This window comes from Nyctereutes procyonoides, unplaced genomic scaffold (genome assembly GCF_905146905.1).
Source record: "Nyctereutes procyonoides isolate TBG_1078 unplaced genomic scaffold, NYPRO_anot_genome, whole genome shotgun sequence".
Classification (NCBI taxonomy): domain Eukaryota; kingdom Metazoa; phylum Chordata; class Mammalia; order Carnivora; family Canidae; genus Nyctereutes; species Nyctereutes procyonoides.
The window spans coordinates 36,802,473-36,860,967 of record NW_026575131.1 but is presented as its reverse complement, the minus strand read 5'-3'; the positions used below and the strand labels follow the sequence as shown (position 1 = coordinate 36,860,967).

Genomic DNA, 58,495 nt, shown 5'->3' with positions numbered 1-58,495 from the left:
CCAGGCATCCCCTGTGGGCCTGAGGGTGAGGTGTGAGGGCACATGGGGTCGGGCAGGGCTCCTATGTGAGCACCTGCCCTCACACAGCTTCGAAGTTGTGCAGAAAGCATCTTGCGAAATCAGAGCAGGCAGGGAGGGCCAGGATGTCCCCTCTGGGTGGGCTCTGAGGGAGGCGCCAGGACCCAGAAGGTCAACCTTGAGGCAGCCCACCAGGGTGCTACCAGTGTTTCCCCAGGCTCCCGCTGTCCCTTGAAGACCCAGCCCATGGAGCCACACAGGCAAGGTCCATACAAGTCTTTGTCTCTGGGGAAGAAGCCTCTGGAGGGGGAGCTCTGTCCTTCCCTGGCCAGCTGCCAGTGCCTCAACACCATCATTGGTCTGGCTCCACCTAGGCCAGTTCCCAACTGTCCCACCCTTGCTCCTGTCCTGGCGGCTGTGAAGTATGGTCTGGAATTTAGAGCTGTGTGGGGTGTGAGGCTCAGTTTGGCTGTATCCTGGGCATGTCATTCAGCCTCCCTGGACCTCAGTTTCCCCTCCTGTGAAATGGGTTACTGCTGGTGCCCACGTCATAAGGGCTTTGTGGGAAACCTGTCACTTAAAGAACATCAAGTGTTGGGCAGCCCCGGTGGTGCAGCGGTTTAGCACAGCTTGCAGCCCGGGGTGTGATCCTGGAGTCCTGGGATCAAGTCCCACATCATGCTCCCTGCATGGAGCCTGCTTCTCCCTCTGCCTGTCTCTCTCTCTCTCTCTCTCTCTGTCTCTATGAATAAATAAATAAAATCTTAAAAAAAAAAAGAACATCAAGTGTTAGCTCTGGGCCTGGTAGGTTGTGGGCACTTGCTATGTGGGGGCTGGAATTATTATTCTAATCTGAGACCAAGTTCACGTGCTCCACATCCTCTGTGGAGTTTAGATTCTCCCCCAGACTCCCAGGGGACCACTTCCAAGCCCAGTAGACATGTAGGCTGGTGGTAGGCCCTGGAGCCAGGCCCTTGGGATGCTCTGAAACTGAAAGCCTGGGGCCCTGTAAGATGAGACAAGCAGGGGCTCCCTGCAGCCCTGTGGCCCCTGGGCCTGCTGAGCTCTGTGCCGTGGACAGAGCCAGCTACCCCAGGCAACTTATAATTCTCTTCCAACACAGCTCTGGGGCACTGAGCAGGAGCAACTATTGTCACATTTTATTTTAAAGCCCACACAGGGCTCTTGGGCAGCCCCATACTAGCTGGCCATTGCCTAATGATTAAAGATTGAGTTCTTTAGGGAGGAAGTCTTTCCAAAATGGCTGACCTTTGAGCACAGGGTACAAGGGGTTCCGGAGTCCACGGTCTCCCCAGACCCACCTCTGCTCTGGTGAACCCAGGCAGCTGGGAGAGCCGATGGGGAGCACTGAGGGTGCTCTTGGACACAGTGTGAAGCCTTAGTTTGGAGCAGGCTGGGGAGCCAGAGACCCAGAGGGGACTCTCTGGCTTTGTCCTCCCCCCTTCCTCCTGCCCTCGGCCACCCAGGCCTTGGTCTCATGCAGGAAGATACTGGCATGACTCCCGTTGGTGTAGCTAGGAGTAAGGGTGCCTTAAGGGCAGAGCTGGAGCTAGGGAAGCTGAAAAATGTGTGGTGGGCAAACACTTCTGAGTACTATCTCTGGGTATAGGGATGCCACCATAGGAAAGCTAGTCTTTGCTAAATACCTACAGTGTACGTGGCCGTCACAGAGTGGTGCCGCATGTGTGGTGGCATAGGGAGTGACCAGGAGAAGAGGACATGGCCATCAAGGGAGTGACCCTGCAGCTATGGAAGGAACAAGGACACACACAATCTAGGTCTAAACCCCCTACCAGACCCAAGAAGGTCACATGCCAGAATGGTGGCACCAGGGAGTCTGAGACCATGGACAAAGGTTCCAGAATCAAGAGTGAAGGAAAGGAAGGGTGTTCGAGGTGGCCTGGGAGCCCCCTACACACACCCACACCCTTCCCCATGAGCTACTGCTCAGATTTTCAGCAGCGCATTGTTGAGGGCTGAGCCACCGAGCTCCCAGAGCAAAGATCAGAAGGGCAAAGATTGGCGAAGGCTCCCTGGACTCACACCCACTCGTGCCTCCTCAGGTGGCCAGACCTTGTGCTCAAGGAGCACACTGTCATCAGCCACAGGCACTGCCTCAGGGGAGGGAAGCTGGGCCTGTGGGCAAGTGGAGTCCTCTCTGTGCTTTCACCTCTGCACAGCCTGGGCCATTACCCGCATGGGGCAGGGCACTCTGGTCCCTGCCCTGTTGGCTCCAGGAAAGTCAGGCAGCATGAATATGATCAATAAAGGCCATGCCTTCATTTAGCCATTCATTTAAAGGTGCTTAATTGCTGTTACTCCTTCCTGCCTCTAGACTTTTGCTTTGTCGTGTCCTCTGCCTAGAACACTCTGGCCTCCTGCTCTGCTCCCTCATGCCTGCCTGGAAAACCCCTTCCCCAAGGCTTCATTTCCCTCTGTCTTCATTCAGCACGAGCCTACATGCATGGTGCCCAAGGCACTGAGAATGTGAACCCCCCACTGCCTCTCGGGTACCATGTACAAGCCCCACAGGCCTACTTCACTGTTTCCTGGAATTGGCCTTGGATGTAATGAGTTCATCAGCTGGGTGTTTTTGCTCTGGCTGTTCCTTCTGCCTGAAGTGGCTTCTCTGCTTCTCACTACCAACCCCAGAAGGAATTCCTCCTCCTTCTCCCCAGCCTGGGCCAGGGGCACCTTTGTAAGATACCAGTCCAAGGCCTAGCACACGGTAGGTGCTTGTGAAATGATCACAGGGAGGAAATAAAAATGAATTATGTTCTCTTCCGGGATCTGTTGGAGTCCATTGCTGGTAACCTGGGCAAGTTGCTTTGCTTGTTGGGACCTTAGTCACCCATGATACAGTGTTAGCTGAGTTGGATGAAATGGCTTGCATTAAGCTTCTAAAAACCTTAGATTCTATGCAGGGGGTTTCAGGCTATGAAACTTCCCTGTCCTATCCCCCAGTACACCCTGGTAATAATAAACTTAAATCACGTAACAGAAGTCGCTGTGATCTATGGAGGACACATCTGATCTAGGCACTGTGCTAGACCCTCCTCTGGTCCACATTCCCCAAGTCTTTGAGGGGCACAAAGAACCCCATTTATAGATAAGGGAGTTGAAGCCAGGAGGGAAGGTGCCTTTCCCAAGGTCACACAGCTGAATGGCTGAGCTCCCTGCAAGAAGGCCAGCCCCCCTCACCCCAGGGCACTCCTGACTTCCTGCCAGGGCCCCCTGTGCATAAACTGTAAAGATAGGTCGTTTTACTAATGCTTGCTCCTGGTCTCAAGAGGTTCAGGCTCAGGGGCCTGGGCTGCTTTGTGAGCTGGGAACCCCACAGGCCTGTGGAAGGGAAGAGGGATTTCTAGAGGGCAGTCATCCATGCATTCGTCAGTAGGGAGCCTCCAGCTGAGCATCCCCGCCAGCCAGAGGAAAACAGGTGCTTGGCGTCCTAAAACATGCTGGACTCCATTCCCTTCTCTGGTGGAGACTTGGACCAAAGTCCAGGATGCCATCTGGCCCGGCCCAAGGCGTCTTGTAAACCTCTGCCCCTGTTCCAGTTTCCTGAGATGCTGTCCTGGCTATGCGCCTGTCAGGACCAACTGTTGGGCAGCAGAACCAGCCCCCACCTCAGCACCCATGCTTTGTCTAGAGAAGGAGCTAAGGACCCTGTGCAGGACTGGTGAACAACCCAGGCCCTGGGCTCCTGCCTCAGTCTCCTCCAGCAATTTGTATGGCCTAGGGTAAGGATTCCCCTGAAACTCAGTTTCCTCATCTGTGGGATGGGGTTGGCATGCCTGATCTACCCAGGTGCAGGCAATTAGACAGCAATTAGGGGACTCTCTGTGGAGGCTGGGGGAACCTCTGAGCCAGTGGTAAAGAGTAGAGTGTGGCTGGTTGGAATGGCAGGACGTGATTCCTGCACCCCTCTTACTGCACTCCCATCTCGCCCCCGGCAGACCCTTATGCATAGATGGGAAGGAGGGAGAGATAGGACAGGGAATTCAGAAATCCTCCTCCTCCTTCCTCACTTAGTCAGTTAATCCTTGTGACCACAAAGAGTTAGGTCTCTCATGATCATTCCATCATGTTTCAGAGAAGCCAAACTACCTGCCTGAGGTCATGTAGCTGCTGAAGGCTGAGTTGGGAGGGAAACCCTGGTGGTGTTCCAAGCAAAGCATTAAGCCTGGACCCCTGTCTCTAAAGCTATCAGATCTTCCTCCTATAAAGCCTGGAAGCTGTAGCTTTACACAGACCTGGGGGCCTAGCCCTGCCATCTGACCTGCCAAGTGGCCTTGGGCAGTGGCCTCACTTCTAAGCTGGCACTACCTTACTTTGCAGGTTACCTAAGCATTAAACAAGAGGCTGCTTTGAACTGCTCAGCTTGTCCCTGGCAGGAGCCAGTATCATCCTAGTGGCAAAGTAATATGTACCATTCTGTAGCCTCCCTTGTACAGCTGGAGCCATCAAGGCCTGAAGGGTTGGAAGGCCTGCCAGGATCCTGCAGCTAGTCAGAATCGGAGGCACGGCAGGGCAAGCGCCTAGCCTGTGTTCCTTGTCCAGGCATCTCCTCAAGCACGTCCACTTGGGGCCCATGTTAGCAGCCTCAGCTCTGCCATAACCTGACCCCTAACACAAACTCACTAACTTGTGCATGCTTAGGCTCACTCCAGCTCAGTGGTTGGTTAGGCCTTCTCCAGAAGCTTTACCTTGTGCCTACCTCCCATCAGACAAGGCACAGGATGCTTCGCAAGGGTGGTGTGGAAGGAGGGAAGGCTGGGCATCTCTGCTACCACCTTCCTTCCAATTACCACCACCACCCCCCCCCCCCGCACCTCCTAACACCATCTGGCCTTTAGGTACACACAGATCCAAAGTCAGATTCCATAGAACACTCCCACCGTAGCCCCTGAGGCCCAGCATTCATCTCCACTCACAGTTTCCTTGGGTTCCCGTCTCAACCACCCTCCCAGCTTGCCTCGAGAAACCCCCAAGGCTAGGAGTGGTGTGGGCATGCACACAGGGGAGCTACCTTCCCACCCCAGAGGACACAGCAGCATGGTTGCTTTGCAACATGATAGAACTAGAGCAGACAACAGCATGAACTTCTCAGGCTTCCAGGTTGTGAAACCTGAGGCCGAGTTGAAAGTCTAGTTCATCTTCTTTGCAAGGCCCCCAAGAATGATCCCAGATCTCCCCCATACCTGGCAGCTCCTGTGATTCTGCGCTTGGTAGCTGAAACTAAGACTTCAGTTTCAGTGCCCACCCTGGGGAAGTCTGGTGTAGCGATACTCAGCTGGCCTGAATCCTCCTCCCACTGGCCGAGATCAGGGTATAAAGGGCCCCACATGAAACCCACCTGAGGGCTTAGATTGTGTACCCCAGCCCTTGACCCAAACGCCATCCACTATCCAGAAATTCCAGCCTTCTTCCCCCTCTTCTTCCATTGCCCTGGGATGAGTGCCCGGTGCTCACAGGTCCCAAGGGGCTGGCCTGGGAACTGGTTGTGTTTCTCCCCACAAGGGCTCACCATTCCTGCTGCCCAGCAGCCTGGCTGCCTGCCTAGCTGCTGTGGCCAAGGTGGCCACAGCCTCTGCCCACAGTAGCCTGCGGGCAGAAGCAGGCTCAGGCATGTGAAGGTGGTGGGGTGGGCAGTAGTCTAAGGGTGAGACTCAGCTCCCTGGGGAGGCTAACCTCAGTCTCTGCCCACTGCAGGCTCCTAGGCATTGGGGTGGGGTCATGTCCCAGCCAAGGTAGCTCCCAGTCTCGGGAAGGTAGACATGGATAGCCCAGCCGCCTGTTTCTAGCCCTAGGGACAGGATGGGCCCTCAGCTCCCAACATCTCAATCTACTCTCAGGGCTCCAAGGGAGCTGCTCAAGGTCACAAAGCAAGTTAGTGTGGAGGCTGCATGCTAGTTTTTTCTACTCTGGAGCCTCTGCTCCACACAGTTGGTGCCTCAGGAGAGGCCCCCGGAAAGTGCAGGTGGGGTGAGTAGATTTGAGGGGAGGGCTCATAGTAAGCAAGGGACCTCCCTAGTTGGGGGCAAGCATCTGGGAGGCTCCCTGGAGGAGAACTTTTTGTAGAGGGCCTTGTTAGATGGTCAAGAGTTTGATGGAGTGGTACTCCAGGGGCAAAGCATGACTTGATCAAATGCAGGGATTTTGAGGAGCAGCGTGAAGGGAGGAGATGAGTGGGTTGGCAGGGGTGTCCTGGTGCCCCAGGGCTTCTTATCCCTGGAGGACCTGGGATGGAGGGTGCTGGCTATGCGAGAATGTGAGTATGCAGGCACTTGCTCAAGCTCTGCTGGTCCAACTGGCCCAACCACTTCTCTTCAGGTAGTGCTCACTGCCCCTGCTCTGAGTCCTGCTAAAAGGTATTGGCAAACCCTGGGTGAAGTCTGGATCAGGAGCCTAGGATCCCCCCGCCCCCATCCTGGTCCCAGGGCAAAATTATTAAGGGGTCCTGGGCCCCAGAGTGCTGTCATCTCCTCTAGAAAGCCTGCCCCAATTGTGGCCTCCAACAGAGCAATTTCTTTTTCTTCTTTTTTTTTTTTTTCAACAGAACAATTTCTAAGATATAATCACAGTGTGGAGGGTAGATCTGTCTGGGGAGATTAAATTATCCGAGCAATTATGGGAGATTTTTACTTTCCTCTATGAACGTGTCTTTATTTTCCTTTTTTGCTCTGTTTTTCATCAGAACAGCCAATGTGTGTCGTTCCTTTTCTAGGTTTCTGTGACTCTGCCTCCCCATCCCCCATCCCCCATCCCGCCCCCTGTCCTCACGGGTCTTCTCACAAGCTCCCGGCTAGGGGGGGGCAGGCTGGGGTGCCTTGGACGACCCGTACTCCCGGACGTCGGTTGCGCCATCCATCAAATAAATGGGCGCACTCAGGTCTCCCTCTCCTGGACGGAGCCACCGAGGAGAAGGGGGAGGGGCGGAGGCGCCGGCCGGCGCGGCGACCCAGGTGGCGGGGCCCGCGCGGCCTCCAGGTGGCTGCCGACCGGGAATAGAGCCGTCTCTTTTATAGCCGGGCTGGCGTCACGGGGCGGGGCGGGCCTGCGGCCGGGCTCGGAAAGGCTTCCCTGGGGCGGGGCGGGGCGGGGCGGCCGGGGCCAGGCGGTACCGGAGCACCCAGACGTGCCTGCGGGGGCGCGCGCGGCGGCCTCCGTGGGGATGGGGTGTGTGCCCGAGTCCTCCCGACCCTCCCCACCGCCGGGGCCGTCCTCCTGCACAGGGCCTGTCCCGCATTCCCCACGGGCCGAGCTGCCCGCCGCGGGGGAAACTGAGGCAGGAGCAGGCGAGCAGGCCCGGGTATCAGAGCCTAGTGTGAGACCTAGCAGATCAGAGCAGACGGTGGGGGGGGGGGAGGAGGGGGGTAATGGGAGCGGTGGCGGTGGTGATGGGGAAGAGCTGGGGGCTTCCTTAGATCTCTGTGCCAGGCAGAAACCGAGGTTCGGTTTCTGCCTCTGACAGCCCTGATTTCCATTCACCCCCCCCCCAGACTCCTTTGGGGGCAGAGGAGCCAGAAGGGAGGTGGCACTCAGGCAGCAGGAGCTGTGCCATGGTCAATATAGGACTAAGGCAGGCCAGGGGGGCATTATCTGTGGGAGTCCCAGCAAAGCCCTGTGCCCCGGGGTCTCAGAGAGCACCTTCCCCTTGCCTACCCCAAGTATTTCTCCTTTCACCTAAACACAGATATAGTGAGGACACAACCCGAGGACTATTGGCTGGACCTCACCAACTCTTTGGCAGTTAATACCAACATAGATTGAGTCTCATGCCTAGTACCCACATGAGCTTGGCCTCTCCCACCCTTCCCACCACCCACCAGGCCAGTATTTCCTTGATCATCTCCATTCCACAGATGAGAAAGCTGAGGCACAGTTAAGTCACAGGTCCAGGACAGAGCCAGGATATGAACTTGACCCCTCTAGCCCTTGGCCTGTCACTCTCTTACCATGTGCCACTGCTCCCAAGGCCACTGCACTTACTTGCCCCCTACCCAGTGCCCGAGGCTGAAATCCTTGTTCATGACCATATTAGTGGCCTGAGGTATAGCCACAGGTTTGACCATGTCCCAAGTGCCCTTCCAACCTGTACTATGCCCAGCAGAACCCTCTTGGCTCTGCCATCCCCAGCAACTGCCCAGGCTTAATATCCCTGCTGGCCTGGGCCTCCTGCTCCAGAAACATGAGTGACTCTACCACGGCCAGGTCAGCACTCTGGTGTGATGAGGATGGTGCTGGGAGCCAAGCTTTAGGGACAGGGATGATGATACAGAGAAGCAGAAAGTGAGGGGCAGAGATGCCAGGACAAGGACCAACTTTTGGCAGCGATCAAGGGGTGGGGATCCAGCTAGGTGGGCCCCAGGGACAGAGGAAGGTTCAGGCCTTTTCCAGTTTGCTTGGCTGAGTCCTGGAATTCCTGTGTAGGAGCCTGGGGGCCCCCACGGTTCATGGCCTTTGGGTGGGGTAGGGGCTGCACTGGCCAAGCCAGCCTTCCTCTGGACAAACCCACCAAGGAGCACACAGCACAGAGGAACAGCCCGGGGTGTGTCCTAGGGGTAGGAGTCTGCACACTGCGCACCACTCTCCGGGATGGGCCTACTTCCTTGGCTGCAAACCCAGAGGAAGAAGAAGAGAAAGTATCACTTCTGGGGAGTTGCCAGGGGCCCAGCCCCACTTGGGGATTTACACCCCATGTCATAAGAGGCCATCAAGGGCTCTTCCAAGGCTGACAGCCTGTGACTCAGCAAAGTGACGGTACTTGTGCCCTGGCCAATGCGAGCTGAGGGCTCACCAGGTGTCCACCCTGGCTGAGGTTTCCCACACCTCATCTCACCTAACCCTGACTCAGCCCCTGATATGGGTCTGTCATCAGCCCCGTTCTCAGGTCAGGACTCAAGAGCAGAGAGGTGTGGTCACCTCCCTATGGTCATACAGTTAGCAGATGATACAGTCAGGGCTTCTCCCAGGCCTCAGTAGATGGGGAGCAGGCAGGTTATGGGGGCACAGAGGAAACTCGTGTGGACCCTGCCAGTCGGCCCGGTGTGGACCTCAGGAACAGTTCCACCATGCACAGTGGCTCCAACTGAGCTTGGTCTGGACTCCCCGAACCCCACAAGCTTGTTCCTCCTGGGGCCCCTGGTCACACAGCTTGTCTCTAGAGGGAAGCCCACCTGTATTCATCCTCTGCCATGGTCACAGTATGGCCTACACAGCCTCTCTACCCCTCCCCTCTTTGGGTGCATCACACTTTGCCTTGAGGTTTCCAGGAGAGAAAGATTGAGGGGCCAGTGTGTGCTTGCAGGCTACAAGCTCATGTGTCTGCATGATCCTGAGGGCCCAGAAAGTACATCTTGGCATCTAATTTAAATTTTTCTTGCTGCCATAGCACCAGCCCTACTCTAAAGCCATGGTTCTCAACAAGGTGAGATTTTGCTCCCCTGATCCTCCCCCCCATCCCAAGGACATTTGGCAGTATCTGGAGACATTTTTATCTGTCACAACTTGAGGGAGAGGAGTGCTATTGGCATCTAGTGGGTAGAGAGCAGGTGTGCTGCTAACATCCTGCAAAGCACAGGACAGTCCTCACAACAAGGAATTAGCTGCCCTAAAGGGCAATACTGTTGAGACTGAGAATCCTTGATATAAAACATTGCTTTTGGAGCAGGGCAGCCTTTGGTTTGAATCCTGCCTCCACCATTCACTAGCTGTGTACCCCTGGACAAGTGGCCTCACCTCTCTTTGAGACTCTGCTCTTCACCCAATGTGGCACTAATAGTGGCCCTTACCTCATGGGATCTTGAGGACTGAGTGGATGGAACACACCCAAAACTGGGCACAGGTCCTGGTACTGGGGAGGCTTCATCAATGATAGCCATTATCCTTCCTTTCCATGTTCTAAGGTGAACCTCAGGGTGTGGGAGCAAAGGCCTCGTGGCCAGACCTGGAGAACCCCAAGGGTCCAGCCTAGCACAGCGTGGGCCTACTGTTGATGCTGAGGGAGAGAATGAGTTGACCTTTGTGAACCTGGATGGAGGAGCCAGAAAGGAAACTTGATCCCAGGTGGGCAAAAGTCACATGAAGCTCACCTCCATCACCCTTCTCTCCAGCCCAACCCAAGGGAAGCCATGGGGTGGGGGTGAGATGACCAGCACACAAAACACAGTAATGAATACAGGTCCCTTAGCTCGGGGAAGTGCCATGGATTCACTCACAGCTGGGCATCACGGAGAAGTGGCATGTGAGTAGACACAACCAAGACAGGTAGAGACGTGGGGGTGGGTGGGAAATGGCATCCAGGCCCAGGGAATGGCATGTGCAAAGGGTAAGGCATAAGGCTTATTTCCCAAGCGATATTCCATGTGGCCAGAGGGGTCCAGCTTGGTGGAAAGAGCCTACCCCAATAGGGTATCAGGACTGGGAAGCTGGACATAAGTCCATTTTCCAAACAGGTCTTCCCGCCCAGGTATAGGGTGCCAGGGCCCTCTTTTTCTCTGCGGTGTAAAGAATCACTATATTTACTTACTTAAGAATCATTATTATTTACTCTTTCCAGTCCAGCCCTTCCACCTCTTAAAACAGAGTTTTGGGATCCACATCTCTGCCAGGGCTCTCTATTCCTGGAGGTCTCACTAGACTCCTCCTCCTCCCAATCCACCCACAGTCCTATGACCCACTTGGTCTGGCCCAGTCTCCCCTCCATCTCCCACAACCCAGGGTCCTCCCACCAGCAACTTGCTGCAGCCCCTCTGCCCACCTCCATTCTCTCAGGAGCTGACTCCATTGTAGCAGCTGCCACCACCCGCTGTTTGAGACCAAAGTCCTAGATGGTCTCTACCATGAGCCAGCCCCCTGATCAACTCAGGCCTCCTCAGGAATTGTCCCCTGTTTCCAACAATTAGGCTTCGGCTGGGAAGAGCTGTCTCTCCATTCCTTCTTGGTGTTCTCCCAGGAGGCCTGGAAAACGAAATTTCTTTGGAGTATGGCACCATCGGCTTTGCCCCCCCCCTTTTTTTTGAGGTTTTGGGGCAAGCTAATGGGATCCCAGGGTCTCTCTCCTTCCTCAGACTTTAGGCCCAGAGGGTACCCAGTGAATGAATGGGTAAGTGAATGAATGAGTTATGCCTGACAACCAAGTTTCAAGCGTGGAAAGGAAGCTCAGGCGCCTACTAGGGGCGGTGGGGACCTCTGGAAAGTGAGAGCAGAAGACTGGAGGATCCAGGTAGGGGCTGCTCCCAGAAGCGCTCCACCGGCGAGAGCCTCCCATCCCGGAGTCTTCCCGGTTCGTCGTCTCAGGGGCAGGGCCCGGCCCAGCCCGCCTGGCGGTGGGCACCCGGCCCGGCCGCGTCCGCAGTCCCGCCAACAGGAAGGGAGAGCGAGGCCCGGCGCGGCGGGCCAGCTGGCCGGTGGGGAGTCCCGGGCGTGGGCGCTGCGAGCTGGGGAAGCCCCGCCGGCGCCTGCCGGGCTCGGCGTGCTAGGGGTGGGGAGGGACCCCCGCCCGCGGGCCTCCGCGTCCTCCTCCGTAGAGCGGGGCGCCTTCTGCGGCCGCGGCGCGCTGCGAGGGTGGGCGGGAGCCGCAGCGTGCCGGGGAGGGCCGAGAGCGCGCGCCCGGGAGGCGGGGCCGGGACCCCTCCTCGCGGCGGCGGGGGCGGGGCCTGGCGGGGCGGGGCGGGGCCTGGCGGGGGCGGGGCCGGGGCCGGCACCTGGGTGAGGTCGCGCCGCCCCGCCCCCTCGCACTTCCGTGTGCAGCGGCGCGAGCGAGGGAGGCGGCGGCCCCGGGATCCCCGCAGCGACCCCCGGCATCCGCCCGCCGCGCGGAGGCCCGGACGGGACTCACCGGCCTACGGGCCCGTCCCGGTCGGGCCCGCCCCGACCACCGTCCTTGCGCTCCCGGGAACGGCTCCGGGAACTGGACCCCAGCCGCCGCGACCCCGGGCGCCTGGCGGTGCGCGGGAGGTGAGTGAGGGCCCGGCCCCGAGGTGGGATCGGGCTACCCCTAGGGCGCCCCCCTCCCTTCCCCCCGCCCCCGATCCGGTTCCCGTTCCTGAAACTGAGCAACTGAGCGGTGGCCAGCGCCAGTCCCGTGGCGCCCCGAGCCCGCCGGTGCCGCCGTCCGCCGTCCGTCGGTCTGTCCCTGCCCTCAGCGGCAGCAGCCGAGGCCCCCTCGTCGGTCGGTCCCTAGACCCTCCGCGCGTTCGCCCGTCCGTCTCGGCTCCCCGGGGCCCCGGTCGGTGCATCCGTCCCCACCGCCTCTGTGTCCGCGCGTCCTCCTCTTCCGAGTCCCGCTGGGTCGGTCCGTGGCCCTCCGCGGGCCCCACCCCCACACCTCCCGCCGCCGCTGGATCCCATCCTCCCGGAGCCGCGCCCCCCGCCGACGCCCGTCGCCCCCTGCCGGAGCCGCCGTCTCTCCTGTCCTAGGCGGAGGGGAGGCCAGGCCGCCTGCCCGGCCTCGCCGCCCGCCCCTGGGTCCCTGCCCGGCCCAGCCCGCTCGGCGCCTCCTCCTTGCTCTCTCTTCCTTCAGTCCGGGTGCCTCTCTCCGCATTTCTCTCTCCATCTGTCTCCGGGCTGGGCGTGGCTCTAGTCTCCACCATCCCCCCCCCACTACCGCCCCGCCCGTACTTCCCTCTGAGCCCCCTCCCCTGGTGGCCCCTTCCACGTCCCATCTGTCCCGGCCGCTCCGCAGTCCCAGTCCGGACGCCACCTCCCGCCTCCCCGTGGGGGCCCAGCCAGGTGAGGGCAGGGGGTGGAAGAGGGCCCGGGTCAAGAGGCAGGAGGTGGGCACCGTCAGCGCTGTTCCACTTCTCCGACTCTCCCGTTGGTCCTCTCTGGGACGGGAGAACCCCTGAGCCCTCTGCCACAACTTACACCTGGTCAGGATTTGGTGGAGTGGGGGCATCCCTTTCTGGTCCTGCCCTGTCTGGTTGGACTTGACTCCTTGTGCTGAGTCGCCTGTATCTGGGCATGTAGGTATGTTGTCTGTCTGTGTCTCTATTTGTGTTCTTTGTCCCTGTGCCTGGGACTTACCTCTGTGGTCCCTTTCTACATGATGTGACTTACCTGTGTGTGCGTGTGTATGTCTGGGTGTCCTGAGGCTCCATGTGCCCTTTGCAGCTATGCGTGCACTATGTCTTTATGTCTTGGTGTGTTCTTTGTCACTAGACTCCCCCTGTGTTGGTATGTGTGTGTCTTTGTGTGCCTGTGTGTCCCTTGTGTGTCCGGAGGGTCCTGTATTGCACACTGGTTTGTGTCATGGTGACCCATTGGCCATATACATTTGAGCTGTTGATTTTGGGAGCCAGTGGTGTTAGTGTCAGCCCACCACACTCACATGGGTATCTGTATGAGTGTGGGTATGTATGTACACTCACTTGTGCTTCCTCTCTCACTGCCACTGAGCCGCTGTGACCAGGCTGACCTGGTCACCGAGGGAGAGGGCTGGTCCTTTGAGTTTCCTCGTTCCTTTGAGTTGGGGTGTGGTGGACAGGCCGGTAGAGGGCAGCTCCGTGTGTGTATGTGTGTGTGTGTGTGTGTGTGTGTGTGTCTGCGTGTGTGCGTGTGTGCTACGATATAGAGCTGTTTGGACAGCTGTACCTGGCTATAGGGTGGTGTAAGGGATCTGGTGCGTTCAGAACTGTGGCTGGGATGAGACTGGCGGGGGTGAGTGTGTGACTGGTGGGAAACTCATAGTCTGACTATGAAACTGCCAGTCTGTGTGCTAGGGAGTCACTGTGATTGTGGGGAACTGAGAGTATGGTGCCTGCACGCCGGGGTGACAGTGCTGGGAGGAAAGGTGGGAGCCCTAGTGTGTGTGAGCATGTGGGAAGCTGTGAGCACCTCATGCCCAGCCCTGGTTCCTGGGGAGGCTGGGGAAGGCCTCTGTCTCTCACCTGCCTCTGCTCCCCCGAGGTGAGGGATACCTGGGGGCAAGTCTTTGGGTTTATAGTGTTGTGACCAAGACCTGGAGCTCTGGACCCAGGGAAGACATGGACTCAAATATTTGATGTGCCTCTTATGGACAAGAGACAAGCTAGACTTCTCTAAGGCTGAGTCCCCTTATCTGCAGAACAGAAAAAGTTGCTGTGAGGACTCAGGGTCCTGTGTCAGTGGGCCTCTAGCACAGGCTTGGCCCACAGGCAGAGCTCAGCACGTGCTAAGTCTTATTTGGTGACCACTTACTCCCACCCCAAACAGTATGGTCCCCATTCTCCTGGGAGCTGGGCTATTAAAAGCCCAGAGAGTCCCCAGCGCAGTTTTCTATCTGTGATGTGTCTGTTGCCCCCTCCCATGCCCTTGGCCAGACTGCTTGCAGGAGGGCAGATGCCTGGCAGAGACCCCATCAACCGTGTTCAGCCCACTTGACACCTGCCCGGTCTCAGCAGCACTGACTTAGGAGATAGGGCTGGGGGTGATTTGGAGCTTGGCTATAGGGCGGTGACACGGTTTAGGTGCCTCAGCTAATTGGATTTTAAAATTAGGAATAAAGTACAGACAAGCCTGAGGGTGCCTCATTCCCCAGGGAGTGGTAATGGGGGTCTTCAGCTGGAGGAGGAGCTCCCATCTGGGGAGGGGAATCTTTTGTGGAGGCTTGGCCTGCAGGAAAAGTGCTCATCTTTTGGCCAGGAGAACTGAGACACCTTGCTGCCTTTGCCATTCCTTCCTTCTAGGACTTCTCTGGGTCTCAGTTTTTTTCAGCTGTATAATGGGTACAATATTAATGTGAGAATCACCTGGACTAGAAGGTGCAAAACAAGGATACAAAAGTATCACTATTCATTTGGTACTCCGAAAGTGAGTCGAGCACAGGAGCTGTCATGCCACAACACTGGGGCCCCAGAATGACCTGGGGAGATGTAGTCTCCTCATTTTAAAGATAAAACAAACAGAGGCTCAGACAAGTTGCCCCAGACCACAAAGCAGTGGCCCCCGTTGCCACTAGGTCTGCTAAGGCACAGGACACTCTCTTGCAGACAGGAAGATTAGGAATCACTTTCTTGCTATGTCTGTAGTCTGGAAATGCTCCGAGGGCTGAGACATAGTGATCCAATTCCTAGCATGGAGAGGACACATAGCCAATGCCTTGGACAAGTTGGGCCCAATACCCCATTTCACAAAAGAGAAAGCCAAGTCCAAAGAGGCCAAGGTCTCTGAGCCAGACTGGGCTGACCGATGGGGAGAGCCTGTTTGGCAGCGCCTCCCACCTCAGCTGTTTCCTTTTGTTCCTGCAGGTCTGCCGAACCAGGCCCAGGTGAGGGCTGCGGACCTGCTTCTGGTGGTGGCCGCGGCAGGAGCCAGGACTGAGGGGAAGGGGGAGCCAGGAGCCCCAGGTAAGACTGGATCCGCCTAGACAGATGGACATCTGGACAGTGTGCATGGGGTGGCCTTCTCCCCTTCTGCTGGAAGCAGCAACTGGGCCGGGTAGGGGGGAGGGTCCCACAAAGTCTTCGGGCTGGGTATGGGGCCTGCCTGGGTGTGCCGAGGGGGCAGCAGTTTACCTTGCCTGTGAGGACGCCCTGCCTGGAACGGGCTTCTGGCCTGAGGATGACTATGGCCTTGGAGCTCAGAGGCCTGCCCCCGCCCCGCCCCCCACAGTTTGGGGTGAAGAGTATGGGGGCCCCGCCCCCATACTTTGCTGGTCAGTTAGAAGGAAGATGGTGTAGGTGCCAAGGGTTGAGAGTGAATGTATCAGCTTCCTGTGGCCCTTTGTCTTGGCCTCAGGCTGTCCTCATCATCATCATACAGGGGAACTGAGGTCTGCCCTGGGCCCCACAGTGGGCTGGGTATCAAGCTGAGAATGGAAAGAGCTCCCCTGAGCTCTCTTCCACACCCCAGGTCCCCTCATCTCCCCAGCCTCTCTGGGGTGGAGGAGAGACTCAAAATCTCCCTGCCCAGCTCCCAGATCCTGGAGGATGTGGAATCCTGGGGAAGGCTGTACTCTCTCGGGCCCCTTATAAAACTAGATTCCTTCCTTTGGGGCCAGACTTGCCTCCTTCAGCCCCCATTGCAGTGAAAATAGCCCTGTGAGTTAACCCATTGAGTCTCCAAAGTCCAGTGGACAAGATTCTGGGGGTGCGATGGGGGCGTTGCTGAGGGCACCTGGAACCTAGGGAGTGACAATGGGGAGAGGCAGCAAAGGTGGCCTTTCTTCTGGGAGGCCTCCCTGATCAACCCCCACTCCCCTCCCTACTGGCACTCATCTGGCAGGCACCAACAAGTTTGGGGGGGGGGGTGAATGGACCAGTGGGGGCTGGGCTCTGAGAGCTTAACTCTGGGGTGGGAGGGGAAGCAGGAGGCCAGGGTCCCAGCTCCTGGGATAGGAGTGGGGCTGAATAAGAGCAGGGTCATCACTGGGTCTGCTGTTTATTTAACTTACCACTAAGCCTAGAGGGGAAGGAGGTGCCGTGTCCTTGGCTGGCTGAGGGGCCTCTACTACCCGAGGTCAGGGGCCACCCTCTCCCAGCACTGAGCCTCATTCCCTAAGAAGTCTGACCAGTTGGTCTTGGAGCCTGCCCACTCTCAAAGCTCAAACATCATCCACCCAGCCGGTGCAGACATAGGTATGCTCGAATGACAGAAACTGAGCTGTACCCAGTGCCCGTGCCCGCAAATCCTCGAGTGCCCACACACGCATCGCACATGCACACACACGTCCACAGATTTTCACAGGCACTCACCCACAGGCACGCTCAAACACGCACACAGATGCTCACCCAGTCATTTTGCACACAGAAGCCTGCCCACACACACCACACTGCCCACTGACTTTCCGGGTCAGAAAGGAGGGGGTGGTCTTTGGTCAGGGTCACAACCCAGCCTGCGTCTGGCACTGAGGGTGAGGTTTGAGGTGTGGCTGTGACCACAGGGGCTCCGGGGGGCCGAACCACACTGGGAGGTGGGCTCTGCCCAGGCATTCACCAGCCGGCCAGCTCACCTGGACCAGGCCTCAGGCTGACCAGGACTCCCTGTGGGGGAGTTGGGGATGAGAGGAGGCACCGTGTCAGCTGTGGGCCGGCACCGTTTGTGGCTGCTGCCGCAGGGGAGGAAGTGGGGTGCCTGTGGTCACGGGGCCAAGGTGTGGGAGGGTGGGGGGGTCCAGTCTGTCTCCCTTTAGCATCCATGCCTGGTGGAAGTGGAGTTGCTAGGCTCTGGCAGCTAGAAGGCAAGCATGGTACTTCTCCCAGGGCAGTCTGTGCACTTTCCAAGGCTTGGGCCCAGCGAGAGGCCTGTCCATCCGAGGTGTTTCCGGAGGCTCACTTCCCCTGGGCTGCCCAGGAAGTGGTTTCAGAGTGGGACTGACCAGTGCTCCGTCTGTGGGCTGCCCCGCCCCGGCCTTGCCTGTGAGGGGAGCAGGCCTGGCCAGTGGGGTTAGGCTGACTGACCAGGCTTTCCACTGCCAGAGCTGACCAGGGCTTGACAGAGGCCCAGGCAGAGGGGTCGGGCTGAGGCCACGAAGTCCCCTGCAGCCCCCAGAACCCCAGCTCCTCCTTCCCTCTGAGCTGTATCCTGAGGCTCAGAGCACTGACTCTGGCAGGCACAGTTGCCTTGTGTGAATTGGCATCCGCTGGGTCACGCCTCTGGGATTAGGCAGCTCCGAGCAGCTGTATGAATGAACCTGAGCAAGTGGCTCTGGTGCCTGGTGCCTCATTTTTCTTCTGACAAATGAGACAATGGTAGCATCCATCTTCATGGGCTGGTGCCGGAAACTACAGATAATGTATGCAAAGCAGCTAGCATGTGCCTAGCACTTTATTAGTGTTTAGGGAGTGGAAACTGTAGTTATGTAAAGCACTTAGCGCTCAGTTTGTGGTAACTATCTCAAAAAACAGCAAGTGGTCCTGACGATGGGGTTGTTGTCTGAAGGCCTGGACACCTGGCCAGTGTCACAGGACCGGGTGGCTGCACAGCCGGCCCCTGAGAAGCCAGGTCTCTGGCTCCTCATTCCCCGTCCTGGTGGCTATCCTGCAGGGCAGGGAGTGTTCGCCATGTCCTCTGAGGAGAGGAGCTCTGGGGTGGAGCAGCTGTGCCCACTCAGCAGCCCAGCCCCCTCATTCCCTTTCAAAGGGAGAAAAATAGATCTCATGACAAATGGATGCAGGGAAGAGAAAGGCAGCTGCCTGCTGCCCCCTCAGGCCTCCCCTGGGCCCCTTCTCCCACGATGGTCCCCCACAGGCCGCTGAGCTTGGATATGCTGAGGCTGGTGATGATGGGGTGGGGGGATGGTGAGCCCTCTTGCCAGCCTGCCTACCTATCGGACCCCTGGAGTCAGCCTGTGCACTGGGAACGGGGGTGGATATCTGGAGCTAGAAGTTTCCCCTACACATGTATCTATACATACATCCTTGACACCTGGCAGCTGGTAGCAGGGACATGCCTGTCCTAGGGACACGCAGAAGGTAAGACCGGGAGGAGGAAACCCTTTGCTCTACAGGGCCAAGAGGCTGGGGGCCTTGGGTATTGGTGTGGTGATGACAGTGGTATAGTGGGCAAGGGCCAGGAGGCTGGAGGGCGGGAGACTGGCGAGGCCTGGGCTGGGAGTGTGAGTGAGGGCATCCTGGAGGTTTAGGAGCAAGACCTCAGCAGGCATTAGACAGACCTGGGTTCAAATTCTCACATGATATTTACTGGCTGTGTACTCCTGAGCCAGCAACTGGACTGCTTTGAGCCTCTGTGGCCTCACCTGTGCAACGGATGAATCAGGGAGTTTCCATCTGAGACCTGAATGATAAAGAGCCAGCATGTGTTTCAGGGGACAAGGCAGGAAGACGGAACAAGTGCAGAGGCTCCTAAGCAGGAAGGAACTTGGCCGCTCAGGGAACTGAAAGGGGTCACTGTGGCTGGGGCAGAGGAGAGAGGGGAGGGCAGCGGCTGAGGAGTCAGGGAGGTGATGGGAGCAGGTTGGGTGGGTTGGGCCCAGGAGAGGCATCTGGGCTTATAGGAAAGGAAACGGCGACCACTGCGGACCTGGGCACAGAGTGACAAGATCTGTTTTAGTCCCTGGGGCAGAGGGACTGTGGGGCCAGAGCAGAGGATGGACATCAGGCAGGTGCAGAACCTGGGGAAGGTGATGGGGCAGGACGGGGGACGATGGTGGAGAGAAGAGACGACTTCAGTGTGAACTGCAGGACAGAACTGATAGCGATGCCCTGTGGGGAGGGGGGGCTCCACCCTCTCCTACCTCCATGGTGTCTGGCCAAGCGCTGGCCTTGCTAAGAGATGAGGGGGCGCCTGCTTGGAGAACGCCAGGAGGCCTGCTTCGGATGTGTTTGAGTGCCTCTAGAGCATGATGAGGCGGAGGGCCCGAAGGCAGGCCTGGAGTTCAGGGGTCCTGGGCCCAAAGGAAAGACCTGAGAGTAGAGAGGTAGCTGGCAAGCCTGGGTGGGGGAGGATGGGGTTCGGCGGGCCTCTGGTGGGGAAGTTCAAGAGGTCCTGGGTACGGGGCTGGGATGGCTGTCCCTCGAAGGTCCCTGGCAAGGTGCTCAGGAGGGCAGGCTTGTTGTGGCTGAGCCACTGTTTTCACAACAGCCTCGGAAGCTTTGGATCATGTCACTGGCTTGTTGGGTAAACAGGCACAGTGGAGCGGTTGGGTCAGGCTGCAGGGCCCAGGAGTGGGGGCCAGGCGGGGGTGGGGGAGGTAAGAGGATTACGGGGGCTTCCAGTATCAGGGCTGGCGAAAGCTTAGAGGTCTCAATTGTCAAGACAGGGAGGTGGAGGCCCTAAGGAGAGACAGCAGCCAGCCTAGGGTCTGCTGGGGGTCTCAGGCTGCCTTGGCCCAGCCCAGTCTCTTCCCAGAGCAGCGGTCCAGAGCCAGGCACTGCAGGGCTGCGAGCCTTGAGAGAGCCCCTTTACCCACTGACCCAAGGAAGTTTCGGGGGTACCTACGGTTACAGGACAGCTGGAAATGGGCAGTGGGCAGATGGAGAGAGGGCCAGGTGTGAGGATGGCGGTGCTGATAAGGATGACGATGCCAGGTCTTGCACTCAACACAACCTCCTAGGCAGGGCAAGCTCATTTGCTTTTATGGATGATACCAGAGCACCTTGGCCAAGCTCACAGGGCACCGGGGCAGACCAGGTCTGAACTGGACCCGTCCAGCCCCACCCAGGCCCCCACTCCTAGGTTCCTATGCTCACTGCCTGCCGTGAGATGGCACATCATGGCCCTGCCTTTCTCCCAGCTTCTCCCCACCCTTAGGGTGGGGAGGGGTGATCTGGGCCCTGCTCACCATGTCGGGGCAGACCTTTCCCCAAGCAAAGGTTAATGTCCACAAAGGGGAGAACCATGGGAATCTGGAAGGAGGCCTTTGTGTGTACAGGGGGACAGGCGGAGGAGTGGACCTGGGGCCCACCTCTGTGGAGGCTGGCGGAGAAGCCATTCCCACGCCTGAGCACCTGCCAGCGCCCTCACCCCAGAGGCGGCCAGGTGGCCGTTCCAGGGTTAGAGCTGGAGGGTCCCTCTCTGCCTCCCCCTGGGGCTGCCCCACCAGCTTTGTGGTTTTGGGTGAATTGCTCCATCTCTATCTGTTGGGTGCTGCCCAGTGAGTCTGGAGCTTAATGGAGGTTGTGTGTGGGGTGTCTGGCGGGGCACAGGTGTGAGCCCTCCCCTCCTCCTGTGACCCCTAGCCTTGCCCTCAGCCTCTGCTGTGCCCTCAGACAGGGGGGCGGGGTGGCCTGCCCAGCCGTGTGCCTGACTGGTCTACTCCTTCCCTTGTGCACTTTGGACTTTGCTCTGGGCCAGGAGGGACTTTCTCTGCCTCCCTCACTGGGGAGGCCCAGCCTGCCTGACCCCCAGCTGCCCTTCCCTCCTTAGCCATTATCCCCGGGGCTGGGGTAGAAAAAGCTACACTTGGACCTTTCTGGCGCCAGACCCTAGTCAGACAGGTGTGGGTCCTTCTAGGCTGTTTATCTCTGTGTCGATTTGGAGTAGCTCTGCCCATGTGCACATTGTGCTTGTGGCACTCTGTGTGCACCTGAATCTCTCTGTGCTGGTAAATGCATCAGGGTGTCAATGTCCTGTGTGGTCCGCATGGGCCTGGACATGTGTCAACACGTGAGAGCGGTGAGTTGGGGTGGGGGGTTCCTAGTGTCACTGAGTCATCCTAGGAGTGTGTGTGTGCCTGTGGTTACAACCGTCTGCGTGCATGTCCAACTGCAAGCAGGGTTCCCCATGTGGAACTGTGTGTTTGGGTCGGTGGGTGTGCCCGCATGTGCATACATGTGTGGTTATTCTGTGAGAGGCCCTGATGGACCCCTCACCCTGGCTCCTCACAGAGGCCCCTTGTCTACGGTCCTGCCATGAAGGGGCCTTTGTTCTTCCCTAGGGGGTACCTGGAGCTCTCCTTCTGGCTTCCCCAGTCCTAGGACCAGCTGAGTGACTCAAGGTCTGTGCCTGGTGTGGCCTATGCCCCTAAGATGGCCTATCCTCACCCCTCCCCTACCGTGTGCTGGCAGGAGTGGGTGTGAGCCAGTGACAGCTAGGGTCCCAAGTCCTGCCCTTCAGACTCTCCCTCCCAGCCCCTCTGGCCGGGTGGGTCAGCTGTACCCCTGCACATCTCTCAGATTGAAGCCCATCCTGATACCCACTGTACCCCAGCTTCTCTCACTGCCTAAGCAGCATATTTACATATTTATGTGACTGTCCCCAACAAGCTGTGAGTTCCGAGGCCCCATGTATCTTGCCACTGTGGTGCCTACCAGCTGGGCCTCAGGAGAACTGAGCTGTGTGTGCCTTTGGAACTTACGGCTCCCCATGCCATCGTGTACAGAGTTAGGTCACCGCCAGTGCATGTTTTCTTGGGAAGAGGGCCCACATCCTTCATTGGTTCTCAGGGTGTCGCCACCCTTTTTATAATTGCAAAGGCTTCATTCATGCTGCCCAGGCCTCACCTGTGATTCCACTGAATCCCAGTGGGCAGGGTCAGCCCAGTAGTAGGATTTTTGAATTCAGATATGTGGCCAGGGTTGAAAAGCCTGAGCCAGAAACAGAGACAGTGCCCAGAGAACAGACCTGGGTCCTCAACATGAGCGTTCCAGACAGCTGCACAGGGTTTCTGTGGGAGTACATGAGGTAGGGGAGCAGCTGGCTTCCTGGGGAAGGAGGAGCAATTCTCTAGGGTGGGCCTTTAGAAATGTCTGGAAGGAAATCTAGGAATTACGGAGGACATTCTGGCTGAGGGAATAGTGTATGCAAAAAGAGGGGGCCTAACAGTGAGATAGGAGTTCACAGTAGCCAGAAGTGAGGTCCAAGGTGAAGAGCAGGCCAGGGCTAGACTGAGGTCTGGACTTTCTCCCAGGGCAGTGGGAACCCAGGAGGTTCCATAGGTTGGGGAGGGACCAGGAGTGATAGTAACTGGGAGGTGTCACTGGGAAAAAGGAGGAGAGTCTACTGCAGGTTGGTATGATGTGAGGGAGGGGGCAAGAAGGAGCACAGCTAGAGGATGAGGTGCTAATCCTGGGGAGGAGCAGGTGTCAGGAGCATCCCCTGCTCTGGGACTTGGCCGTGGCCCCGAGACTGTATTTGGTCCTCCCCTTGGATGGGGCTGGGTATAGGGAGGCTGGGGCCCTGGTGGAAGGGCATTAGAAGGACCTTGCTAGCCCCCACCCCCACCCCCCCACCCCCCCACCCCCGCCCCACTCTTCTTGCTGAGCCCATTTCCTGGGTTGTGAAAGCCCTGTGGCCTCCTCTGACTTGCTTCCGTCTGGGAAGACCTTTTGGGGAGGCCAGCCTCCCTGCCAAGCCCAGCCTGCCCTATTGCAGCCCTGCCCCCTCCTACTGCCTTTCACTCTCCTTCCCTCCCCCTCTGGGCCTCTTGTGTCTTCCCTCCTTCATTCATCCTTCAAAGCCCATGTGGGCTGGAACTAACCTCCCACACACACACACACACAAACACACACACTGCCCACCGCCCCAGGCAGGGTCTGTATCCCTAGGAGAGCCTGGGCTGACACTGCCTCCACTTTGCTGCCACTACCACCCAGCCTAGACTGCCAGCAGGCGGTGCCTTCCATGGGCAGGTATGTGTGAGAAGGGGTTGCACAAGACAGATGCATCTTCTCCCCCCCGCCCCCAGGGGGGCTATTCATGGAGGAGCAGACCCAGCAGGTGCCTCAGCTTCGCTTGACCTCAGCCCGTCCCCTCTTATTTTTCTGGCTGACTTTCTGAGGGAGCCTCCCTCCATATTTGCACACATTCCCCCAGAGCCTGGCCAAGTCTCTCAGGGCCCCATGTTGCTCCTCTGTCCCACCCTGTGGTGCAGAATCCAAAGCCAGGGAAGGGCTGGGGTAGAGGGGACCAGGTCGGCTCTGGGAGCTGGGGACTCTCACTGCAGGATCTTGCTCTCGGTTTCCCCCACACACAAAGGGGAGATGGACATGTTAGTCTCTAAAGGACCATCTCTTAGATACATTTTCGCTCGATGGGTTTTGTTTTTCACTGTTAACAAAACTGCTATCAAACGAGTTACATGTGATTGCTGTAGAAAAATTAGAAAATGCATTCCTGTTCCTGATGGCACCCCTCTGGCTATGTCTCCCACCCCACCCCCTTTGCTGGAACACATTCACATGCATATATGTGGATACCCAATGTGCATACTTGTCCTCTGCGCACCAGGAGCTCCAACCAGGGCGGTTACTCTGGTCACCTCAAGGTTGGCCATGTCCAACCTGCCCTGGGCTGGCTGGGAACAGGTTTCCGTTGCCCTGGAAGAGGTGACCTGCTTACTCTGGTCTGGCCCAGCACTACCTTTCCTTATCTCTGGGTGGCTGATCCAGGGCAGCGTGGGCAGCAGAGGCAGTGGGCCCTCATGCCCTGAGACTGGAATCTAGGTATGGCCAAGACTTCCCCAGGTTTTGAGCAGCAGAGGCTGGCCCAAGGGGTTGGGACAGTTTGGAAGGTAGCCATTCAGGGTCTGTACCATTCTTATACAGAGGAGGAGGTCTGCAAGGTCAGGCCTAGGATCATCCCAGAGGGGTTGGGTGAATAGACTGTGATTGAACACAGGGCACCAGTCTCCTGGTCCCTATACCCTTCTCCTTGGTTCCTCTGTCCTCAGTGTGTTTGTGTGTGTTGCTCCTGGCATGTTGATCTGCCTCCACTTTTGCTCCCTCTTTCCCTTCATCAATTCTTCCTGACGTGGCATACTGGAATATACCAGAAAGAACATCGGCTGCAGCATCAGGCAGGCCTGGATTCAAATCCTTGCTGTGTGACCTTGGGCAAGTCACTTATCTTCTCTGAACCTGTTTATTCATCAGCAAAATACCCACTTCCAGAACAAGCACAGGGATGAAGTGAGCTAATGCCATTTACAAGGTTAATCTGGTATGTGGTGGTCTCAGGGAAGGATGATCCTTCTTATAAGTGGGGGTGCTGAGACTCCTCACCCACCTCCCCGGCCTGATCATCTGACTCTGGTGCTCCCTGCTTCATACGGCTGCCTCTGCTGTGGGCTTGAGGAGCAGGAGAGGAGAGATTAAGAGCCTAATGCTGGCTGGGACGGGGCTGGCTGGCCTCAGAGGGCACCCAGAAGCTGGTCCCCAGGGAGGCCTGCATGAAGTCTGCCCTTGCCACCTCTGTGGCCCTGCAGAGCAGTGTGAGGCTGAGCCATGCCTTCCTTTGGGGCCTGTGGGCCTGGGCCTATTTGCATGGGGGCTATAAATAATTGGCACACCTTGCTTTTGTGCCAGTTACTTCACTCCCTGGTTTCCCCACCAGTGTTGAGACTCTGCGAGGTAGATGGGCAATGCCGGTTCCACTGTGCAGGGGGGATTTGGTGCGCCGGGCTCATGACTGTCTCAGGGTCACATGGTGACAGAAGAATAGTGTCTGTCTCCCTCCGGGGTCTGGGCAGTGTGGTTGGGGTGGAGGGGCCCACGCTCTAGTTTTGGTCTAGAAAGTTGGGGCTGGGTGCCCTAACCCTAGGGTGACTGCCGAGGAGCCCCAAGGCAGCCCACGGAACCCGTGATCCCCCTCCTCATGGTACTGCGGCCTGGTTGTACAGGTTTGGGGCCAGAGCTGGGGCTTGCTGTGGTTGTGGTTTCCCTCCAGTGGCTTCTAACCGAGCAGCAGCGGCTCTGATCCCTGAAAGCTGGAGGGCTGGTCTGATCGGCAGCCTGCAAGGCTGGGCTCTGCCTCACAGTCGCTGGGCTTATCAGGTTCTGTGTCCTCCATGTAGCCCTGGGGTGGTCCTCATAGATGGCTCTTGCTGGGCGCCCTAGAAGTGGGAGGGGTCATGGAGCCTAGGGGCCATCTGTACTGGGCCCCAGGGGGAGGCTGAGGGGAGGTGGCTTGCCCACTTGCCCAAAATGACCAGGTCGTTTTGGCGCCTGGGTTCCCCTGACGTCCTCTCTCCCAGGAACCCAGGCCCCTGCAGCACAGACTATCACTCCTTCTCCCCTGCCTTCCTGCCCACACAGCCCTCATCTTCTGAGATCCTCAGAAAGCCCATCAGTGCCCCCCTCCCGGGTCTCAAGGTTATCCTGTTGGGAAGCACGAGGCCCAGCCATGTCTACTGGGGTCAGGTCCTGAGATTGTGGATGCAGACTTGTGGCAAGTGTGTGCTATGCGGGGGCCCTGCTGATCCTTCTAGATGCGCCAGGGAGAACTCGTGTGTACTCCCCACCTTAGGCTCCCAGGCCCAGCAGGGTGGTAGGAGGGACACGATGAGAGTTTGGGACACTTACCCAGACTCCCACATGCAGCCAGCCAGCCAGACCCCCATAGCTTGCTCTTCTCTCCCACATTAGCTCAGCACCCACCCTGTGCTACCTACTCACACACACACCTTCATACACACCAACGCACACACTTACACATGCTCTGGCTCAGGGAGGAGCCAGCTGCCACCCACAGCTGGCTTCTCCTCCCTGTCTACCAAGAGGTCATGGTGGCTGGCTTGGCTAGTCTCTGGCTGAAGGCTTTGGGACCTGGGCTCAGATGTGAGCATACATACCCATTCTCACTCCCTCTGAGGAGGAGCCAAGCCTGGGCAGGAGACATGGTGGGTTCTGCTTGGCCTGGCTCCTCCCCTCTCCTCTGGCTTCAGGCCACAAAGGACTGGTGGGGCCCCTGGGCTGGGCTGCAGGCTGAGGTCAGTGTTTCCTGTGAGCTCATCTGGGCTAGGAACTCTCTCGACAGAGCCGGCTGTTACTCTGGCTGCCTGGGGACCCATCCCAGGGGTGGGGTGGGGAGGGGGGCTGCTACATGTACACATATATGTGTGTGGGGCTGTGAGGTGCATGTCTGACACCGCCGCCGTGCTGGCTTATGTTCAGGAAGGAGTGAGTACATACCCCTGTGCACGTGCGTTGAGCGCAAGGAATGACAACCTGAAAGGCTCTCAGGGTCACATCCTCTAGTGAGACTTGACCCGAGGAACAGCAAGGAACAGGGGAATGTAGGGCCGACCTGTGTGGTTTAAAAAACAAAGTCAGTGTATGGTCAACATAAAAGTTTTATGTTTGGAAAAAGTTAGTTTGAAGGTGCAGGCAACCTCTGTAGGTGAGAGGCACCTGAACCCAAGGGGCTCGGATTCAGAAGGTCAGGGATGCAGGTCGGTGGTCCCTGAATGGAGTGGATGCTTAATTAGTGCAATCTCAGCTTTAGGTTCTGGCTCAGGCTCAGGGTTTCTGTTTCTCAGTCAGAAAAGTGGAGGTGGTCATCTTGGCCCTGTTTGCTTGGGGAGTTAGGAGCAAAAAGCATACTTTGCAAACCAAGAAGAGCTGCAAGGAGCAGGGTGCAGGGAGGCGGGGGTACTGTCCTGCCCCTCTTGGCCAGCACGGACTAGGTACTCAGCCCGTAGGAGGCACCCAGCGTGGGGTGTTAAAGGAGGCCTTAAAGGATCCCCAAATAAGTGAGTCACATGCCTCCAGGGCCCAGGTAGGTTTTGGAGAGGAGTGAAGAGGGGGCCCCTGGCCTGGCATAGACTGGCAGGTACTCAACAAAGGAGGTAGTACCAGCCAGCTACTACCCAGTGGGCTTGATGTCACATTCAGCAGTTTCACCAGAGATGCCACAAATCCAGACTTTCGTAGAATTTCTCAGGTTTAACAGTGGCAGCTAGAACTAGTGTCTCGTCAGCACATCATGTGGGCCAAATTCAATGTGGTGAGAGCCCCCGGGGGCACCCGAGCACCTCCCAGGGCTGTTCCTCACTGCCCAGCTTCACCTCTGCTGTCTATACAGCCCCACTGCAGGCCCTGACATGGCCCCGTTCCTGCGCATCGCCTTCACCTCCTATGAGCTGGGCTCCCTGCAGGCCGCCGATGAGGCCAGCCAGCCCTTCTGTGCCGTGAAGATGAAGGAGGCACTCAGCACAGGTAGGACTGGGATCAGGGCCCAGGGGGAGGCCTGGAGGACCTGTGCCTTGTTCCCTTAGAACTTCTGAGGGATCTTTCTCTTCCTCATGCTCATCTCCCTGCCCAGCCCAGCTGTGGATGCAGGACCGTAGAGGCCACCGAGTATGCATAGGGCCTCTAGCACTTACTACACGGAGCCATCACCAGGGGTGGGCGTGGGGGAATGGGTTTCTGGCTCCTCCCCCATTGGTGGTTTCTCCCAACAATTTCCTCATGTCAGACCCTGTGCTGGGCATTGAGGACACTGCCATGCTCCAGGGCTGACTTGGCCCTGTCCTCATGGGGCTCACGGTGAGATGTGGGAGCCAGACAATGAGTCCTGTGATAGGGAAGCCCATAGGAGGCACTGTCCCAGGCTGAGGTCTAGGAGGTCTTCCTGGAAGAGGCAAATATCTCACACCATTCCTTCTTGCTATTGCCCTCACCTGCTGAATCCCTGGCTCATCCCTTAGGTCTTAGCTGAGCTGTCTCTTCTTCCAGGAAGCATTCCCTGACCCTTAGCCTGGGACATACCACCTGTCCATGATCCAGACCAGGTCTAGAACCCTGGCCCTGCCCTCTTCAGTCTCATCACAGCTGTGATTTAACATTTATTTGAGGGATTAATGGGTTCGTATCTCTGTCCTGGACTGGGATCTAGGGGGACAGGCCGACACTGGTTTTAACTTCTCTTTCTTCCATGTTCCTCATCTTCAGTGTCATGGCTGGCATGAGGGGCCTCGGTGTGTGTTCACTGAGTGAGTGTGTGAGGGGGGTGACAGCTAAGTGGGGCTGACAGAAGAGGTCACAGGACGAGGCAGCGGCCAGAGCAGAGGCCTGGAGGTGGGACCGAGCAGGGCATCCTAGAAGAGCTGTGGGGAGTTCTGTGTTACGGAGTGTGTTATAAATGACATGAGGCTGGAGAGGGGAGCAGAGCATAGTTGTGAAGTCCGAGGAGTGGAAATATCCTCAGGAGGGCCTGGTGGTGGAGAGAAGGAGAGCCAGACAGACTCTCGCCAGGCTGAAGGCTGTGGGGAGTCTGGGGAGGGTCGGGCAGACGGGCCCCAGCCAGACCTTGCCTGCCTGGCCATGTTGCAGAGCGCGGGAAGACGCTGGTGCAGAAGAAGCCCACCATGTACCCTGAGTGGAAGTCCACATTCGACGCCCACATCTACGAGGGCCGAGTCATCCAGATCGTGCTGATGCGGGCAGCTGAAGAGCCGATGTCCGAGGTGACAGTGGGCGTGTCGGTGCTGGCCGAGCGCTGCAAGAAGAACAATGGGAAGGCCGAGTTCTGGGTGAGGGCACATGGGCTGCAGCACGTGGGCCCTGTCTGGCCTCCTGATTCCAGCCCTGAGACTGAGCAGATCCCAGCCCCTCTGAGCCTGTTTCTGAATCCATAAAAGGAAAAGCTAGCACAAGACCCTACCTCAGGGTCAGCTGTTCAGGGGAAGTGAGCCACTGGATGCCAAGGGCTTATTGTAGCCCTGGGCACGTAGTAGGTGCTAAAGAGAGCCGTCCTCGCCACTGCAACTACTTTTTTCCCTTTTAATTTTGTAAAAGCAGGATAGGCACATGGCAAAACTTTTCAAAATGTATGTAAGGGTATGTCCTGGCTCCACCACCAGGCACCCAGCCCCTTCTCAGAGGCACCCATTGTTCCAAGTTCTGCTTGGAACCTTCACAGGTGCAGGCAGGCATGAGGGAGCACAGTTATGTCTCCTCAACAGTGAGGAGGTAGGGGAAGGGGAAGGCCGGTGGCCACCACTCACCTGCTGGAACCTGAACTCCACACGTGCATGTGGTCACATGTCCCTCATGGCCACAGGGTGTCAGGGCGGGCAGAGCATCCCTTGCCTTCTGGGGTCACAGGGGAGCTCCTGCAGCCAAGATGTCCCCGTGGGAAAAAACCCTTTGACCATCAGGGACTCTGATCAGCCTCCAGTGAGGCATGAAGGGGCCAGGCCAGGAGAGAAGTTGACCCAGCGCTGCACCAACCCTTGGCCAGTCAGGTGGAGTACTTGCCGTGCTCTCTGTCCACTCCACCAAGGGACAGTGCCAGTCACCAGGCATGGGTCCTGGGAGAGGTGAAGGTCCTACCCTCAGAACTGTGTAAGGAGACCAGGCATGCAGAGTCCCTGCTGCAGAGAGAACCAGCGTGGGTGTGTCAGCACACATGTGTCTGTGTCTCTGCATGTGCAAAGGCTGGGGGTGGGGAGGGCCTCCATTTTAAGATCCTTGTTAAGGGGGCAGCCAGGGGTGGGGGTGGGGAGTTTCCCTTCCCACTCTGTTCCTGGGCCATGTGGCCGGGCTGGGTGTGGGCTGGATCCTTTCACTTCCCCAAATGTAATAATACCCCTGGGTTGGGGGTGGGGGCGGGGCTCAAGGGCGGGGCCATGCCCACAACTGGACAGACAGGTGTCTGGCTAGGCTGCCAGGACTCCCTGGGCCTTAGGGGACCAACCATGGGGGCGGGTTCTAAGTCCAGCTTGGCTGGAGCCCGCCCTCATTGACTCCCCCCGCCCCCCACCCTCCCCCCTGCAGCTGGACCTGCAACCCCAGGCCAAGGTGTTGATGTCTGTGCAGTATTTTCTGGAAGACATAGGTAAGCTCCTCCTTCCCTGGGCTGGAGATTTAGGTTCAGAAGCTAGAGTCATGATGGAAGCTTAGGGAAGCAGTCCCTATCAACAGGCTACCCAGGGTCACCCTGGGAGGGACTACAGGAATGTTTTCCTTCTTGGGGCTGGGACTGACTTCGCGACTCCACGGTCCCCAGATTGCAGACAGTCTATGCATGGTGAAGACGAGGCCAAGTTACCAACAATGAACCGCCGTGGAGCCATCAAACAGGCCAAAATCCACTACATCAAGAACCACGAGTTTATTGCCACCTTCTTCGGACAGCCTACTTTCTGTTCTGTGTGCAAAGACTTTGTTTGGTGAGGGCTGGCTGTGCCTGCTGAGAGGGGGCAGGGGTAGGGAGGGCCTCATAGCTGGCACTGACAACGCCTGGGGATTTGTCTTTCAGGGGTCTCAACAAGCAAGGCTACAAATGCAGGCGTAAGTGTCTCTTTAACCCGGTTTCTGTGCACACGTGTCTGCAGTGCCCACATGCATGCTCAGGAAAGCCGGTGTCCCCATGTTAGGACCGTGTGCCTAGACAGGGGGGTTCTGTGTGCTTGTGTGTGTACATGTGAGATTTTCCATGTCAGAGCGTACGTGTATGAGAGCCACATTCAGTGGACGCACAAGCAGGCTTGCTCTGGCTTATGAAAGCCAGTTCCCAGCTCCCCACATTTGGAAGCATCACACTTCGGTGTAGTATTTATACAGAAATCAGCCATTGCTACACATCATGGCTCTTTTCCCCCGGAGAGGCTATAAGATCTTTTCTAGTATACCCTTCACTGCACTCTGTTTGGGCATGTGTGAGTCTTGGTACACACATATGAGACACCTCCGCTGTAGCAGTGGTTCTTTTTTCTTTATTAAAGATTTTGTTCATTTATTCATGAGACACACAGAGAGAGAGGCAGAGACACAGGGAGAGGGAGAAGCAGGCTCCATGCAGGGAGCCTGATGTGGGACTCGATCCCGGGACTCCAGGATTATGCCCTTAGCCAAAGGCAGGCGCTCAGCTACTGAGCCACCCAGGTGCCCCCATGGTGGTGGTTCTGAACACAGGCTCCGGAGCCAGATGGCCTGGGTTCGAATCCCAGCTCTGCCACTTCCTACCTGTAGGGCCTTAGGCAGAGTGACTTAACCTCTCTGTGCCTCAGTAAAATAGGGATAATAACCATTCTGAAGATAAAATGGGATAAAATATATAAAGCTGCATTTTGAGTGACTGGTACAAAGTAAGCATTGTATATAGGGAGCCCATTGTCATTATTACATAGCAGTATGTATGTCCCAGTGTCTTTGTGTTGGGGTGTGCGTGTGTGTGTGTGTGTGTGTGTGTGTGCATGCGTGTGTGCGTGCACGTGCATGTGCATGAGAGAATGCTTAGGAGCTGTTTGTTGTCTTGAGCATAGCCGGGAGTGGAGGGGGGGAGCCTCCCTGCCTGCACTCCTCTCCCTGTGAGACTCCGTGCCCCTTGTGTTGCCCCCCACTGGCCACTAGGCCCCCTCCGGCCTTCCCTAATCTCTGAGATCCTCCAGATTGGCCTGTCCTCCCCACCCCTACCCTTTCCAGGCCCCTCCTGCCAGGGCGGGCAGGAGGAGAGAAAAAGCCAGCTGCGGGCCCCAGGCGTCTGTGGGGTGAGGGTGTGGGCGATCGGGGAAAACAGTGGCTTTGTACAGAGGGCTGGACTGGGCCGGCGGCGCCAGCTCACAGCTCTGCCCCTCCTGCTGCCTCCCCTTCCCCCTCCGGGCCTTTGCCTCCTCAAGAATGCAACGCTGCCATCCACAAGAAATGCATCGACAAGATCATCGGCCGGTGCACGGGCACCGCAGCCAACAGCCGGGACACCATAGTGAGGCTGGGCCCAGGGCGGGGACCTGGGGGGCTTGGCCAGCTGGGAGGGATTCGGGTTCTCCCCAGCCTTTCCCCATGGAGCTCACCCTTCTCCCCACTTATCCTGGTCCCTTCTCAGACTTCCAGATTGCCCAGTCCCCAGTGGGGCCCTTTGGGGCATCTTGCCATGCATGGGGTTGGGGGAGAGCTAGGGGTTGAGGAAGGAGCTCTAGCTGGCCTGTGACCCTCAACCTGTGACCACCCCCCCTTCTCAGTTCCAGAAAGAACGTTTCAACATCGACATGCCGCACCGATTCAAGGTTTACAACTACATGAGCCCCACCTTCTGTGACCACTGTGGCAGCCTGCTCTGGGGGCTGGTGAAGCAGGGATTAAAATGTGAAGGTGCGTGCTACCCACCTCTGGGGGCTAGGACAGGGCAGGAGGGCACGCCCAGCTGGTGCCTCCCCACCCAGACCTCATAAACTCCAACTAACTGATACCCCCTTTCCCTGTTGCTGGGGGAGGCCTTGGTGGCCCCTCCACACTGGCCCGACTAACTCTCCCATTTACCTGCTGTGTGACCAGGAGACCTCATGCCTCTGAGCTGTGTCCTTAAGTGTAAGATAGGGGTTAGAGCAGAATTGGACCCAGAGAGTCACTGAGGGGCAAGCAGGCAGAAGGTGTTCAGCCAAGGCCTGACACGCAGTAGCAGGTGCTCAGCAAACATGCTTCACAGACCCCCTCCCTCTCCCTAGGCTTTAGTGAGGCAGGAACAGGAGACACCCCCCCCCCCCAAGAAAACGTGACTTGTCTAAGTTGTCTTAGACATTCTTTGAAGGGTTTAGAATTAGGTCTGATATCTCCTGCTTTTGCTTTTTCATCTCTAAATAATGAAAAATTTGAAGTGCTCATGATGGTTTCAGATGTATTTTCTCTAAAGACAGGAAACTCAGCAGACCCCACCAAGGCCCTGCTTTCTCCTACTCTCTCCTCCCTGCCTCCCTGCCCTTGGGTGAGCTTGGGGGATGGGGGCGAGTTCTCCTGGAGACTGCTGGTGGCCTGTCCAGTCCTCTCTGGGCAGGAGCCCTGATGGCGCTGTCTCCCTCACCCCAGACTGTGGCATGAATGTACACCATAAGTGCCAGAAGAAAGTGGCCAACCTCTGTGGCATTAACCAGAAGCTCTTGGCTGAAGCATTGAACCAAGTGACCCAGGTGGGCAGGTACCACGGGAACCCTTGACAGAGGATGGCAGGGCTGGGGGGAGCAGTTAAGGCTCATGCCCGCCACTGGGAGACCCTGGCAGGGTGAGGAGGGGGCAGCATTTATACCCAAGACCCCACTTCTGGAAGATCCAGTCCAAGAATTAGACAGCAAGGAGAGATGGGCTTGTTCTTATAAGAAATTATGTGAGCAGTTCTTTACTTGATGAACCTAGAAGACCACAAGGTTGGAATGCTTGGAACTAAAAGCCTGTGTGTGCGTGTGTGTGTGTGTGTGTGTGTGTGTGTGTGTGTGTGTTTGGTGGGGCTTGAGGAATGCCATAAAACTTCAAGGTAAAATTCTAGGATCAATTACAAGTGAAGGCAACACAAATAACAATCTATTGAGTAAGTGTTGGAGAGAGTGGGGCTCAGTGTATAAAACTTGTTTGTAATCAGCGCCTTCTAGACCCCTTCTTGATGTGGGGTATGCACATACCCCAGGAAGTGTGTGCATGTGTGTGTGCACCACCTAGAAGTCTTGGGCTCTGTCCCTGCTATTCCCCCATTGGTTTTGAGAGTGGAGTTCTGGATGGTTGGATGATCAACCATCTGGATGGTCCCATCCTCTGGGCTGGGAGCTCTGATCATGGTATGACTATCTGGCTCTCCAACCTCTTCCCGCTGCTCCAGAGATCCTCCCGGAAGTCAGAAACAGAGTCTGTTGGAATCTACCAGAATTTTGAGAGAAAGCCAGGAGTCTCTGGAGACATTGCCCCAGGTGAAGGTGGGCTCATTTCCCCCAGGAAAGCTCCCACTCCCCACTAGGACTCGAGATGGGGCCCAGCCTCCGACCACTGCCAGGACCTGAGCTGAGGCCCCACCCCTACAGAGGGAGCCCCTTCCTCTCTGAGGCCCCTCACCCACCTCCCACCCCCAGGCCCCAAGGGAGGGGACTCGGCAGATAAAGACCTAAGTCTAAAGCACCATGTCTTGGGCAGACAACGGGACGTACGGCAAGATCTGGGAGGGCAGCACCAGGTGCAACATTGACAACTTCATCTTCCACAAGGTCCTGGGCAAAGGCAGCTTTGGGAAGGTAAGTGGCTGTTTGGCCCTGGGTGACGGGGGGGGCAGCTCGAGGGACCTGGGCCCAGGGGCCCAAGGGCACCTGTATCCCCCCTCCCTGGCTTCTTCCCGATGGGGTGGGGACCGTGGTGGCCTGGCCTTCCCTCTCTCAGCATCCTGCCTCCCCGTCAGGTGCTGCTTGTAGAGCTGAAGGGCAAGAAGGAGTTCTTCGCTATCAAGGCTCTCAAGAAGGACGTGGTTCTGATCGATGATGACGTGGAGTGCACCATGGTGGAGAAGCGGGTGCTGGCGCTCGCCTGGGAGAATCCCTTTCTCACCCACCTGTTCTGCACATTTCAGACCAAGGTGCCAACCCCCCCCCCACCTTATTCTTGCATCTGAAGCCACAGCATGCTTCCCCCCACCCCCCCGCAGGACCATGTCCCTAGGGCAGAGTTGTCCCCTACCTCCTGTGGGGCTTGCCCCCACCGGCTGTAGAGAGCATTTCTGCCCTTCACTGTGCCCCTGCTCACCCCTCTCCCCACCCTAGGACCACCTGTTCTTCGTGATGGAGTTCCTCAATGGTGGGGACCTCATGTACCACATCCAGGACAAGGGCCGCTTCGAGCTCTATCGGGCCACGTACGTGAGGGCCCCGTTGGGGGAGGAGCCCACTGCTGGTCTGGAGCTGGGCTTGTGGGGGAAATCTGGGGGAGCTGGGGCTGTCCCCACCATATGGAAAGCCGTGGATGGTGAGTGAGCCCTGGCTGGCAGCCCAGCACAGATGTGCCAGGGTCCTGTCCCCTCCCTGAGCCTCAGCCTAGGCAGCCTTGCAGATGGTGATGCTGCACAACACAGGACCCTGGCGTATGGCCCCCAGACTAGCATGTACCCCCCTCAAAGTGTGTGTGTGTGTGTGTGTGTGTACACACATATGTATATCTATATAAATATATACACTCTTCTGACAGAGAATTGTCTCATCTGGAGCTTTTCCTTCATAAATTTCTTTTTTAGTCTTGGTGGCCAGCCCCCTCTTGCCTGATACAGCATGTGCTTAATCAGGCTCAGGGTGTCCATGGAGCTATGCACAGCATTTCCCGACCCTGGGGGCAAGGAGGGGGGCCCAGGGAGATGCAGGAGCTGATCATAGAAATCCCAGAACACTTTTCTCTCTCTGTCATCCAGGTTTTATGCAGCTGAGATAGTCTGTGGATTGCAGTTTCTGCACAACAAAGGGATCATTTACAGGTACAAGGGGTGGGTGGTGTGTTGGGGGGCTTTTAGGAGGGAAAGCTCAAACCCCATCATATCTCCCCAAATCCTGAGTGAGGCCCCGCCCAGCCACGGCCCCATCCCCGCTTGAAGTCAGGCTTTGGTTGGGCCTCTCCCTAACTAAGCTTCCTTCTCCATTGTGAGGATTCCCATGGCCCCTCCACTGAGGCCGGCCCAGCTCCAGGGTTTGGGAGCTGGTTGCCCATATTTGGCGCCAATAGCGGGAGTACAGCCTTGCCGGGGACAGTGTCTCCCTTCCTGTGAGTGATCAGTCTTACTGTCATGCTCCGAACCCCCATCTGAGCAGTCAGTAGGAACTGGCTCCATCAATTCTTGCCCAATAAATGACAGTCCCACCCTGTAGTGGATTAATATGGGCCCATTGATAAGGCTGATGCTGAGTTCTCTGCACTGATGTGAGACAACGCGAAGATGATGTTGTCAGGTGGAAATTGAATGCATGGGACAGTGTGTATCTAATATTAGAGTCTGGGGTTGAGAAGGAGGCGGGGGAGCCATGCATTGTAGTGTGCTCTTCCATGCCTAGGATCATTCTGGGGCGGGCCTGGTTATGAGGTTAGTGAAGATGGACTCTGCTGTTTGGTATCCCATGTGCATCAATTATCTCCTCAAATATCTCATGATATAAGACATGGTCCCTGCTCTTGTGCAGTCAGACACACCCGAGCCTGGGGCCACCTGCACTGCTGACCCAGCGAGGTGACCCTGGGTAGGTGGCATTACCTCTCTGAGCCTCCATGTGAGCTTTAGGAAGTCAGATGGTGTGTATCCAGCACGTGGCTCACCAGTAGGTGTTTTGCAGGAAACACCTGCTTTTAGCACAGCTTTCTCCTCCTGCTTCCTTTTCTCTTCCTCATTCCTTTGTCCCCTTGGGGAGGTCCTAGGATCAGGGTTGGCAGTGGAGCCATGGGTACTGGAAAGAGAGGAGGAAGATTGCCCACCGCCCCATGACTCCCTTTTCTGTCCACACTCAGGGACCTCAAGCTGGACAACGTGATGCTGGACCAGGATGGCCACATCAAGATTGCTGACTTTGGGATGTGCAAGGAGAACATATTTGGGGAGAAACAGGCTAGCACCTTCTGTGGCACCCCTGACTATATTGCCCCCGAGGTGAGTGGGTACCCTCCCGGCAACTGGCCCGATTAGAAACCTTGTCTCAGCAGGGTGAGAGGCAGTGCTGTCCGAACCACAGCCAGGAGGATGAGGAAACCTAGCCGGGCCTCATGCTTGGGAGCCCCCCTCAGCTCTGGTACCCCTTCTCCTGCCCCAGATCCTACAGGGCCTAAAGTACTCCTTCTCTGTGGACTGGTGGTCCTTTGGAGTCCTTCTCTACGAGATGCTCATTGGTCAGTCCCCCTTCCATGGTGACGATGAGGACGAACTCTTCGAGTCCATCCGTGTGGACACGCCACATTATCCCCGCTGGATCACCAAGGAGTCCAAGGACATCCTGGAGAAGGTGGGAAGCTCTGGGCCAGGCTGGCTGGGGCAGGGGCCAGCAGACAGACATGTGGGTCATGGGAAGGCCAGAAGCCCCTCATCTCTGGAATGGCAGCCTCACTGATGCTCTGGTCCTAACACACTGTGGGTACTGCTCACATGCCACGTTCCTGGGAGCTCCTGAGTCCATCACACTGAATCAGCCTGGTACCGTGATTATCAGCTCAGGGTGAGGAGACAGACAGACCTGAAGCTAAACTCTGAGTCTGTCTCCTTGTCTGCAAAATGGAGGCTATGGGAGAACTTGCCTCATGGTTTTGGAGACAAATCATAAATGTGTGGTGCTCAGGTCTACACCAGGCAGGTAGTATACTCCCAGTAAACCCCACTGCTCATCCTCACAGACCCACCAGCAGAGAGTCCTGGCAGCCCTACTGCGTGGCCTGTTGTCTCTGGGGGACCAGGAGCGCAGCAGCCCAGAGATGACCCTCTCAGCTCCAGAGGCCCTGGGCTGCAGGCTAGACCTGCCTGGGCACCCCTGGGTTCGCTGAAGCCCTGGATTTCCCAAAGTCCTTGGGTGCTAACTAGGGCCCCTGCTGGGTTACAGCTGCTTGAAAGAGATACAACCAAGAGGCTGGGAGTGACGGGCAACATCAAAATCCACCCGTTCTTCAAGACCATCAACTGGACCCTGCTGGAGAAACGGGCTGTGGAGCCGCCCTTCAAGCCCAAAGTGGTATGTGATCTGACACCCGTGGGGGCCACCCACTTGATCTTGCTCTCCACTGCCTTCCAGGTGGGGTGGGGGATCTCCTTTCCCAGCCTCTCTCTCACTTCATTTGCAGGCTTTCCTCCTCTCCATTCTTCCAGCAAACCTGCTTCCCGGCCTCCCCAGCACATTCTGTCACTGCCTCTGCCTTTGTGTTCTCACCCACCCCCGCAGTGAGTCAAGTCAGTCAGTCAACAAACAGTGGGAACTGTGGATCTAGCCACCCCTCATTTTTATTTTTATTTTTTAAGATTTCATTCATTTATTCATGAGAGAGAAAGAGAGAGAGACATAGGCAGAAGGATAAGCAGGCTCCCTCCAGGGAGCCCAATGCAGGACTTGATCCCAGGACCCTGAGATCATGACCTGAGCCAAAGGCAGATGCTGAACCACTGAGCCACCCAGGTGGCCCCATCCAGCCACCCTTCAATAGACCTGCTTTAACAGCCCTGGACGCAGGGGACTATTCTTTGGGAATCAGAGTTAAGGCCTCTCCCCATCCATCCATCCATCCATCCATCCATCCATCCATCCATCCATCTTCCAATAAATATTGGAAATGCTGAGTGCCTGTTGAGTGCAGAGCACTGTGCTAGCTACACTGTGAAGTGTGAGGCCCAGAGCCAGAGAAGTTCTAGCTCCTCAGAGAGATAAGAAGCTTGCACACTGATGATCGTTTATGATATGAAACAACAGTACGAGAGCTGTCACAAGACCACACATGATCTGTGGTCACTGGGCGAGTCTGTCAGCAGGAGCTGGATGCAGAGAACAGAGTGGGTCTGAGAAGAAGTGGGATATGGGCAGGGCTGGGAGACTAGGCCAGGCTCAGGGCAGCTGGGAGGCATTCCAGACAGAGGAGAGGTGTTCACACCAAGGTCTGGGATCTGCAGAGGCCACCCAGGAGACAGCAGGGAAGCAGAGGCAGGTCGGGGCCAGAATTCTTAGATAAGAAGTTAGATTCCGTGGCTCTTCTCTGACCACAGCTCTCCCCTCTTGCTCCCTTTCTCTCTGTCAGGACACACTGACAGCTCATGTCATGTGCCCCACGTTTGTGCCTAGAGGCTGGAGAATACTTCCCCTGCTCCAGGGATCTCAAACTTAGGGGCCTCCTGGGCTGGGCACCTTATTACCAGGCCAGGCTGCATGTAGGGAAACCACACAGCCTGATTTCAGTCTCTTGCTTTCGATAACAAAAGGGGTAGATTTATTACTCTGCATTAAAAACACAGGACAAGAGTGTGGGTCAGCAGCCCCTGTCAGTGGGAAATGGTCAGGGGCCGATGGCAGGCTATCCAAGGGGGCTTCAGCACTGTGAATGGACACGTCGGGAAACAGGCCCAAGGCTGCTTGCTGTGCCAGTTTCCAGGAGAAACCAGAAATCTGGATTTTTATGTCAAATTGCCCAATTTAAAAATAATTGGCTCAAATCCCATTAATACCCAGGGGCAGTCAAAATGACTATACCTGCCTGCTTGTTTGGCCTGAAGGCCACAGAAACTGAGATCACTTCTGTTGCCATTTCCTTGTATCTTCAGAAACAGAGAGTTGGCAAACTTTTCCTAGAAAGTCTGATGGTAAATATTTTAGGCTTTGCAGGCCAGGCGACCTGAAAGCAGCCATAGAAAATATGTCGATGAATGGGTATAGTTTTGTACAAATAAAACTTTATTTACAGACACTGGAATCTGGGTTTCATTTACTTTTTACATGTCATGAAATATTAATTTCCTTTTGATTTTTCCCTGAGCATTAAAATGTGAAAGCCATTCTTATAGCTCTTGGGACCTATAAAACCAAGGTGGTAAGCAGGGTTTGCTCCTGGCTCTCAGTTGCTAGAGCCCTCTTCAGGATGATACCCACCTCTCCTTGTCTTGGCTTCCTTCATCCCTTTGGGGAGACAGTATCCACCGTCTGTCTACCTGGGCTTCTCTCAGGCTGTTGGGAGAGACTCCCTTTTCTGTTCTTTTATTTTATTTTATTTTTTATTTTTAAAAAATATTTATTTATTTATTTATGATAGACATAGAGAGAGAGAGAGGCAGAGACACAGGCAGAGGGAGAAGCAGGCTCCATGCCGGCAGCCTGACGTAGGACTCGATCCCGGGACTCCAGGATCGCGCCCTGGGCCAAAGGCAGGTGCTAAACCGCTGAGCCACCCAGGGATCCCCTGTTCTTTTTTTTTTTATTCAAGTTAGTTAACATATAGTGTATTATCAGTTTCAGGGTAGAGTTTAGTGATTTATCAGGTAACACTCAGTTATATTATCATATAACACTCAGTGCTCATTACATCACGTACCCTCCTTAATGCCCATCACCCAGCTACCCCATCCCTTCACCACCTCCCTCCAGCAACTCTGTTTGTTCTCTAGAGTTAAAAGTCTCTTATAGATTGCCTCTCTTTCTCTTCTTCTTAAGACCATCTCTGGCCTGGCCCAGCACCACAGGGATTCTGAGGTGTTTGGGAGGCAGTCTCGGGAACTCGGAGAACTTTGGAGGGCCACTCCTTAGGTCCCACTCACTCGCCCCTGCTCTCTGCCCACAGAAGTCCCCTGGAGACTACAGTAACTTTGACCAGGAGTTCCTGAATGAGAAGGCACGTCTCTCCTACACCGATAAGAACCTCATCGATTCCATGGACCAAACAGCATTCGCTGGATTCTCCTTTGTGAACCCCAAATTTGAGAGATTCCTGGAAAAGTGAGGTTTCCAGACATCCCCCCCAATCCACCCCAGCTGAGGAGCCTGGGTCAGCCAGCATGGCCTGCCCACCGAGTCCGGACAGAGCAGGCTGGGCAACATCCCCCATCATCGGCACCTGCCTGCCCCCGCTCCATGATAAGCAACAGTGTGATTGTCTGATTTCTGCTGCTGCTGCTCCCTGGTCCCCAAGAGGGGCCTCAGCTCCTGTCTGGCTGGGCTCTCATGGTACTTCTGTGAACTGTGTGTGAATTTGCTTTTCCCCTACCATCAGAGGGAAATTGTAAATCCTGTGTTTCATTACTTGAATGTAGTTATCTATTGAAAAAATATTATATATATATATACACACACACATATATATATATAATAGGCTGTATATATTGCTCAGTAGAGAAGAAATGTATGAGTATACATATACGTGTTGATTTTTTTAAATATATGTATACATACATACACACATATATATAGGATATATATATATATATATATATGACCAGAAAAACAAAAAAGGAGCACAAATTGTTTGGACCACCGGGTTCTTTTATATGTGTGTCTAAATAAACACCAAATGGTACTGACTTGGCTGTTGGGACACGTTTGTCCCAGGAAGCTGGTGGCTGCTGCTCCCACTTTTGGCAGCTCCGTCCTGGAAGCTCGGTGAGCTGTTAGCTACAGACACAGACCCCTGGGTTTTCATGTAAATGTGTTTGTATTTATGGATTTCTGTGGCTCTGAGGCCCTGGGCCTAAAGCAGAAGGCTTTTTTGGGTGGCTGAACGGATCCCTGAATGTGTCTGCAGAGCAATGCTAGGGTAGGAGGTGCGACCAGGTGCTGACAGCATGTCAGGAGAGCTAAGGCCATTCTGGAAGAGCAGAGAGGCATGAGCAGAGGCTTGGAGGCTGGCCCAGACTGGGGAGGAGGCCAGAGAGGAGGAAGGAAATAGAGCTCAGACCTCAGGCCCATCTGCATTCAAATCCCAGAGCAGCCAAAAGACGTGGGTATGCCAGTCATTTTAAGCCTCAGTTTCCTCTTCTGTAAGATGGGGACAAGGCAAAGGGGATGCTAGATGGAGCTCCATATCTCCTTGCTTTTTATCCCTGTCCCTGCCACGGAAGTGTTAGAGTTCTAGGATCTGCTTCTCAAGAGTCCCTATCTACCTAGGAAAGGGGAGGCAAGCAGGATGGGAGAAGGATGAGAAGATGCTGAGTGGCTATGTTGAGGTTGAGCGACATGCTCCAGTGTGCCCACAGTGAGGACAGTGGCTCCAAGGGACAGGTGGCAGCCAATGTCCCTGCAGCATGGGCAGCTGTCCTTTCCCACCACTTCAGTGTTTCCTACTCTCTGGCTTCCCATGTCTTCCCCTCAGCCTCCCTCCCTACTCCTCCCTCTCTCTGTTCCTCTGCTCCCGGGAGCACAGGCTGCCCCTCTGCTCCAGCCCCTGGCCCTCCTTCCCCAGAGGTGGGCAAAGTGCCCCAGTGCCTCATTGGCTGGCTCTGACAGCCAGGCAGCTGACTTCCAGCAAGTTCGTTTTTTCTGGGCTGAGGTACAAGTTTCCAAGGCTAGAGAGAGGTGGGATGAGGTGGGGCTGGTGCTGGCCAGGGAAGGGGGCTGTGGAGACGGGGCGGGGGTGGGAGGGGGGAGCAGCCTCCCTAGAGAGACTAAAGTCCCCTCTCCCCTCTCCATCCACCAGCCATCCCCTCCAGGAAATACTTTTCGAATCCCTGCTCTGCTGTCTGTCAGTGAAAACCCCAGAAGTGAGCTTGGTCCCTTGGGCTTATGTCAAGTGGGGGAGCCAGCGTGGCATGGGTTGTGCTGGGGCACCCGTGACCCCTACCTCTGCTGCAGTACACATAGGCCCCAAGAGCTCCCCTGGGGCTGTCCAGAGTGGCTTTAGAACAAAAATATGGTTGGTGTTTGAATTCCAAGGCTCTCCCAATTGTCCTCCAGCTCCAAGGCACAGCCTTGCACTGAGAGCCCCAGCTTCTTCCTATGTGGAGGGGGGATGAGTGGTTTATCAGCCAGAGGCAGTGGAGGGTGGTGGGAAGAACATGGTGCTGAGGGTCAGGAGCCTGGACTTTGAGTTCCACTCTGCCATCCACAAATTTTTTCATTGGGACTCAGTTCCCCTATCTATAAAATGGGACAGTCCTGCTGCTTTGAAGAGCTTGTGGCTCTGGGGAGCCCCTTAAGGGCTGATGCTGGTACCCCACGGTGCCAGGCAAAGCCCAAGAGAAGGCAGGGGGACAGCGGCCCGGGACGGAGAAGCAGCTGGTGGGATGCTGCCAAACTGCCTGGGAGGCTGTGTGCCTCCAGGCCTGTTCTCAGAGCTGGGTACATGCCAAGCCTGACCTGGCGGCCTCAGGAAATGCCTCTCGTGGCTGGGCCCAGAGCCACATTCTCAGCGGAATCTGGGGGTCCTTAGAAGAAGGCAGGTTCCCCCCCCTCCACCTACCAAGTAGGTGTGCAAACAGCAGAGAGGTTGGTCCACACTGCAAGGGCCAGATGGAGCACTGTGCCCCCACTGCATGCCAGGCCTGGTACTCAGTGCTGGGCAGGGTAGCATCGATGCAGGAGGGCCTGGGGTGGGGGTGGGGTGAGGGGGCAAGAGCTTGGGCTCTGCCTATCAGATGCCTCTGGATTCAACTCCTGTGTATCCCTAGTTGGTGACCTCAGTGAGTGACAACGCCCCAGAGCTTCAGCTTCCTTTTCTGCCAAATGGGGATAACCATGCTGCTGCGTGCGGATGAGGATGAGGTCTCTAAGTGTGCTCCACGGACTCACAACAGAAAAATATGCTTCGTAAATAGCAGCCACTGGGACTCCATCCCCTCAACGGGATAAAACGTGCTTGAGACTGAGGGCCTGCCAGCTGGGCTTCTCACTGGACTACAGGGGGGCAACTGGGCAGTTTCAGTGAAAACCCCAGAGGTACCCGTCCCGTGTCCCAGCCATGCCCCTTCTTAGGCAGAGCTATGCAGAGGAACCTCACCCACAGGCCCCAGGAGGCCGGCCCAGGATGCGTGCCATTGCATGGATTAATTGGGAAGTAAACAGCCCAGCAGCTGGGGAGCTGGGCTTTCTGTTGGGTTGAGTACTTTCCCAATATAAGAAGTGGTACAAGGCCAAGAGGCCAAAATGAGCAAGTTAGAAAGATTCAGAGTGATTGCACCCTGTAGCTCCGTGTGCTAGCTTATGAAGGCACCCAAAGGTCTGGGAGCACAGGGACGGGTGAATGAGTGAGTGAATGACCACACAAGTCCCTTCAAGGCAGTGGCTCTCAGATTCGGGTACAGTGGGTACTGACGAGACATGGCCACTATGCCGAGTTCCAGGCAGCAGGCCTCAGTGCTGGCAGCACCTTGGAACCCCATGCCCGGCTGCCTCTAGTCTAGCAAAATGGTGATCTCTGGAGGAGGACCCAGGTATCAGCATGTTTAAAGATCCCTGGAGGGTCCAGCCCGCATCGGGATCGGGTGCCAGCTGGGTGACAGCCAGGAATCTGTGTTTTGCCCAGTCATCCAAACGAAGTTAAGAAATGCTGCTCTGAACAGGCCACACCCTGGAAGGCGAAGTCACCAGCTCTTAGCCCCTGGACCCCTGGTCCCAGAGATCCCCGGGCCGGAAGGCCCCGACTGGCTGGGCTACAGTGCCCTCTGGTGGCCATCTGGCTCGTGGGCACTGCTGCTGGCTCAGGCTGGGGAGGTCACGCTTTGCACCAGTGTTCAATCCCTTTTTTTTTAAGATTAAAAATATTTAGTTGAGAGAGCAAGCGCACGCACAAGCAGGGAGGAAGAGGGACTTAGCAGGTCCTCTGAAGAGCAGATGTGGTGGCTTGGTCCCAGGACTCTGGGATCGTCATCTGAGCCAAAGGCAGATGCTTAACCAACTGAGCCACCCAGGTGCCCACCTCTGTGTCATTAGTCCCTGCGGAAATGTTCCAGCAAGTAGGTGCTGGAGGACCATTTTGCAGAGACTCAGGGGCGCAGAGGTTACACATCTAGGCGTCCACCTTGACCTTTAAGAGAGTCCGGGGGCTCGTCCATATCTCCAATCCAGTCTCTGGCATTCATCCCAACATTATAGTCCCATTTCCTCAGTTTATTCCTTATTAAGGTGTGCATAGCTGATATGAGCTAGGAGTGCTTGTTCTCTGCAGGTTTTAATAGCAGGAAATGAGGTGTGCTGCATTTGCCAAAGTGGGAGGGGCTGGGGGCTCCAGGACATGCATCCGATGCTCCTGACCAGCAGGCTGGCTAGGGGTTTGCAACTCTGCAGCCCACTGTGCACCTGCCTTCTCCTTGGCCCCTCTAAGCCGGATGGGCCTTCTGGCTCCCTCCTGCGCCCTGAATGTGTCCAGCAGGTGACCTCAGGCTGCCCTGTGTGAGGCTAGACACTAGAAAGTCCTGCCTACCCTCCCACACACACCTTGTTATCTCCTCAGTGCTGGCAAAGGAGAGATGCATGCAACTGAAAAATGGAACCTGGTAGCAAAGAAGGGGAAGGGGGCAAAGGCAGACTCCAAAAGTGGGAGCCAGGCCTGAGTCAGTAGAGCCCAGATGAGGCCAGACCTATGAGGTTTGGTGGGCACTGGGCCACTCCCTGGGTCTCTCATATGATTGAATTCAACCCTCACCAGCTGTAGCCTTGGTGATTTAAACCTTTGGAACTTTAATACTGGTCTTCAAACCAGGCTTTATTGATGGCCTTAGAAGACCCTCAATTTCTTCTCTTTCTCTACTGAGAAATACATACTCTAAAGCCCTGACATTTGTGGCTTAGCCCACATTAAGCAACATGCAAAGCTCAAAACCTTCTGGGGAAGAGATTTTCCTTTCTCATCTTCTGAGAGGCGGGTTTAGCTTTCTATCCATTGCACCTGTGATGGTAGATGCACGCCCTCTGGGTGGGGTGGCGGTTTGGGCCCTGTTCCGAAATTCATGCATTGCATCACAGAATAGGTGTCTGCTCTGTGCCAGGACCTCAACAGGCATCATCTGGAGCAGTCATTCAACAGGGCTGACCTAGCACGCACTGTGCATGTCTCAAGAGCTTGTGAAGGTGATGCTCTGGCCCAGCAGCACGCTTGACGCTTTCCCTGCATCATCGAAGGCAGCAAATCCTCACAACAGCTCCATGAAGAAATAACTGTCAGTCTCCCCATTTTACACATCAGCAAACTGAGACTCTGAGAGATTAAGGACCATTTGCCCAGTGGCTCTGGACTGGAGGCTCTGCTGCGCTGCTTTCTGCAGACACAAGCAGTCTTCCAGGCTTGCCCAGGAGCTGAGAGCACTCAGTTCCCCTGTCCTGGTCCTCAGGGCTCCAGGAAGAGGGCAGAGACAGTGGACGACAGCTAGGATGGGGCGCAGACAGGCTGCCTTGGAGCTGGAAGGACCCTGGAGATCGAGGGTCTTCAGTGGGGATCCCCGTGCATTTGCAATGAAGCCCTGATGTTGGAGAAGAGAAGGGGCTGGGCTGGGTCCCACAGGGAGGCAGAGGCTGGGACAAAGACAGACTCTCAGAGGGAGGAGCCATGTGTGTCCCCAAACATCCCCCTCCTGTAAGGCTGCGGTGTGGCTCCTCCTTCCTGCCTACTGCAGGCTCACCCCAAGCCTGGCACACAGTGGGCAGTCAGTAAACGTGGATGAACATGAGTGAGCGCGAGGCATCCACTGAGCACTTGCTAGACCCCCAGCACCACCCTGCACCTTCCTCTCTGCCCCCCTGGCCTGCTCTGGTGTGGGGAGGGGCAGAGGGTGACAAGTAGGTACAAGCAAGAGAGGCGGCCAGTCCTGCTTTGTGGCCTTAGCAGCAGCAGTGACCGAAGTCCAGGGACCTCAGAAGACAATGTCCACCAGCTGGTGGGTGGCAGAGGCCCAAAGCCTCAGCTGAGGGTTGGGACCCCGTTCAAGAGCAAGGCCTCTCCAAGCAACTTCCTGGGTTTTAAATCATGGATTCAGAAACAATTAAGTGAATTAGGCACACTTTGCGTCAATAACAAGTTAAAAATAACGCACTTCACAAAAGGCTTGCATTGAATTAAAAATGGATCTTGTTAAGCTTAAAAGTTCTCGAATGCTCCCTTTGGAAACAATGTTATGTTTAAAAAAAAAAAAGATTGTCTTTAAATCCTGGTTTCGGAAAAAAAAAAAAATCCTGGTTTCGTTTTGTCAATAGCTGTTTGTCAAATGGGCCTGTTTTTGTGGGACCGTAATCATACGCAGCCTGGAGGCGCCAGCAGGTGGCAGTGCTGATGGCCACAGCTAGGACGCAGGTGTGGAGGGGGACCTGCGTCTACATGGCCTGCCCCACCCCCAGCTGATACTCAGCCTCTCTGAGCCTCACCTGAAGCTGTGACCTGCTTTACACGGGTGTGAAGCTGCGGCGTGGAAAACTCCGTGCGGCTCGGCACGCGGTGAGCACTAAGCCTATTGTTCTTATTCTGAGCTTGTGAACACTTTACTACGTGCCTGTTTGTCTCGTAACAATGCTCTGAAGTACAAGGCTCGGCTGGGCCCGGGTGAACAGTGTCCAGGGAGGGGACAGAGCCTTCCAGCTGGGAGCAAAGAGCTGGGACCACGTGTCGGGAGCGGGTTCCAGACCCGGCAGCAGGGTCCTTCCTCCACCTCTGCCCTCGCCGTGGGCTCTGGGCCATGAGCCAGCTCACAGCAGGAAAAGAAATGTCTAAGAGTGATATGAATGGTGAGTGGCTCTCGGGTGGGTTTATTTATTTATTCTTTTTATTTATTTTTATAAAGATTTTTATTTACTCATGAGAGAGAGAGAGGCAGAGACACAGGCAGAGGGAGAAGCAGGCTCCATGCAGGGAGCCCGACGTGGGACTGGATCCCAGGTCTCCAGGATCATGCCCTGGGCTGAAGGCGGCGCTAAACCGCTGAGCCACCCAGGGATCCCCACGCTGATGTTTCTTGCGTAGCTGCTCAGGTCAGCTCCTGCGCTGGTGGCTTTTCTGATACATTTGTGGTCCTGACTCTGCGATGCAGGCTGGACTCGATTCATTCTGTGAGCACTCAGAAGGCGCTGACTACATGTGGGGGCCTCTGCAGGATGCTGGGGAGCTGGCACAAACAAGGAACCGGCCTCGTGGTCTCCTGGGGGAGGCAGGTGTGTAAGGAGACAATGACCAGGGCTTGTGGGGCGCCCACCGAGCTGTGGGTGCACAGAGGATGTGCTGGCTCTTCCTGGAAGAGCAGCAGGAACTGGCAAAGGCCTTCTGGAAGAAGAGATGAGACATCTAACGTGGAGATCTATAAAATGAGTAGGTCCCGGGACGCCTGGGTGGCTCAGCGGTTGGGTGCCTGCCTTCGGCTCAGGTCGTGATCCCGGGATCCGGGATCGAGTCCCGTATCGGGCTCCCTGCATGAAGCCTGCTTCTCTCTCTCTCTCTCTCTCTCTCTCTCTGTGTGTGTGTGTGTGTGTGTGTGTCTCGTGAATAAATAAAACCTTTTAAAAAAAAATGAGTAGGTCCCTGCAACACCTACAGTCCGATACCTGATGAAGCGCGAAGAAGCCGTGGATCCCTGTGAGCAAGGGCAGGGTTGTAAATTGGCCCCCTCCCCCTGGAAGGCAATTTGGCACCCTTTGGTGCCAAACTCTTAGAGCCCCAGAGTTTCCACTGCTGGAGAGTCTTGGGGCTGACGTTGAGAGCCATAGGTGCAAGAATGTTCGCTGGCTCGTAGTTTGTGATATACTAAGTTGAACATTGGCTGAGTGTCCTGACTGTCCTCACGAGATCAAGAGCCACTGGTGAATTCGGGCAGCGTCCTACTGGCTCATCCGCTTTCTCTGTGGGAGAACACGACCTGCTTGGACCCTGGTACAATCTTAAACCCACATGGAGGGCAAAGCCCAACGGGGCAGGAAGGACAGGAGCCTGGAGTGATGAAATGGTGCAGCCGGAGCTCAGGCTGCGGTTCTGCGTGGAGTGCAAGTGCACAGACCAGTGGTGGGTCGTTGGGCCAGGACGCTGGCTGCCCCCGGGGCGGGGGAGGGGGAGGAAGGGCTGGAGGGTACCTGAAGGGCTGTAATGTTCTGCCTCTTAAAACAATTTGAAGTGCGTAGGGAAAACCTTTAGAGGTTCCTAGAACTCAGTGGAGGGTCTGTGGATGGATGCTATTTTAATCTCCGTGCCTATCTTGACATTCAAAACACTTTATAATGCTTGAAGGTGTTTTCTAAAGATTGTTCATTTATTTATTTGAGAGAGGAGCCCGCGAGCACACAGGTGCATGGGAGGGAGGAGAGGCAGAGAGAGAAGCGGACTCCCTGCGGAGTGTAGGCCCCCCTCCCCCCAACCATCTGAGCCGCCCAGGTGCCCCTGATGGTGTTTTTTAAAGAATACCTGTGTGTTTTGTCTCTTGACCAGACTGCTGCTGACCAGGTATCTGTTTATAGTGATTTGTTACACCGTATATCTCTTCTATGTGCTTTTCCTTATGGAAGTGACATTTCAGTTTTTAACAGTTAAAAAGAGAGCATCTGGTTGGCTCCGTTGGTTGAGCATCTGCCTTCCTCTCAGGTCATGATCTCAGGGTCCTGGGATGGACCCCTGCATCTGGCTCCCGGCTGAGCTGCTCCTTCTCTCTCTTCCATTCCCTTCCCTCCATTAATGCTCGCTCTCTCTCTCTCTCTCAAATAAATAAAATCTAAAATCTAAAAAGACAAAAACAAACAAAAAGCCTCTCAGACATAAAGGAAAGTATAGAGGATTCTGGCTCAGGCTGAGAATTAAGATGTGAAGGGCACCTGAATGGCTCAGTTGGTTAAGCATCTGCCTTCAGCTAGGTCCTGGGATCAAGCCCTATGTCTGCACCCTGCTCAGTGGGGAGTTTGCCTCTCTCTCTCTCTCTCCCCCCCCTTCTCAAATGAATAACATCTTTAAAAAGAGAGAGAAAGGGAGAGAGACACCTGGGTGGCCCAGCGGTTGAGCATCTGCCTTTGGCTCAGGGCGTGATCCCAGTCGAGTCCCACATTGGGCTCCCTGCATGGAGCCTGCTTCTCTTCTCCCTCTGCCTGTTTCTCTTCCTTTCTCTCTGTGTCTCATGAATAAAGCAAAACAAAATACAAAAACACGAGAGAAAACTGCCCCCCTTACACCTCCCTCCCCAGCACACAGCCTCCTCCTTTTGTCTGAGTTCTTCTGGAGGGACCAGAACCTGCTTTCACAGCAAAGAATGTTTCTCTGCATCCCTGGACATAGTCTAGGGAATTGTTTTGCATGTTTCTAAGCTTCATATAAACAATATCTGTGTACTGAACATCCTCCTGCCCCTGGATATCTCCATGACGTGCTTTCAAAATTGATTTTTCCCAAGTCCAGTAGTTCAAGTGCGTTCCTTTTTTTTTTTTTTTAATTTTTATTTATTTATGATAGTCACACACACACAGAGAGAGAGAGAGGCAGAGACACAGGCAGAGGGAGAAGCAGGCTCCATGCACCGGGAGCCCGACGTGGAACTCGATCCTGGGTCTTCAGGACCGCGCCCTGGGCCAAAGGCAGGCGCCAAACCGCTGCGCCACCCAGGGATCCCTCAAGTGCGTTCCTTTTCTTTTGGTGAGCGCTTTGAAATTCATAGACCATATAATCCACCCACTTAAAGCAGAATTCAGTGTGTTCACGGAGTTGAGTGACCGTCACCATAGTCCGTATTAGAACAGTTTCATCAGGGCAGCCCGGGTCGCTAGGTGGTTTAGGGCTGTCTGCAGCCCAGGGCATGATCCTGGAGTCTCAGGATCGAGTCCCACGTGGAGCTTCTGCATGGAGCCTGCTTCTCCCTCTGCCTGTGTCTCTGCCTCTCTTGCTCTCTGAATAAATAAATAAAATCTTAAAACAGTTTCATCACCCAAAAGAAACCCCGTTCCCTTTCACCACCACCCCCAATTCTCCCATACACCAGCCCTAGAAAACCACCAATCTACTTTCTGACTATAGATTTGCCTATTCAAGACATTTTATATGAATAGAATCATGCAATATCTAATCTTCTGTGACTGGTTAAAGCATTCCTTTTCATGGTTGTGTAGTCCATCATACAAACTTACAATTCCTTTATCCAAATAAATGATGTGGAATCCTGCTTTCAGCCAAGGTGGAGTAAAGGGATTGTATTTACCTTTCTGCCAGAAACACACACACACACACACACAAAACAAAACAAAAAAAACTCTAAAAAACAAGATAAAATCAATGAGACAACAGTTCTCAAGGTGCTGGACATCAGGGAATGAAGGGCAGTACTCCCGGGAAGATGGGGAACACAGGAGGTGGGCCCTCTGATTGCCGTGGCTCTACCGCCCGGAGACCATCTCCAGGCTCAGGACAGGGAAGGGGAACTCAGGTGGGGTGCAGTGGGCTCCCCAAGTTGAGAAGAAGCAGCTGGAAGTTCTGGGAAGCCAAAGTGACTAGACTTCACAGTGCAGCCTACTGGAGAGGAGAGAGAGAAGTCTGGGGAACTGCCGAGGATCTTTGAGTACTCAGCTGGGTGCCCACTGGCATGGGCATGTAGGGAAAAGACCCAAGGCTGGGGGAAGAGCCATCTGTGTGGACTAGAGGCAACAATCCTCAGAATTCATGTAGGACTAGGGCCTGTTCACAGATGACAGAATAGAGCACCTCAAGTTTTGGGGGTTACTAGATAGAATGCCCACAAAGCATATCCTAGGGGCACTTGGGTGGCTCAGTCGGTTAAGCATTTACCTTTGGCTCAGGTCATGATTCCAGGGTCCTGGGATCGAGCCCCATGCGGACTCCTTGCTCAGGTGAGGAGCCTGCCCTCCCTCCCCACTGCTTGTATGCTGTCTCTCACTCTGCTCTTTTAGATAAGTAAAATCCTTTTAAAAAATTTAAAAAGTACATCCTAGAACAAAGCCTGATCACTTTTATGGGAATTCAAAAAATATCCAGTGCTCAATAAGGTAAAATTCAGGGGCCTCTGGGTGTTGTGGTTAGTTATACACCTGGCTCTTGATTTCGCCCCAGGACATGACCTTAGTGACCGTGAGACTGAGCCCCATATCAGGCTCCTCACTGGGTATGGGGCCTGCTTAAGATTCTCTGTCTCCTTCCCACTCTCTTAAGAAAAATAAAGATGATCGAGAAAATTATGCAGGCTCTAAGGATTTCACAATCCAGAACACATTGTCATGATAGAAAGTAATAAATAGAATTCTCTTATGAAAGGAAGAAATACCGAAGGGGGGGGGGAGAGATTTCTCCTAGCCAGAGAAGTAAGGAAGGCCATTTTCCTTTTTTAAAAAAAGTTTTTAAAAAGATTTTATGTATTCATGAGAGACACAGGCAGAGGGAGAAGCAGGCTCCATGCGGGGAGCCCGACGTGGGACTCGATCCCGGGTCTCCAGGATCACACCCTGGGCCGAAGGCGGTGCTAAGCTGCTGAGCCACCCGGGCTGCCCAAAAGGCTGTCTCTTATTTGTCATCTGTCAATAACTTCTGATTAAAATATTAAATCTCTGGTTAGAATAATAACCTTTCCTTTTTTGCCTCGCCTGTCCGCCACCAAGACATGGAGGTTAACTATCTCCAGAGCTGGCTGGTGAGGGCGCGTGGCCTTGGAAATGATAACTGCGCTCTGGGTTCATGTACAGACTTCTCAGGTGTGTAGCTCCCCTGAGCAGAAAGATGATGACTTTCCATTTGGGGAGGTTTAGGACTCTGTGGATTTGATTAAACTTTAGGCTTCAGGCATTCTCTGTGATTGTTTTTTCCTCTTGGTTTAGCTAACTCCTTTTGGAGCATTTTAGCCTGTGCTGTCTTTGCTGAGGCAAACCACACAGGGACTGCCTGGGGCCGAGGACCTGGTGCCTGCAGAAATCTCCCCTCCATCCATTGAGCAGCTTTGGGAAGCTGTGGGCCTGGAGGATGTGGACTGGGGCTGGCTCCCCTTTCGGCCTCCTCTTGGCACAGAGCCTGGGCAATGGAAAGCATTCGGTAAAACACTGGAGGAGGAAAGGAAGCAGTTCCTCTTCCTGCAAAACTAAAACTGGAAGTCTTTTCAAGCATAACGAAGTGAGCGTTCAAGGCCCTATCATCGCACCCCCTGTATGAGGCCTCTAGTCAAACCAGACATTTACAGTTGCCCAGACAGGCTGTGCCTTCCTCTTACAAGGCCCTCACCCACCCCCGGCGCACACACAGCTCACTCTGTCAGAATCCAGTCTGTCTCACAGATGCCACCTCCTCCTAGAAGTCTCTGTGATTGCACCCTCCATCCCTACCAACCTCTCACTTCTTCCTCTTTGGCCCCTGTTCTCATCCTGGGCCAGACTTGTGTTTTCCTCAGCCCTAAGTGTTTAGGCACCCATCCAGACTGGAGACGGGTAGGAGGCAGAAGAGGAAGTGGGGGAGAACGGAGAGAAGCTGGGCTGGAGTTGAGGCCTGGACAGTGAGGGGGAGATGGTTTAAGATGAGGCTGGATGGGGGCAGGAGGAGGCCATTCAGGGCCTCAGTCAGCATCTGTGCTTCACCCCGCGGGAATTGTGGGGAGGGGACTGTTGAACAGGAGAGTGCTTGTGCCAGGTTCTAGAAGGTTCCTTGGACTGCCACACAGAGAATGAGTTGGGGGCGGGGGATAGAAGGAGATCAAGAGGCAGCTGGAGGTCACTGACTATCCCCTGAGTAGGGAGAGGTAATAGAGGTCTGGACCCGGATGAGGCAGGAGGTGGCACATAGGGGTCATTTAGGAAATAAAATCAACAGGACTTGGAGTTATTTGGGGGAGCCCTCTGCAGTCTCACTGGAGAGCTACCTGAAAGCTTCCTCTCTGTTCTAGCGTGCCTCTTGCTGTTTCGGTGCTGTGTGGCTGCCGGGAGGCATTGCTGCAGCCTGGGGTCTGGCCCTGCAGGTGGGGTGCAGTCTCCCAGGCCTCTGCTGATGGTGAGACCTGACTCCGCTAATGTGAAATTCCAAGTGGCATCTAAACTTTAAATGCCACAGCCCCCACTCCCACCCTCACGGACCCTTGGCTTGTGTCCAAATACCCTCTCGTAGGGAGAAAGCTCATCTAGTTCTGAGTTGGGTGGTGGTTTCTTCAGTCTTTTGAGCATGGAAGAGTAGAGGTGGAAGCATCCTGAATTTAAGACATGGCATATGGGCAGGAAGTTTTTGTTAAAACCCTAGTCAGCTGCCACCACCCCCACCTCCCCACCCCACCCCACCCCGGCCACCAAAACATGTGACAAGCATATTTATTGCATGCTCAGATCTGAAGTCCCAGTAGGGAGCATAAAGACGGGCCATGTATAGCTTGTGTACCAATAACCCCCGCTTGGTGCGGTGATGGAGACTCCGGCAGAAGCAGGTGGCACGCTGTGAACTTGGCCCATGTGGAGGCTCTTATGCACTGACCTACATCCCTACTATGCTCATAGCTTGAAGCCCTGACCTCCAGTGTGGCTGGATTTGGGGATGGAGCCTCTAAGAAGGTGACTGAGGTCAAGTGAGGCTGGGAGTGTGGGGCCCTGAGCCAATAGGATCAGTGCCCTCAGAGAAGAGACAGCAGAGTGCATGTTCTCTCCGCACGCTTGTGGGAAGAAGGCCACATCCACGAGCCGGGATGCAGCCTCCAGAACTGTGAGGACTTAGTTACTGTTGTTGAAGTCCCCCAGCCTGTGGTATCTCGTTATGGTGGCCCGAGATGACCGACGTGGAGGCTCCCCCAGCTTCTGGGCCCTTCCCTGCTGCTGATGATCCCTCTCAGGTCCCAGAGGGGCCTGTGTCAGGCCCAGGCCATAGAGCCAGCAGCAGGTCTCTCACCCCTGAGGAAAGCCCTGGAGCATTCCTCCTGGAAAGTTCCCCCAGCCCTTCCTGCAGGACCCAAGGCTCATTCTTCCCACAGCCGTGCCTGGCCTAGAGTGTGTCCACACCGAACCAGCACGCAGCCAGCCGCTGCCTGGGCCTCTTTGCAGCACCAAACTCAGGGGAAATGTTCTTCCTCTTGCCCTATGGGACACATCTGGGTGACTCCCTTTCTCTGGGGTGGACAGTGGGAGCTGGACACCCGGCTGGGGGGCCCCACTGAGCTGACACTTACCTGGGGCAGGGCAAGGAGCCCGGGGCAGGATATGATTGTACCCTCCTCATCCCACTTCCTGCACAGATTCATTTTCTGTGAGCTATAGTTCCCATCCACATACCCATAACCCCCGGATCCCTGAGGGCCAGTGATTTCTGGGATCCCACCCAGGGCACCTGCCCAGTGACCCTGGATCTCCTTTCCAGAGCGGGACAGAGTGGGCACAAGGGAGTCCTCGGGCAGGCCATCCTCTGGGGGGTGGCTGGAACCTACCTCTGAAATGCTTCACTTATTAGAGTGATATCCTCCCAAACCCTGGAGCCTGGGAAGCAGGACAGGCTGTCTGAGGTGGCGACTTTCCTTGTAATGGGACCAGGGTCCCCACCTGCCACACACCATCTGGGAGGGAGTCTTCGGTGGGGTCAGGGGGTACAGGTGTGACCCCAGCTCTGCAGCAAGAGCTGTCTGTGTGGATCTTAGCCCCCAGGAAGCACAGGTCTTCAATGGGGCGAAGGGGCATTGCCCCCACCCCCAGCTGCAGGGATGCACCTCACAGCCCTGTCTCCCCATCCTCCTCACAGCAGAGAGAAAGGAAAACCTTCAGGTACTGTAAACACTGGTGAAATCTGAGTACGTCTGTAGTCACTTGAGACATTGTGAAAATGTCTGTTTCCTGGTTCGGTAACGCGCTAGTTCTGTAAGATGCCAGCATTGGGGGAAGCTGGGCAACAGGTCAAGAGACCGCTATACTTTCTTACTTCTTGTAAGTCTGTAATTCAGAAGAAAAAGATTTTAAAAAATGACAGACCCGGTTCACCTGGGTGGCTCAGTAGTTGAGCATCTGCCTGCAGTTCACTCAGGTCATGATCCGGGGTCCTGGATCGAGTCCCGCATCAGGCACCCCATAGGGAGGCTGCTTCTCCTTCTGTCTGTCTCTGCCTGTCTCTGTGTGTCTCTCATGAATAAATAAATAAAATCTAAAAAAAAAAAAAAAAGACCCAGAGAATAGGATACATGTTTGCAGATCATGAATCTACTAAGAGACTTGTATCCCAAATATATATAGACCTCCTACAATATGTCTCTGTCAGCTTGGGCTACTGTAACAAATTATCGTAGATTGGCTGGTTTTAACAAACATTTATTTCTCCTAGTTCTGGGAAGTCCAAGATCAGGATGTGGGCAGAGTCAGTCTCTGGTGAGAGTCTTCCATGTTGCATGTGGCTCTCTAGTTACGTCGTCACATTGCCTTTTCCTGATGTGTGCTTGCAGGAGGGTGATGTCATCTCTTCCTCTTTTATTTATTTTTAAAATATTTTATTTATTTATTCATGAGAGACACACAGAGAGGCAGAGACACAGACAGAGGGAGAAGCAGGCTCCATGCAGGGAGCCCGACGTGGGACTCGATCCTGGGTCTCCAGGATCATGCCCTGGACTGAAGGCGGCGCTAAACCGCTGCGCCCCCAGGGCTGCCCATCTCTTCCTCTTTCTCTTTTAAAAGGGCATTAATCCTGTCATGAGAGCCCTGTCCTCATGACCTTATTGAGTTGTAATTACTTCCCAAATTCCCTACCTCCAAATACTGTTACACTGGGGATTAGGAGTTTCAACATACAGATTTTGAGGGGACACAAAAAATTTAATAATAAAAAGAAAAATAACCCATAAGTATTGGTGGTGAGGATGTAGAGAAAGTGGAACCTTCATGCGTTGCTGGTGGGAATGTAAAATGGTGCAGCCACCAAATTGGTCCTCAAAAAGTTAAACATAGGGTTACCAGCAATTCCACTCCTAAGTATAGAGAATACGTTTATGTATAAGTCTATCATTATATAGTTAGAGGAATGGAAACCTGTGCCCTCCCCCCGTGACAAATATTTATAGCAGCATTATTTATAATAGCCAAATGGGGAAAGCAGGGACGCCTGGGTGGTTCAGTGGTTAAGCATCTGCCTTCGGCTCAACTCGTGATCCCGGGGTCCTGGGATGGAGTCTCCTATCAGGCTCCCCATGGGGAGCCTGCTTCTCCCTCTGCCTGTGTCTCTACCTTTCTCTGTGGACGTCTCTCGTGAATAAATGAATAAAATCTTTAAAAGTGGGAGGCGGTATCCCTGGGTGGCGCAGCGGTTTGGCGCCTGCCTTTGGCCCAGGGCGTGATCCTGGAGACCCGGGATCGAATCCCACATCGGGCTCCCGGTGCATGGAGCCTGCTTCTCCCTCTGCCTGTGTCTCTGCCTCCCTCTCTGTGTGCCTATCATAAATAAATAAAATTTTAATAATAATAATAATGGGGAGGCAACTCAAGTGTCCATTAGCTGATCAATGGATGAATAAAATACCATCTAGCCATACAATAGAATATTATTTGGCAATAAAAAGAAGCGGAGTACTGACACGTGGGGGACCCTGGAACTCCTGCAAAATGAAAGAAGCCAGAGCAGAAGGCCACAGAGTGTATTATCGTGTTTATGTGAAACGTCCAGAACTGGCAAACTGATAGACACAGCTGGCGAGAGTTGCCAGGGATCAAGGAAGGGGATGTGGAGCTGGCTGGCTGGTAAGGGCACGGAGTTTCTTTCGGGATGGAAATGTTCTGGATCCGTTGTGGTAATGATCACCCAACTCTGTCCATGTGCTAAGAGCCACTGAATTGTGCATGGAAATGGGTGATTTCTATTCCATGTGACTTCCATCCCAAGGCCTGGGCTGCTGCAGGTAGTGCCTGAGCTTCTGGAGTCTGCGTCCTTGGCGTGTGGAGCCCAGGGCCGAGCCCGGCTTCAAAGCCGACCAGGCGCCGAGGTACCAGGCATGGCCACCAGGTGGCACACCCGCCCCAGCTCTCCCTTGCGGCGCTGGGCCTGCAGACCTTTGTGGATTTCCTTGTTCTATGGTTTTACTGTTGTTTTTATCTTGGATTATACAAGAAAGGGTATTAGGATTGGGTCAGGACCCTGAGCCCTGGCTGAGAACTGCCCTCCCCTCTCCCACACTTTCTCAAGCAAGAAGAGAGGGCTTGACTGCTCCCCCTAGCCCCACGTGGGCCTTCTGTGGCACCTGGCACGGCCTGCTGCTTACCTTGACCTCCCTGCGTAGTGTGGGTCACATCCAGCTGCTGCCAGCAGCCTGGGAAGCCCTGGCCCGGAGGTGGAAGAGACGCCAGCCTAGGCCTCCTCGCCACCCCTGCTCTTGGTTCCTCCTGGAATTGGTGTTGTTCAAGGCCGGCACACAACCCCCAGTACAGCCAAACCAGGTCCGGTAGCTCTGAGTGTTCACCAGCTGCAGGTTTGACTGGTTCGTATTGTGGGACCAGATTGTTGTGTGGGCAGACAGGTCTACAAATGCGTCTCTCCTCCCCAAGGGCTCTGACGATTTCCTGGGGCCCCCACGGGTGGCCAGGAGCGTTCAGTCTTTCCCCAGCCTTTGTCAGACTCTGGCCACATTCTGTGCGGCTGACCACAAGCAAGGCCTCCGCGGAGGCCTACAGCGGAGCTGTAATCCTGTGGTCACAGGATAGAGAGCGGCTCAGCAGGCGGTTGGTTGGGGCTGGAGCTTGCGTCTGGACCACAGATGTTCTTGGACCAACTGACAAATGGAATTCCAGGTGCCAGAGGCAAGGCCTGGGAACCTGCATTTTTATTTTTTAAAGATTTTATTTATTCATGAGAGACATGGGGGGTGGGGGAGAAAGAGAGAGAGAGAAGGGGGCAGAGACACAAGCAGAGAGAAAAGCAGGCTTTATGCAGGGAGCCCAACGTGGGACTTGATCCCAGGTCTCCAGGATCACACCCTGGGCAGAAGGCGGCGCCTAAAGCACTGAGCCACCCGGGCTGCCCGGAACATGCATTTTAACAAATTGAAGGTAGGCAGTTCTGCACTTGGGGTTGAGAACTTCTGGTTTGTGGTGCTGCCGCTCTGATGCCAACCTGAGGGACGATCACCTTCCACAGGATGGGGACTGCCGTTTCCCTGCTTCTCTGAGGTGAAAGGGGCATGGGGAGGAGCTGGGGAGGAGCATGGGGAGCACGGAAAGGAGGAAATACATTTGCCCACAGGGCTGTGGGTCCTAAGGAAGGTGAGGTGGCCCTCTGGACAGTCAGGCTGCTCCCTAGCCTCCCTGGGGCCA

At 55.4% G+C, this 58,495-nt stretch overlaps 1 protein-coding gene across 2 annotated transcripts; it reads left to right on the top strand.

Annotated features, from left to right (window-relative positions):
* Window positions 1–11,784: 11,784 nt before the first annotated feature.
* On the top strand, window positions 11,785–40,887 carry PRKCD (protein kinase C delta). 2 transcript variants are annotated; one of them, XM_055344534.1, is made up of 19 exons: window positions 11,785–12,003; window positions 15,273–15,371; window positions 27,226–27,359; window positions 28,476–28,675; window positions 29,922–29,982; window positions 30,154–30,316; window positions 30,406–30,437; window positions 31,766–31,851; window positions 32,108–32,237; window positions 32,949–33,049; window positions 33,730–33,817; window positions 34,038–34,135; window positions 34,297–34,470; window positions 34,655–34,746; window positions 35,293–35,355; window positions 36,375–36,513; window positions 36,674–36,862; window positions 37,451–37,579; window positions 40,161–40,887. In XM_055344534.1, exons 3-19 carry the CDS (start codon window positions 27,245–27,247, stop codon window positions 40,317–40,319), a joined length of 2,019 nt encoding a protein of 672 aa, XP_055200509.1. In that variant the 5' UTR covers window positions 11,785–12,003; window positions 15,273–15,371; window positions 27,226–27,244; the 3' UTR covers window positions 40,320–40,887. The 2 variants fall into 2 exon arrangements, with proteins under 2 accessions (XP_055200509.1, XP_055200508.1); XM_055344533.1 differs by having other exon boundaries at window positions 33,730–33,823.
* The last annotated feature ends 17,608 nt before the right edge of the window (window positions 40,888–58,495 follow it).

Bases quoted from the DNA above. Each gene is read 5' to 3' on its own strand.
- PRKCD (XM_055344533.1), top strand. From the start codon at position 27,245: ATGGCCCCGTTCCTGCGCATCGCCTTCACCTCCTATGAGCTGGGCTCC. The intron at 34,136-34,296 runs GTAAGTGGCTGT...CCTCCCCGTCAG, and splicing joins GCAAAGGCAGCTTTGGGAAG to GTGCTGCTTGTAGAGCTGAA. The intron at 34,747-35,292 runs GTACGTGAGGGC...TCTGTCATCCAG, and splicing joins TTCGAGCTCTATCGGGCCAC to GTTTTATGCAGCTGAGATAG.